Source organism: Pelobates fuscus, chromosome 1 (genome assembly GCF_036172605.1).
Source record: "Pelobates fuscus isolate aPelFus1 chromosome 1, aPelFus1.pri, whole genome shotgun sequence".
Classification (NCBI taxonomy): Eukaryota; Metazoa; Chordata; class Amphibia; order Anura; family Pelobatidae; genus Pelobates; species Pelobates fuscus.
The window spans coordinates 197,508,199-197,580,287 of NC_086317.1; the positions used below are offsets into that span (position 1 = coordinate 197,508,199).

At 43.2% G+C, this 72,089-nt stretch overlaps 1 protein-coding gene across 1 annotated transcript; it reads left to right on the plus strand.

Moving 5' to 3' along the window:
• The first annotated feature begins 3,767 nt into the window (after window positions 1-3,767).
• Window positions 3,768-41,055, plus strand: LOC134607799 (uncharacterized). Its single transcript, XM_063450395.1, has 3 exons — window positions 3,768-3,780; window positions 4,299-5,000; window positions 39,746-41,055. The coding sequence occupies exons 1-3, from the start codon at window positions 3,768-3,770 to the stop codon at window positions 41,053-41,055; spliced, it is 2,025 nt and encodes a 674-aa protein (XP_063306465.1).
• The last annotated feature ends 31,034 nt before the right edge of the window (window positions 41,056-72,089 follow it).

Here is a 72,089-nt window from a genome sequence, read left to right on the forward strand (position 1 = left end):
AACTCAGGAGCATAAAGTAGCAGCGTATGCAGACGATATGATGTTTTTTCTAGACAACCCGCTTGAAACTCTGCCACGACTTATGGAGGAATTTCAAATCTATGGAAAAGTTTCTGGACTGAAGCTAAACATATCTAAATGTGACGCCATGAACATCACGGTGCCGAAGGGGGAATACGCACGATTGAAACAAAGGTTCCCCTTCCAATGGTGTAAGGAGGGGATGAAGTACCTGGGGATTGGGATCACAACTGAAGCAAAGGATATATACACACATAATTATGGCCAACATCTTGGGAGATCTCAAGAAATGGAATCACAACCACATTTCATGGCAGGGACGTATAGCAGCAATTAAGATGAATGTCCTGCCCAGGGTACTGTATTTGTTCCACACCATTCCACGGATACTCCCTCTAGCATTCTTCAAGACACTCCGCTCGGCGGTCCTTCAGTACATATGGAGGGGGGAGAGAGCCAGGATTAGCCACGAAAAATTGAGCCTACCAAGAACATGGGGAGGGCTTGCCCTACCGGATTTCGGCAAATACTATCAAGCGACGGTCCTGCAGTGTCTCAGGGAAATCCACACGAACACACCTCACAAACGATGGGTCTCCCTCAACAGAGACATCGCAGACAACCGCCTACACTCATATATTTGGCTCAAAGAATTGGAGGCCACGAAGGACCTCGGGGAACAGTCCCCCTATACACAGACACTTAAAACTTGGAATAGGATAAGAAAGGCACCATACATCTCTCCGAAACTGAGCCCACTGATCCCCATCACCCACAACCCGGACCTAGGAGATGGCCTTCCCTCATCTGCATGGCCAATGCCGTCTCAAGATGGTTACCTACCCATGCAAACGGCGATGTCGGAATCAGGCATAAAGGCGCTGAGAGATCTGACGGACGGAGAGACACCCACATTAATGCAGCAGTTCCATTACGCCCAATTGAAACACTATTATCATAACCTCCCACACAAGACCAAGCTACACAGGCATTTAACCTGGTACGAAAAGCTTTGCTACCACACACCGGAGACAGAGGGCATGGTCTCAGTTATATATCAATGCCTAATCATCGGAGAAAGAGATATGAAGGACATGTTCAAACGGCAATGGGAAGATCTCACTGAACGGACCTTCACGGATGCCCAATGGGAGAAAGTCCTAGTGCTACAGCACAAAAGCTCCACCAGCATTCAATACCAGGAAGCGGACTATAAACTGATCTCCCACTGGCACCGCACACCGTTCCTTCTCCACCGGATGAACGCGACGATCCCAGACACCTGCTGGAGATGTGAAGATGACCGAGGAACACTTAGACACATCTGGTGGGACTGTCCTAACATCAAACCATACTGGGAAGACATTGAGAATGAAATAGATATCATCCTCGGGGAGCCCACGCACCTGACGGTTGACTTGGCTCTAATCCACCACACTGAAAAACCGCTCTCGGTATACAAAAGATCCATACTGCGACACCTACTTAATGCAGCAAAAGCACTTATACCACTAAAGTGGAAGGCTACTAACCCACCGACAGTGGGACAGTGGAGACACAAAGTTGAAGAAATACAAAAGGCGGAATCCACGATTGCGGAACTACAGGGACGAGGCGAAAAACATACAGAGATATACGTCTCGCAAAATACAAACAACGACTGAACACGGTGAACACGGATGCGAGAGCCGGGGATAGGAGCCCGGGCGCGTCGGGTGACCCGTCGCTCCACCCCCGCTCACCCCTAACCTTTACACATGTTCCCCCACATGTTCCCCCATATATACCCCAGCCGCACCACATAAACCACAGGGAAATACCACACACGAATGGAAGGAACGCACCCGAGACATAGCTGGAGAAATCCCAGATATACAAACAAGAGAACCATAGCACTACCTAAGAGGAAGGTGTTAGCCAGGGAACTTATCACACTCGCCTTGGGAAGGTGGCGGAGCATGAACTCACAGACTCGGAGGGTGAAGCGGGAGAGACGGCCCCTCGTGAAGTAGGCACACAAAACCCTGCATACTTCAATGCACAACCACATACCCAACCCAAGACAGAGGGGAAGACACGCAGTGACGACCCCCCGACAGCTGCGCAGCCCAGAGGGGGGAGGGATACGGAGCGAAAAAGAAAAGAAAATACACCAAAAAAAGCAGGAACGCACTAGGGGAGGAAGGGAGAAGGATACACCACTGAATGACAAAATTAATACACCCCAACTACGCATCCACAACTACAGGTGCACAACCGCCAAACACACACACACATTCAAGAATGCTGAGCAACATTATTTCAGCCCAACTCACACCCGAGAGGGTAGCCCTTATGCATAACTCCAATAATTTCCGGAGGGTTCCTTATAACATAACACGGATAAGCTTCGCCCAACACTGCCCTGCATTACCGCACTCTGGAAGGACTCAGGAGTCTCATTCTTCAGACTACACTTGTACAACCGCGATACAACGCACAGGGAACTCTGAGACTAACAAAACACCACTATATGTAGTCAGAAATACACAGTTACTAATGTCAGCAAACGAACGGCACAACAGTCTAGAAAGCGAATTAACCATGCAAAGAAGGGGACCTGCGTGTCCATCGCTATTGTGGATATGCGGATCCTCATGTGGGCCAGGGAGCTCTTGGGTATTATTAATCGACGATAGGAATCCTCAGTTAACTAAGCAAGTGAATAAGTGATAAACCAGTTTGGGAAATGCTCTATGTTGATGGTAGAAGGGAAATGTGATCCCATTACTATTGAGGGCCTGTGCGCCCACACGATAATTCTGTCACGAAAATGTTTTCTTGCGCATGTTGTGCTTTGATTGACATGTTTGAAAAACTGATAGAGACCTGCGAGTCTCATTGTATTCTGCTTTCATCTTTATAGAACCGAATAAAAAAAATATTTACTGCAATTCATCGTATGCTGGAGAGTATGTGGTGTGGGAGGTTGGGGGGGTGGGGTTGGTGTGGGGGATTGGAGGTGTGGTGTGGTGTGGTGTTCTTAAGTGAATGGGTAGTGACAGTTGGGTGCGGGTCCGTAGTTCGTTAGTCCGTTATTATTTGTTTTTTTAAATACACCTAATCTAGGCAAAAATAATGGGGGTTTAGTTACATTATATGATCATACATTGCATAAGCCTGCCACAACGTCATTGTACCCCATCTTTGGCAGGTCCTACTCTAACAGGCTAATGTCTGCTCTTATGAGATTAACCCACTTACTTATACAGGAAATATATATACACACAGACACATACATACACAGGTCTCGACAAAATCTGTGCGCCACTTAAAACTAAACTTGCCCCTACTCAATAATAAATAATAATAAACCCATATTAACCCCATATTGATTTACCACATATTGATTTATATTAAGTGTTAAATGACAGCCAGCAGCCACTGGCTGCTCGCTGTTTAGGCGACATGCCCCTACTCGCAGAATGCCCCGAGTAGACGCATGTGGGAGGATTTAACCTCCTTTTATTAATATGGGGGTTTAAATGGGGGGTGTAGGAATATATTATTACAAGGAGGGAGGCTGGTAGAGCTAGTAGCGCTTAATGGGGGGGGGGTAGGAATATATTATTACTAGGAGGGAGCTGGTAGCGCTGCCAGCTCCCTCTTTGTTTTCTTTTTTTTTTTTATTGCACCTGCGCAGTGTTATTTTCTATGTGCTGTGGGGGTTAATTCCCCTGCAGCACGGAGTCTATTAAATGAACGAAATGAAACAAAACGGTAATGCATTCAGCATTTGCCCTTTCGTTTTGTTTATATTTCGTTTGTGGTGCTTTTGTTTATGTTTTAGTAAATGAATATGAAAAAGCACGAATTTGATTTTTAATGTTGCTTTTGAGACATATGGTAGCCCAGGAATGAAAGTTACCCTTATGATGACATACCATTTGCAAAAGTAGACAATCCAAGTTATTGCTAGTGGGGAATGTCCAGTCTTTTTTTAGTAGCCACTTAGTCACAGACACTGGCCAAAGCTAGCATTCATATTTGTTTTTTGAATTTTCCACACAAAAAAAATAGGAACGCTAACTTTGGCCAGTGTTTGTGACTAAGTGGCTACTAAAAAAGACTGGAAATCCATATACTCTCACTCTGCAGATTTTATAAGTATCAATATAATTATTATTTGATTTTTGGGTCACTAGTTACTATGCACTATAATTATTAAACATAAAGCCATTTTTATTCACTTTTATTAATTGTGTATTTTCCTACAATTTTTTTTTTCATTTTTACAGATGCCAAAGCATGTTCTGATTGTAATTCAACGAATGCCATTTGTGAAACACTATCAGGTTATGTGAAATGCTCCTGCAAAGATGGGTTTGTAGGAGATGGCCTTAACTGCACAAGACTTGTGTTCTGTGACAGTGCAACTTGCTGCCCACAAGGATATACCTGGGATATTCAAACAAAAACATGTAAAGACATTAATGAATGTGCAAGCACCTCACCTTTAGTGAATAAGTGTGTTCCTACCACCAATTGTGTTAATTTGATTGGCATTTTCTCTTGCACTAATGCAGCAAGTCCTCTATGTTCATGCACCTCATCAACAGACTGTATGAATATTCAAGGCAATGTGCAGTGTGCTGATCCTTGCATACATTATGAAGAGTTAGATGGAAGCAGTAGATTATATACCATCGATTCCAATGGGAGATTCTCTACTGATCGATACTATTTTGGATGGTTCCGTTACAAAAACAATTTGCAAATGAAACAAGGATGTGTTGGTCCCTTAAAATGTGGCTCCCGTCAGCCACTCTCTCTCTGGGCTGATCCTCCTGCTGTTGGAGAAGGAATAAAGAAGATTCCCCTCTTAGTCAACTCTTTATCAGGCTGTACAAAAGGAGCAAATATTAGTGTGAAAGCTTGTCCTGGTGAATATTACGTCTACAAATATACAGGACTGCTTTCATATGATGTCTACTGTACAGGTGAGCTTATAACTAAGAGTGGTGTTAAGGAAAAAGTATAGTGACCATAGTTGTTAAATTTTGCTTTATAGGCAATTGCTTATATTTTATACCATTTTCCAGTGCTGTGAAATTTGTTTGCACTTTATAAATAATAATATAGAAATAATAATTAAACAAGGAGAGGTAAGACACACACAAAGGTTCACCCCTGAAAGAAGATTGCCCTTATTTGGTAATTAAAATAACATTATTTTAATATATATATATATATATATATATATATATATATATATATATATATATATATATATATATATATATATATATATATATATATAGATATATATATAGTGCATTAAATTATTCATTTTGTGGGGAAACCAACAAGTGAAAACCAGAAGACATCAAAATAGCCTAAGGTCTACATGTCAACCCAAATCCATTCCTAACACATTCAATTCGAGTCAAAATACTTATGACAAAGCAGCTGTAAGTTAAATTTGTAGTGACTAAATTAACACGTTTCTCAGAGAGAAGAAACAAAGACAATAGATGTGAAAAAGGCAACACTTGATGTGTTGGACAAAATGTATCTGTGGTATTTGTTTCAACTGAATCTGTAACACATACTCTCACTGACTGCTAGTGATTATACAGATCACTATACAGAGAAACTTGAAAGCTTGTATCCCTCTCATCCACTTTACAAGCAGCCAAACTAAATTTGATGGTAAAATTTGCGGTTGCTCTAGTCTTAGGCACAAGTTATACACAATGCCTCACATGCAAGGATAAATTGTTCAATAGGGTGGTAGGGGTCTTGTATACGAGTGGTTCTATTAGGAACAGATCAAAAAAAATAAAGAAAGATAGAGAACAGAAGGTATGTACATAGGAAACAAATACCTGGGGGTAAGAGTGTCACCAACCCAAAACAGGGTCACTTTATCAGGTTAAATACAATTTCTAACAAGAGTGAAGTAGGGACTAGGCATAAGAGAGAACCCTGGGTAAGGTAAGGTTAACAAACCTATGATATCATGAGTGTGAGTTTCTCGCTATGGTGATAAGGGATAAATGAGGTCTGTGTCACTCAAGGCTCACATAACAGTAGAAACTCACTCCTGTTCTAATGCTATCATCCTGAGTTCACTCTGAAAAGGTTATCTGGGCAAGGTATTTAGGATGTACACACACTAACACTAACACACTCTAACACACACACACACACACACACACACACCAAACAGACTCACTAACACACACACAGTAACACACTCACTGACACACACAAACTAACACACTCACTGACACACACAAACTAACACACTCACTGACACACACAAACTAACACACTCACTGACACACACAAACTAACACACACACTGACACACACAAACTAACACACACACTGACACACACAAACTAACACACACACTGACACACACAAACTAACACACACACTGACACACACAAACTAACACACACACTGACACACACAAACTAACACACACACTGACACAAAAACTGACACACACACTCTAACACTAACACACTCTAACACTAACACACTCTAACACTAACACACTCTAACACTAACACACTCTAACACTAACACACTCTAACACTAACACACTCTAACACTAACACACTCTAACACTAACACACTCTAACACTAACACACTCTAACACTAACACACTCTAACACTAACACACTCTAACACTAACACACTCTAACACTAACACACTCTAACACTAACACTCTAACACTAACACATTCACTCTAACACATTCACTCTAACACATTCACTCTAACACACACACACACACTCTAACACTAACACAGACACACACACTCTAACACTAACACATAGTGCTGAGGGGATTCCCTGGGGTCCAGTGATGCTCCTGGGCGGCCGGTCACCGGGCGGGCAGGCTGGCAGGCGCGCAAGGGAGCACTCTCCCCTGAGTGCTTCCTGTTCAGCTCCCTCGCGCGCCACATACTGATGCCAGAGCCGGAATGACCTCATATTCCAGCTCCGGCATCAGTGTGGCGCGCGAGGGAGCTGGGCAGAGAGCACTCAGGGGAGAGTGCTCCCTTGCGCGCCCGCCTGCCCGCCCAGTGACACCAGTGCCAGCCTCGCTCCTAGGCCCCCCAGGAGAAGAGGCTGGCCGCTCTGGGTACATACCAGGTCGCAGGGCGGCCGGGACCCCTGCGACCCCGGTGTAGCGGAGTAGTAGGGGTTAATCCACAGTATCTCCGCTGGTAGTCAGGATAAGCAGGTAAAACACAGGTAGCGTAGTAATAATCCCTTCCTCCCAAGGACTAGACGACACATAGCTTGGAGGTCAACTGAGGTTTTAATTACAGGTCACAGTATTTATGTGGTTACAAATGTAAGGGGTTTCCAAAGTCACATTCCAGGGATTTTACAACAGTGGACTACATGGGAGACTGATTTTACAGACGGATTTCCCATCATACACTGCTGTACCAGAGAGATAATTGTACCAGAATGCTCTGGGAAGGGGATTATCTCCTGGTACAGAAAATACAGTCTTTTACATTAAAATACATAACTTTGGCAATTCCCCTCATATTTCACCGAATGACCCCTTATTAGATTGCAGGTATCAATCTGTACAATATACCGAAGTACCGCTCTGATCCCTGCGGAAACAACCGAATGCAGCTTACAATATACATGCATATGGACGGGGTCTTAACAGAGAAAACTCACGAATTAGTTTAATTTCCCAAAGGCGAGAGATTACCGAATGCTATGGAAGTTCAGCGGTGTTTGAAAATCAAGTGACCGATTTCGGTTCCAGGCACTCGACGACCAAACACTGCTGAAATCTAACAAAGCAAAGATGCCCGACGCCACGTGTTCAGTATACGAACGGCGGCCACACACAGAACACTGATTAAAGGATGGATAAAGGATGGATACAATGATGGACACAAATACATAGGAACATTAGGTGAAACCTGGATATGCAGATAACAGGGGTTAGGTTTCTCCTGGATGGAGACACAAAGGAAACAACAGTCAGGCATATATATGCATAATAGTCTATAAGTGGTTAGGTTTGCCACACCCTTATCTTATATCTAGGATAGCCTTATGCCTATCCCACACATGCTTAAACCCCTTCACTGTGTTAACCTCTACCACTTCAGCTGGAAGGCTATTCCATGCATCCACTACCCTCTCAGTAAAGTCATTCTTCCTAATATTTTTAAAACTTCGCCCCTCTAATTTAAGACTATGCCCTCTTGTTGTGGTAGTTTCTTTTTTTAAATATAGTCTCCTCCTCTACTGTGTTGATTCCCTTTATGTATTTAAATGTTTCTCTCATATCCCCAGTCTCATCTTACTTCCAAGCTATACATGTTAAGATCCTTTAACCTTTCCTGGTAAGTTTTATCCTGCAATCCATGAACCAGTTTAGAAGCCCCTCTCTGAACTCTCTAAAGTATCAATATCCTTCTGAAGATACGGTCTCCATTACTGCGTACAATACTCCAAGTGAGGTCTCACCAGTGTTCTGTACAATGGCATGAGCACTTCCCTCTTTCTACTGCTAATACCTCTCCCTATACAACCAAGCATTCTGTTAGCATTTCCAGCTGCTCTATTACATTGTCTTTCTACCTTTAAGTCATATGAACTAATTACTCCTAAATCCCTTTCCTCAAATGTTGAGGTTAGTCGGGAATCAAATATCCTTTTCTCTGCCCTTGGGTTTTTATATCCAAGGTGCATTATTTTGCACTTATCCACCTTAAATGTCATTTGCCACAGCTTAACTATTGGGCTTAACCCTCCTGGAACATCAACCCTGTTGCAAATTTTAGTATCATCAGCAAAACGACATACCTTACCATCTAGACCTTCTGCAATATCAATAATAAAAATATTAAAGAGAATGTGTCCAAGTACAGATCCCTGAGGTACCCCAGTGGTAACTAGACCTTGCTTCGAACATACTCCATTAACAACAACCCTCTGTCTTGGCCACTACCATTTAGCCACTACCTAACCCATTCAACAATATTGGAATCGAAACTTAAAGATTGCAGTTTATTGATGAGCCTTCTTTGTGGAACAGTGTCAAAAGCTTTACTGAAATCTAGGTAAGCAATGCCTACTGCACCACCCTGATCTATAATTTTAGTTACCCAATCAAAAAAACCAATAAGATTAGTTTGGCATGATCTCCCTGAAGTAAAACCATGTTGTCTCTGATCTTAAAATCCATGTGATTTTAGATGTTCAACAATCCTATCCTTTAACATGGTTTCCATCACTTTCCCCACTACTGAAGTAAGGCTTACTGGCCTATAGTTGCCTGACTCCTCCCTACTACCTTTCTTGTGAATGGGTACAACATTCGCTAATTTCCAATCTTCTGGGACTACTCCTGGTAACAAATGATTGGTTAAGTAAATCCGTTAAAGGACCACTCTAGTGCCAGGAAAGCATATTCGTTTTCCTGGCACTAGAGTGCCCTGAGGGTGCCCCCACCCTCAGGGACCCCCTCCCGCCCGGCTCTGGAAAGGGGAAAGGGGTAAAAACTTACCTTTTTCCAGCGCTGGGCGGAGAGATCTCCTCCTGCTCTCCTCCTCCGATCCTCCTCTTCTCCTCCCCGTCGGCTGAATGCGCACGCGCGGCAAGAGCTGCGCGCGCATTCAGCCGGTCACATAGGAAAGCATTCACAATGCTTTCCTATGGATGCTGGCGTGCTCTCACTGTGAAAATCACAGTGAGAAGCACGCAAGCGCCTCTAGCGGCTGTCAATGAGACAGCCACTAGAGGACATAGGGGGAAGGCTTAACCCATTCATAAACATAGCAGTTTCTCTGAAACTGCTATGTTTCTGAAAAAATGGGTTAACCCTAGAAGGACCTGGCACCCAGACCACTTCATTAAGCTGAAGTGGTCTGGGTGCCTAGAGTGGTCCTTTAATGGTTTTGCTAATACACCACTAAGTTATTTTAATAACTTTGGGTGTATCGCATTAGGCCCCATCGACTTTCTACTGCCAATACCTCTTACTATGCAACCAAGCATTCTGCTAGCATTTCCTGCTGCTCTATTACATTGTATGCCTATATTTAAGTCATCTGTCCGCCTACCTTTAATAATAAATCCCTTTCCTCAGATGCTGTCCTTGGGTTTTTATGTCCAAGATGCATTATCTTGAACTTATCAACATTAAATGTCAGCTGCCACAACTCTGACCATTTTTCTAGATTACCCAGATCATGTGCCACTTGGCTTATCCATTTGCCATTTGGCTTGGGCACAAATCCTACCTGGTCCAAACAATAAACCAGGGAGCACTCTGCTCACCATAATGGCTAATACTTTGGTGAATAGTTTTAGATCAGAATTAAGAAGGGAGATTGGTATATAGCTTGCACATCATGTTGGATCTTTACCGATCTTTGGGAATACAGTGATAGTTGCCAATAGCAAGTCACAAGGACATAAGCCATCGTCAAGAAGCAAGTTCAATCCATTGAAAATTTTTGGTAGGAGGAGGTCTCTAAGCATTTTAAAATATCTAAGAATAAGGCCATCTGAACCCAGGGCTTTATGTGTTTTTGTAAGCTTTATAAGACGATTGCAATTCCTCAGTTGAGATAGGTGTTTCCAGTTCCTCTGGTGCTTCCGCAGTGAGCTTTCTGGCCAAGTGGCACATCAGGTAGTTTGTAATCACATGATTGTGTCGATGTGCTCCCTCCCTCGGGAGGAAAAGACAGAGAAATCTAAGAATACTACTAAAAAGGATAAAAATACAGATGCAAATGAAGAAAAAACTATCAGCCTTTTTTTCACCACAGGCAGATAAAAGAGACAAACCAAATAAAAATCAAGAAAAACAGATAAATACACATGGTGAAGAAATCCAAGATTATAGACACCATTGAATCTCAAACTACAAATAAAATGGGCATTACCCCGGAGTACTTAAAGTACTGTTTAGATAATTAATATAAAAAAATATAAAAACCAATACAATCTGGAAACAATATCGGAGGGTGTAAAAAGTTATATAGGGAAATTGACAAACATTTTGGAGAAAACTGATGAAAATCTTGAAGCACTATCTTATCAGAATAAACAAATGGAAGACCGGATGAAATGATTGGAGGAAAAGAGAAATTAAAATTGAAACTAACGGAGAATGAAGATAGAGTGAGGAGGAGAATGTATCAATACATGAATTGGGAAAATATCTTGAAGAGTTTTTTATATTTTTCTAGGCCTTAATCCAGATCAAAGTCAAAATGTTATTGAAAGAGTACATAGGCTAAGTAAGCCAGCAAATATAGCAGCTTCTCTCCCAAGAGATATAATAGCATGCTTTCATTCATACAGATTTATAGAACATACATAGAAAATAGCAAGTTAGATTTAGGGAGGTGCAACAGAAATTAAATAATAAACAATTTTATACTTATATTAGGTGAATATTGATTTCAACCTAAAATTAAAGAAAAATGCATAGCATAATACTGTAACACTTAAAAGCAGAATGAAATCGGAGGTAATGGGTCACTCACGATCTGCAGAGCCTTAGGAAGCAGGCTCTAGCTGTAAAGGCATGTGAATAATAAGCTTATTCAAGCTATCTCCACCGGTTTCTGGTAATAAGGCACTTTTTCACACCACAAAGAACCACAGCGGAATAAAATAAAGTAGAAAAGTTTTACTTGTTAAAAAATAATAAGAACAGAGGCACAACGCGTTTCGACCGTAACAGGTCTTCCTCAGGTGCATAATCCATAAGCTACATTTCATTCTAATTTATACATATGAATTAATTAAGCAATCACAAACACATGTTAATTGGAGGACCATATATGGTCTTTCCGACTTGCCTCCGCCATATTGGGAAGGTCAGATTATTAAACGCTCATACAATCTACTAAAATACACTGTTTTACAGCATTATAAACCTAGTTATACATCATGTATCATATAAACATTCATGTCAATAATATAAATGTACTCAAAAGACCCCCAATTCTCCTTGAATTTTTCGGCATATTCTTTCATCCGGGATACCAAGATGGTATCTTCCGGTTTTACTGACGTCATGACGTCAACGTGATTCGTCCTGACGTATCATGTGATCGGGAGATTCTTCATTTCATATTATTGGATGAGAGAAAAGTCCTCTTTACAGAAAAATGCCATTTTGAGGTCTGGCATAGAATTCACTTGATAATCATTTTAAAGGGAGAGACTAACGGATAAAAAACATTTGTCAAAGTATTGGTAACCTACTGATATACATATTTAAAGGAACCCATTATAAAGAGTAAATAAGATAAAAAATGTTTTTATTTTCTTATATTTATAATATATTGGAATGGTATAAATAAAATTAGTGTAATGAAATTAAATGAGAGCTGCCATTTCAAAATCCAAGTTGAGCCCACCTGGAGATAGAGTCTCCAAATTGAAAATCCATCTCATTTCACAACGATTAAGGGTGGACTCAACATGGCCTCCTCTCCAATAGCAGTTCATTTTTTGGATGGCATGAAAAGTGAGCCCAGTAGGGTCTCCTCCATGAACATTAAAGAAATGGGAAGACACGTTGTGTTTAAGAAAACCTCTCTTTATATTATATATGTGCTCACGTATCCTTGTTTTGAGGCTCCTAGATGTCCTCCCTACATACTGCAGTCCACAAGGACACGTGAGCAAGTACACAACATTATTGGTGTGACAAGTAATAAACGACTTAATTTTAAAAATCTTAGACCCCATTTTAGACTTAAATTCTTCTAGCTGTTTAGGTTTATTTTTAAGATTTTTACAGCCCATACATGCTCCACAATAGTGGAATCCCTTCTTTGATGTTTTATAATTACCCAGAAAGTTATCTTTCTGTTTAGGCACATCTAAATAGCTGGATGTTAATTTTTGTTTTAGATTTTTCGCTCCCCTGAAAATTAATTTTGGTCTTTCTTCCAGATAGGGTAGAATCTCTCCATCTTGCTGGAGGATGTGCCAGTTTTTTAGTGCTTTGTGTTCCTGATTATAATTAAATATAAAAGGTATTTTATCTTTATTTTCTCCTGAATTATTTTGTTGGTATTCCAATAAGGAATCCCTATCCATTGACCTAATTTTCTGAGTCTCTCGATCCAAATCTTCGCTACAATAACCTCGATTAGTAAATTTACCCTTAAGAAATTCTGCTTGGGAATCAAAAGTCTCCAATTTGGTGCAGTTGCGTCTCATACGGAGAAACTGCCCTCTAGGTATATTATTAAGCCAGGGATGGAAATGGCAACTCTCTTTATGAATATAACCATTTACATCCACTGGCTTAAAATAAGTCTGGGTAACAATGTTGGAATTTTTAATGGAGATTTCTAAGTCGAGGAAGTGAATGCTCTGTTGGCTAAACTCTTGAGTCAACAGGACATTCCACTGATTAGAATTCAAGAAATTGAAAAAATCTAGAAAGGAATTGGAATCTCCTCTCCAAATAATAAAAATATCGTCGATGTAGCGTTTGTATAGGGCCAGGTCCGCGCTCCAGCCATGCTGGGAATAAACAAATTCTTTTTCCCAATATGCCATAAACAAATTAGCATAGCTGGGCGCGAACCTGCGAACCACGGTCGAAAACGCGTTGTGCCTTTGTTCTTATTATTTTTTAACAAGTAAAACTTTTCTACTTTATTTTATTCCGCTGTGGTTCTTTGTGGTGTGAAAAAGTGCCTTATTACCAGAAACCGGTGGAGATAGCTTGAATAAGCTTATTATTCACATGCCTTTACAGCTAGAGCCTGTTTCCTAAGGCTCTGCAGATCGTGAGTGACCCATTACCTCCGATTTTATTCTGCTTTTAAGTGTTACAGTATTATGCTATGCATTTTTCTTTAATTTTAGGTTGAAATCAAGATTCACCTAATATAAGTATAAACTTGTTTATTATTTAATTTCTGTTGCACCTCCCTAAATCTAACTTGCTATTTTCTATGTATGTTCATTGTGCTTTTTTGGTGATTCTATAGCACTTGGGAGTAGCTGCATCTTTTACCAATAGCGCCAATCCACCCATCTATTCTTCCTGGTTCTCCAGGAATTATATTTTTGTTTTTCTCTAGATTTATATAACAGGTTATTAAAGCTTATAGGGAGAAAGAGAAAAAAGGCACTGACTATGATAATATTTGGTTATTTCCAGACTTGTCGATCAATACGAGATTACAAAGGAGACAATTTGATTCTCTTATAACACTAAGATCTAAAGACATTAGATATATGTGGACTTTCCCTACAGGAATAGCAGCAACACATGAAGGTCACAGGAAAATATTTATAAGAAGTTACTTTTTTAAAGAAAAGAAAGGAAAAGGAAAAAAATCAATTTTTTTATTTGGTTTCCCTTTTTTTTTTTTTCTTCCGTCTTAGGATGACATATAAGTTATAAATAGCAATGTTATGAGACTATAAATTATAGGAAATTAATAAGTGACACTAAGAAGTAAGAAATTAAATATTGTATCTATAGAATGGAAAAGGTAAAGAGGGGTGTTAAGACCTGCAGTGGTTATGGTACTGCGGTCTTCTATTCCTTTCCCAACAGCTGAGCATAAGTGATTATAGCTGCAGCAGGAAGTAGAGGAATAGTGTAGATGAATGCAGATGCCAAGACGATTCTCCCCAGCAAATAGAATATTCCCCAAACATGAGCCTAGACTTCATGAAGGGTGTAACAGGAATGATCTTTATTGAAAACACACTGGCTTTTATGAGAAATCCTCCTGCAAGAGGACCTCCCACAGCAAACAAAGACATTGACCAATCATCATACAGTTTTACAGTAATACATGCCTTCCCTCTGTCTGGGAGATATTGAGATAAGTTAAGGAATAAATCAATTATCTCCAGGCAGAGGGCACACAATTTCCCCAAAAGTTGGAACACCCCTCTCCCCACACGGTATCCCCACAAATTACATATCCCCTGATAGCTCCGATCTGGGGGACAAACATATCCAAATTTCACCCAGATCGATTCAGGGGTTCTTAAAAAGTATGGAAGTCATGTTTTACCAACCACACACACGGCTCCTGCCCAAAACAGTTCCACGAATTCAGCGTGTGCGGTCGGTCAATTAAGAAAAAGGTAAAAAACTAACAAAGTACCGAATGGATCCTCCTGGCTCATAGGAGTGATTGTTCCCCTTGTCTGTATGAACAAAACTACCGAATGGCGCTCTTCTGGCTGTTCGGTAATTAAGAGAAGCCGGTGTTCGGTAGTTTCAGCGGTGGTTCGTGAGGTTGAGTGTCCGATTTTAGTTCCAGACACTCGAGGACCAAGTCCCGCTGACTCCCCTCGTGCGAACAAGATGGCCGCCGTTTTCCTTTCCACGTGGCGTTCGGCTATACGAACAGCGGCCACCCAGGGAGCACTTAATCGTTGGTTCTTTTGAACTTAATGAGCCAGGAGGGTGGTTGGTGTTCGGTAGTTTCAAACTACCGAACTAATATCCAATATCCATGCAGTGAATGGAGGAAACAAACGAATAAAGAAGAAAATGTCAAATAAGTCAATTTTCTTCACAAGGGGTAAACAGTTAAGATTATTAAGATTATAATGGAATAGTAATCACTTACTAAAAAAAAGCACAAGGAGAAGAAAGTTAAACAGTAAGGGAATTAAAGTGTGAAGTGGAGTGGAAATAATATAAGTAACACAATAAGAGACAGAAATAATTTAAAGAAATTAAAGGACAATGAATCATATATATGATGAATAGCAATGTTAGTGTCAGATCGATGCAGTCACACTATCACAGTGCCTGATCGGCACCACAATGTGACCATATCTGATCAGTGCGGTCACACTAAATGAGGGAGAGGTTACTCACTTTACCTCCAGCGCATCTCCCTCCATGCAGCTCCTAATACAGTGGCCAGGTCCAGCTTTAGGAAGTACGCCGGTCGCTACAGTTGTTCAGTGCCCTGTCGTGGTTTCCATCCTGTTGGTTATCCAAGAGTGCACATTCCTGATTCTGTTTATTGGTTTTTGATCTTGGCTTGGCTTCCCATATTTCTGGTATCCCTGACTCATTGGCTTTGTTCTTACAGTATTTTATCCTTTCTGACCTCAGCTCATGACCGCTTATTCTATTACGTTAAACTCAGCAATTCTAACTCCCAGTACTACGTTGTTACCGTTTGTCTTTTGTTACGTGTTTTACTTAATTCTGCGTGTTGGATGCCTCTTTCGTGACTTCTCCTTTCTGTTACCATTTTTGTAACACAACTTTGAGGTCAATTGCAAAGCCCTAACTCAGGAGAAGCAGAAAGCTTTATTGATGCTTACTTTGTGTTCACACACAAAATACCTTTTAAGGGAGATGGTAGACCTCTTAGGAATCCGCTCATTACCCATGAGACCTTAACTGTTTCATTGCAAGTAGGGGCCTTGCATAAGAAACAGATAACCTGAAAATTTATCTCCTCACCCTCTTGTACCATTGTAACTTGTTTTTCCATGGTTAATCAAACACAATCCACATATAGATTGGAGAAAAGGGGAGATACTAAAGTGGAGTGAAGGATGTTATAACAGATGTTTAAAGCCTATAACAAAATCAATGTTCCTACTGCCTCTCCATTGTCCACTATGGTTCCCTTCCAATATGGGGAAGTAAAAGAGGTGGTTAACAAGGTACGTGCCGATACACTTCCACCGCCTAGATCCTATGATTGTCCTATAGATCTATTGCCAGGTACCTATGATTACAGGACACTTAATAAAATCACTATAAGGAACCCTATACCACTTATTTCAGAACTCTTAGAAGGGGCTAAGATATTTACTAAACTGGATTAAAGGAGCACTTACAATCTAGTTGGAATCAAGGAAGGACATGAATGGAAAACCGTGTTTAATACCCGTAATGGGCATTACGAATACCTAAAAAACTCCAAATAAAGGTGCGCTGTGTCTTTAAGACCAAATTTCTAAAGTGCCACAAGTGCAAATTATAATAAAGTGCAAAGTGATATAAAGTGCACTCAATGTGTATAGTGATAATATCTTAAAAAATTAAATTATACATACATATATGTGTCCTCTCCAGTGGCAGTAAACATATGGAAGGGAGAGACACAAAAAGACAATAATAGTGTAAATCTGTTAAAAAACCCAATTCATAGTATAATATAAAAGTTTACACTCACAAAGATAGAGCAGAAAAAGCCTGCTCTAACTGTATCAGCTTCTTCAAATATTCCCTTAAGGAAAAGGACTGCACGGACGAATAGTTTCCATTCACATATTTATTGCCCAACTCTGCACAGGTACTTCACCTTCCTCTGCATACAGTACACGATAAAATATAACAGGCCATTTATACTTTGGGGTGTCGACAAGTCCCTCAGTTTTCAGCCGATACTGTTGCTGCTGTCTCTGGTCCAGACTTCCGGGAGGAGGAGTTACCGGTAGTGCGTAATGCGTGGTTTGTGTGATGACGCGTTTCGCCGTGTTCACGGCTTCATGCGGCGAAACACGTCATCACGCAAACCCCCACCACGCATTCTGAACCAGAGACAGCAGCAACAGTATCGGCTGAAAACTGAGGGACTTGTCGACACCCCAAAGTATAAACGGGCTGTTATATTTTATCGTGTACTGTATGCAGAGGAAGGTGAAGTACCTGTGCAGAGTTGGGCATTAAATATGTGAATGGAAACTATTCGTCCGTGCAGTCCTTTTCCTTAAAGATTAGTGTTCAAACTCAAGGAAATTGGTCTAGATGAAAATGCTTGTTCTTGGGTAGAACATTGGCTTAAAAACAGAGTACAAAGAGTTGTCGTTAATGGTAAATTTTCAAGCTGGACAGAGCAGGCAAGTGGTGTCCCTCAGGGGTCTGTTCTGGGACCCCTTCTATTTAACATGTTTATAAATGATCTTGAAGAACGCATTGAAAGTCATGATTCAGTGTTTGCAGATGACACAAAACTTTGTAAAATAATACAATGTGAGCAAGATATTACTTTGCTGCAGAGGGATTTAGATAGACTGGAGGACTGGGCATTTAAATAACAGATGAAATTTAATGTTGAAAAATGCAAAGTTATGCACTTCGGCGTAAAGAATACACAAGCAACGTATACCCTAAATGGAAGCGAATTAGGGATAACAACACACAAAAAGGACTTGGGAATTGTTATAGACAACAAACTATGCAACAATGCGCAATGTCAATCCGCAGTGGCCAAGGCCAGTAGGGTATTGTCATGCATGAAAAAGGGCATTCATTCTCGGGATGAGAATATCATTTTGCCTCTTTATAAAATCACTGGTAAGACCACATATTGAATATGCTGTGCAATTTTGGGCACCTGTTCTAAAGAAGGATATTATGGCACTAGAAAAAGTACAGAGGCAGGCTACAAAATTAATAAAAGGAATGGAACATATCAGCTATGAAGAAAGATTAACAAATTTAAACCTATTTAGTTTAGAAAAACGTTGCCTGAGAGGGGATATGATAACATTATACAAATATATTCGGGACCAATACAAACCATTGTGTGGAAATCTATTCACAAACCGGACTTTACATAGGACACGAGGCCATGCGTTTAGACTGGAAGAAAGAAGATTTCGTCTAAGGCAAAGGAAAGGTTTTTTTTTACTGTAAGATCAATCAGGATGTGGAATTCTCTGTCTGAAGAAGTGGTTTTATCAGAGTCCATACAGATGTTCAAACAGCTACTAGATGCATACTTGCAAAAACAGAATATTCAAGGATATAATCTTTCAATGTAGGTGTCATGGAGTAACACTTCAGGGTTAAGTTCTCAGCAGTGAGGAGCCTGACTCCACCCCCCTCTGACACAGCTCTGACAGTATTTAGGGAGACTGGGCCAGAGGGAGGGTGCTTGGTGATTGATTGTTTGAGCTAACGTGTGAGTTGCCTCTGTGGAGCTCCATAGGCTCAGCTACTGGGAAACCTGCACCAGACAAACCCTTCCAGCCTTTGAGCAAATGCAAGGATTGCTGCAAGCCATAAAGGATTACTGGAGAAAGGAAACTTTGCTACTTTGCAAGTGGACAATATGTCTGGACTATTGGAGGACTACCCATATAAACCTTAAGTATATCTTTCAGCTAATTGATTACAAAATCATTTATTCTATGAACTGTTTCTTGCATTGCAAATACTTCCATTGCTACAAGTTACTAATCTCATGAAGGACAACTCCCATCATGCTTATTCACTATGAACTGTTCTTGCTTTGCAACTATTCTCAGCTAATTGATTATTGTTCCTATTGAAGATTATTCTCATGAACTAATGCTACTTAATGCATCTCTGAAGAAATACTTAATACTGAACTTTGTGTTGTAGATTACTTGTACTTCTTATTGGATTATTGCCTAAATGCAATTCATTTAAGTTTAACACTTATTAAAACTTTGGTTGAATCAAGTTACCAGTGATTCTCTCTTTTCTTAAAGCTACAGTATTGATCCTTAAGGATTCTCCATTTCTTCACTATTGTAATTAGGGAGTTTACAAGCTGCAGTTGAGTTCCAACCCAAATCACCCCTTGTAGCGTAACAGAATCACCAAGCCTCTAACAGTAGGGTAATAACTGGTTGATCCAAGGATAAATCTGACTGCCATTCTGGGGTCAAGAAGGAATTTTTTTCCTAGCTTGTTGCAAAATTGGAAGTGCTTCAAACTGGTTTATTTTTTTGCCTTCTTTTGGATCAACAGCAAAAAACAAATGTGAGGAAGGCTGAACTTGATGGACGCAAGTCTCTTTTCAGCTATGTAACTATGTAACTATGTTAAGGGAATATTTGAAGAAGCTGATACAGTTAGAGCAGGCTTTTTCTGCTCTATCTTTGTGAGTGTAAACTTTTATATTATACTATTAATTGTTTTTTTAACAGATTTACACTATTATTGTCTTTTTGTGTCTCTCTCTTCCATATGTTTACTGTCACTGGAGAGGACACATATATGTATGTATAAGTTATTTTTTTAAGATATCACTATACACATTGAGTGCACTTTATATCACTTTGCACTTTATTATAATTTGCACTTGTGGCACTTTAGAAATTTGGTCTTAAAGACACAGTGCACCTTTATTTGGAGTTTTTTTGTATTATATGAGTGTTGTGTTGGAGCTTTACACTTATTTAGGTGCAGCTTTTTTTGTTTTATAATATTCCTTGGTATTTATATTTAGATTTTTAGACAATTTTTACTAACGCCTATTTTTTACTTGCTTTTGGTGTATATATTACGAATACCTAGTCATGCCTTTTGGGTTATGCAATGCCCCCGCTGTTTTCCAGGATCTCATCAATGATTTATTGAGAGATTGTATTTATTCCTTCGTGTTAGTATATCTAGGTGATATACGGATATACTCACCTGAGATAGACATTCACCATGCACAAGTTAAACTAGTTCTACAGACCTTACTCAATGTTTACTGTATTGTAAACTAGACAAATGTCTATTTGATCAGAAGGAGGTACAATTTCTTGGCTATATGATATCTGCCTCAGGATTCAAGATGGATCCCAAGAAACTAGAAGCGGTGTTGCAATGGCCTCTACTTCATGGTTTAAAGGCTATCCAAAGGTTCATCGGGTTTTCCAATTATCGTAGATTTATTAAAATTTCTGCGATAATAGACCCAATCACAAATTTGACATGTAAGACAGTAAAAGGTACATTATGGCAAAGAGAAGCCATTAATGCCTTTGAAAACTCAAGGCTTCATTTGCTTCAGCCCCTATACTTGCTCATCCAGATCCCACCAGACCTTTCATATTAGAAGTTGATGCCTCTGAAGCCCTGCACCCATGTGGCTTCTTTTCTAAAAAGCTATCCCCAGCGGAGAGAAATTATGACATAGGTAACAGAGAGCTATTGGCTATCATATTGGCATACAGAGTGGAGACATCTAGTGGAAGGATCCAAAGACCCCCTGATCATCATAAGCGATCGTTAAAACCTGGATTATATCGGAGAGGTTAAAAGAATGTCATCCAGACAGGATAGATGGTCTCTGTTTCTTTCTCGTTTCAATTATATCATAACTTATAGGCCTAGTACTAGGAACATGATATATTATCTAGACAGTTTGAGACGGAGGAAAAACCGGAGCAAGAGAACACTCCTATTATTCCTCCTGAATGTATTTTGGCTTCCACTGTCCCTTGCCTCTTCTTGGTGTGATAATCGAGGCGCAACCTCAGGCACTTAGTAATAAACCTGCAGGTCTCCTGTTTGTTCCTGAGACTGAATGAAGGGCGATTCTTTCCATGTTTCATAACAACGTTACAGCTGGGCATCCAGGTATACGCAAAACCATTTCAGCGGTAACCAGAAAGTTCTGGTGGCCCTCTCTTAAGGTTGATGTCATCAATTATGTCAATACTTGCCAGAAGTTCAGCACAAATTGTCTATCTGCAAAGTGCGCCATGGCCGTGTAGGAACGCCTAAAATGGCCACACACCTTCCTGGCCTGCTTCAGGACGTCCTGTAAGCCTGTGTACTTATGCACAAAGCGCTGTACGATCAGATTACACACATGTGCCATGCATGGCACATGTGTCAACTTGCCCAACTTCAATGCCGCCAACAAATTTTTTCCGTTGTCACAAACCACTTTGCCGATATCCAGTTGCTGCGGAGTCAGCCACTTTTCCACCTGTGCGTTCAGGGCGGACAGGAGTGCTTGTCCGGTGTGACTCTCTGCTTTCAAGCAAGTCAAACCCAAGACGGCGTGACACTGCCGTATCCGGGATGTGGAATAGTACCTGGGGAGCTGGGGGGGTGCCGTTGATGTGGAGCAAGACGCAGCAGCAGAAGAGGACTCAGCCGAGGAGGTTATGGAAGAGGATGGAGTAGGAGGAGTAGAGGAGGTGGCAGCAGGCCTGCCTGCAAGTCGTGGCGGTGTCACCAAGTCCTCTGCAGAGCCACGCATTCCATGCTTGGCAGCCATCAGCAGGTTTACCCAATGCGCAGTGTAGGTGTTTTGCAGACCAGGTATCAGTGGTCAGATGGACCCTTGCCCCAACACTGTGTGCTAGACATGCCATTACTTCCTTTTGCACAATCGAGTACAGGTTGGGGATTGCCTTTTGTGAAAATAAATTTTGTCCGGGTACCTTCCACTGCGGTCTCCCAATAGCTACACATTTTTTGAACGCCTCATACTCCACCATCTTGTATGGTAAAAGCTGGCGGGCTAATAGTTCAGACAAGCCAGCTGTCAGACGCTGGGCAAGGGGGTGACTTGGCTTTGGCTTCTTACGCTCAAACGTGTCCTTGACAGACACCTGACTGTGGGTAGATGAGCGGGAACTGCTCAAGGCGAGAGACGGAGTGGCGGATGGTTGAGAGGGGGCAAGGAGGACAGCAGTGGTTGACGTGGCTGAAGATGCTGGACCAGGAGGAGGATGGTGGCTTTGAGTTTGTGTGCTGCTTGTACTCATGTGTTGATCCCATAGGCGTTTGTGATGTGCGATCATGTGCCTACGCAAAGCAGTTGTACCTAGGTGGGTGTTGGACTTCCCATGACTCAGTTTCTTTTGGCACAGGTTGCAAATGGCATCGCTGTTGTCAGAGGCAGACACACAAAAAAAATGCCACACTGCTGAGCTCTGCAATGACGACATTCTGGTGGTGGACACAGCATGCGTTGATTGGCATGCTGTCGGGCTGACCCCGGGTGCCGATGCATGCTGTCTGACTGTGCCACTAGCTCCTTGCGATGACCTCCCCCTGCTTCCAACTCGTCTCCTCCTCCTCTCTGTCTCCCCATCTGAACTGTCACCCTGTTCTTCTTCTTGCCGAGCGGGAACCCACGTGACATCCATGGACGCATCGTCATCATCAACTGCTTCACTTGTATCTGACAACTCAGCAAAGGAAGCAGCAGCGGGTACAACATAATCATCAACACACTGTACGTCCATGTGTGTAATGCTGCCTGCCTGAGACATATCCCTGTTATCTACATCCTCTGGCAATAATGGTTGCGCATCACTCATTTCTTCAAACAGATGTGTAAATAACTCCTCTGACAGATAAAGTGAAGCGGCTGTGGTGCTAGTGTTGGTGGTGGCGGCAGGCGGGTGAGTGGTATCTTGAGAGGTGCCCGAAGCTGAGCTGGAGTAGGATGGTGCGTCAAGGTTCCGAGCGGAAGCTGTAGAAGATTGGGTGTCCTGTGTTAGCCAGTCAACTATGTCCTCAGAACTTTTCAAGTTCAGGGTACGTGGCCTCTGAAAATTGGCCATTATTCTAGGGCAAAAGGGAATCACAGCACCACGACCACGACGGCCCCTGCGGGGTGACCTGCCTCTGCCTGTCATTTTTTTTTGGATTAGTGGTACTATGCGTGCAAGCTACTGTGAGACCAGATATGAGTGGCACTGTGCAGTGGCAGAGGTTGGCAGAGTACACGCTGTAGGCCTGATACACAGACGCTTGAAGACAACTAACTGCTATTCAATCTATAACAGTGAAAAAAAAAGGTTTTGGGTTTTTAAATGCACGCTATTGTGACACCAGATATGAGTGGCACTGTGCACTGGCAGAGGTTGGCAGAGTACACGCTGTAGGCCTGATACACAGACGCTTGAAGACAACTAACTGCTATTCAATCTATTACAGTGAAAAAAAAAAATTGTTTTTAAATGCACGCTATTGTGACACCAGATATGAGTGGCAATGTGCACTTGCAGAGGTTGGAAGAGTACATGCTGTAGGCCTGACACACCCGCTTGAAGACAACTAACTGCTATTCAATCTATAACAGTGAAAAAAGTTTTTTGGTTTTAAATGCACTCTTTTGTGACACCAGATTTGAGTGGCAATGTGCACTGGCAGAGGTTGGTAGAGTACACGCTGTTGGCCTGACACACAGACGCTTGCAGACAACTAACTGCTATTCAATCTATTACAGTGAAAAAAAAGGTTTTGGGTTTTTAAATGCACGCTATTGTGACACCAGATATGAGTCGCACTGTGCACTGGCAGCGGTTTGCAGAGTACACGCTGTAGGCCTGATACACAGACGCTTGAAGACAACTAACTGCTATTCAATCTATTACAGGGGGAAAAAAAAATTTGTTTTTAAATGCAAGGTATTGTGACACCAGATATGAGTGGTGGCACTGGGCAAGTGGGCACAGTATCCACTGTGAGCCTGACACAGAAGCTGGCAGGCAGGCAACTGCAATTAGATTATACAGGGAAAAAAGCAGACTGATGTTCTAGCCCTAAAAAGGGCTTTTTGAGGTGCTGTCCTTACAGCAGAGATCAGATGAGTCCTTCAGGACTGTAGTGGACACTGAATACTCTAGCCTAGCTATACATTTCCCTATCAAATGAGCAGCAGCTACACTTTCCCTCCTCTATCTAAGAATGCAGCTTCAGAATTAATCTAAAATGGATGCTGTACAGGAGGTGGGAGGGTCTGGAAGGGAGGGTCTGCTGCTGATTGGCTGGAATGTGTCTGCTGACTGTGAGGCACAGGGTCAAAGTTTACTCAATGATGACGAATAGGGGGCGGATTGAACCGCGCATGTGTTCGCCCGCCGTGGCGAACGCGAACACGCTATGTTCGCCCAGAACTATTCGCCAGCGAACAGTTCGGTACATCACTACAAAAGAAGTATAAAAACACTCAAATTACACAACAACTGGCTGTTTTGAATATACCTTTTAGAGAAGAAGTGCTAATTAAAGCCATTGGGAATCTTAAAGTGAGGAAATACCCTGGTCCGGATAGGTTTTCAAATAAATTCTATAACATTTTAAGAGATCATTTTAAACTTCAACTTTTGAAACTCTTTAACAACTTTAAAATGGGAAATCCAATTCCAACTGAAATGTTACAATCAAATATAATACCAATTTTGAGACCTGATAAAGGTAGTTTGGAGGTTACTAACTATCGCCCAATCGTGACCAGGGCCGGCCTTAGGGGTGTGCGAGCTGTGCGGCCGCACAGGGCGCCATGGACCAGGGGGCGCCCTGTGGCTGACACAGCTCGCACTTTCTCCTAGTGACAGCCTGTGACGGAGAGCTCAGAGCTCTCCCCTAATACAGGCTGCGCTGTGTAGCGTGGCCGCGCTCCGCCCCCCTGCCTCTTAATGCTGCCCTCACTGATAGTCCCCAGACTCCCCACTCGGATCTCAGTGAGAGAAAGGGGGCGGGGTTAAACGCTGATCGGAGGCGGAGCTACATGGGAAGCGGGGCGGAGCTACAGGCAGGCGAACCCTCTGGTAAGTTAGGGGAAGCAGGAAGGAGTTCCTGTTCCCCCATCTACCACCACACTGCCCCCTGCTCCCCCATCCACCCTAACCGTGCCCCCTGCTCCCCCTACCCTAACTGTGCCCCCTGCTCCCCACCTACTCTAACTGTGCCCCCTGCTCCCCCCTACCCTAACTGTGCCCCCTGCTCCCCACCTACTCTAACTGTGCCCCCTGCTCCCCACCTACTCTAACTGTGCCCCCTGCTCCCCCTACCCTAACTGTGCCCCCTGCTCCCCACCTACTCTAACTGTGCCCCCTGCTCCCCCTACCCTAACTGTGCCCCCTGCTCCCCCCCTACTCTAACTGTGCCCCCTGCTCCCCCCTACTCTAACTTTGCCCCTGCTCCCCACCTACTCTAACTGTGCCCCCTGCTCCCCACCTACTCTAACTGTGCCCCCTGCTCCCCCTACCCTAACTGTGCCCCCTGCTCCCCACCTACTCTAACTGTGCCCCCTGCTCCCCACCTACCCTAACTGTGCCCCCTGCTTCCCCACCTACCCTAACTGTGCCCATTGCTCCCCCACCTATCCACTGTGCCCTAGCTACCATAACTGTGCCCCTTGCTCTCCCACCTACCCACTGTGCCCCTTGCTTCCCCACCTACCCGCTGTGCACCTTGCTTCCCAGCTACCACCATTGTGCCCTCTCTCCCCCAGCTACCACCACTGTGCCCCCTCTACCCCAGCTACCACCGCTGTGCCCCCTCGCCCCCAGCAAGCTTATCTGTGCACTGCGCCCCAGCTACCCACTGTGCCCCCCTGCTTCCCCACCTAGCCTAACTGTGCTCCTGCTCCCCCAGCTACCCACTGTGCCCCTGCTGCCCACCTAGCCTAACTGTGCTCCCATGCTCCCCACCTACCCACTATGCCCCACCTACCCACTGTGCCCCTTACTCGCCCACCTACTCACTGTGCCCCTTGCTCCCCCACCTACCCGCTGTGCCCCTTGCTCCTCAGCTACCACCACTGTGCTCCACTGTGCCCCCACTCTCCCAGCTGCCACCGCTGTGCCTTCTCACCCCCAGCTAGCTTAACTGTGCCCCTGCTCCCCCAGCTACTCACTGTGCCCCTGCTTCCCCACCTAGCCTAACTGTGCCCCTGCTCCCCAGCTCCCCACAGTGCCCCTGCTCCCCACCTAGCCTAACTGTGCCCCCTGCCCCCCCACCTAGCCTAACTGTGCCCCCTGCCCCCCACCTAGCCCAACTGTGCCCCCTGCCCCCCACCTAGCCTATCTGTGCCCCTGCTCCCTACCTACCCACTGTGCCCCCTGCTCCGCCAGCTACCCACTGTGCCCCCTGCTTCCCCACCTAGCCTAACTGTGCCCCTGCTCCCCCCGCTGCACACAGTGCCCCTCCTCCCCACCTAGCCTAACTGTGCCCCCTGCCCCCCCTAGCCTATCAGTGCCCCTGCTCCCCCAGCTACCTACAGTTCCCCTTGCTCCCCTAGCTACCACCACTGTGCCCCCTCTCCCCCAGCTACTACCACTGTGCCCTTTCTCCCCCAGCTACTACCACTGTGCCCCCTCTCCCCCAGCTACCCTCTGTGCCCCTGCTCCTCCACCTTCCCACTGTGCCTCTGCTCCCCCAGTTACCCACTGTGACCCTGCTCTCCAACCTACAACTACACTACCCCTGCTCCCCCAGTTACCCACTGTGCCCCTGCTCTCCTACCTATCACTACACTACCCCTTCTCCCCCACTGTGCCCCATGTTCCCCCACCCACCACTACTTTACCTCTGCTCCCCCACCTACCAATACACTACCCTTGCTCCCACAGCTACCACCACTGTGCCACCTGGTCCCCCACCTACCACCATTGTGCCCCCTGATCCCCTACCTACCACTACACTGCCCCTGCTCCCCCAGCTACCACTACACTACACACCTATTGACACACACAGTACATGGATAAAGGGGTATGATGGGGGGGGCGCTGTGAAGATTTTTTGCACAGGGCGCCTTAGGGCCTAAGGCCGGCCCTGATCGTGACCCAAAATGTCGCTATTAAACTGTATGCTTCAATGATAGCAGCGCTATTTAACATAATTATTAGGGAAATAGTTAATCCTCATCAGGTGTGAAGGTCATCGATATTTATCATTTGTAAATTAACATATATTGGACCTAGCACAAAAAAAAAAAAAAAAAAAAGATTCCCCTCCTAACCCTGTCATTGGACGCAGAGAAGGCCTTTGACAGGGTTGGGTGGGAATATTTACAATATTCATTAACCCCTTAAGGACTCATGACATGTGTGACATGTCATGATTCCCTTTTATTCCAGAAGTTTGGTCCTTAAGGGGTTAAAGGTATTTGGAATAGAAGGATTCATTTTGAAGGCAATTATGTTAATCCATCAGCAAAAGTTGTGGGCAACCGGTTCATCTCTGGATGGTTCAGATTGGGGAATGGAACCAGACCGTTCTGCCCGCGGTCACCCTTATTATATATAATGTCTTTGGAACCCCTGGCAGTGGCCATAAGGGGTAGGCAGCAATTAGAAGATTTCAAACTGTTTAGATTAAATCCAAGCTTAACCTTATAAGCTGAATTGGGAAACATCAAATGTAATATTACAGATGGAGAAAAAAAAATATTAAGTAGTAAATATGGATTTAACTGGGAGTCAAACGCATTGAATTATCTTGGAATTCAAATAAGTGCCTATATTATAAAAATTGTTGAAAAAACCTTTTTACTATTGTTAAAACAAACCAATAAAAAAATTAATGGATTGGAGAAAATTGCCAATCTCATGGTGGGGTAGAGTAAACATTTTAAAATCTTAATTTTAAAATCCCTAAATGGATATATCTTTATAGATTAATCTTACTTAGCTTTCCAGCGGTTTGGATAACAATGATACAGACAGGATTTAGGAAATTTGTTTGGCAGGGGAAATCTCCAAGAATGAGCTCTAGGCTTTTGAGTTTAAGACCGGTGCAATGGGGTATGGGTATGCCCAATATTGTTCAAATATATACTTGGCGAAATTAACCTCGCCACTTGTGCAGGGAGAGGAGAATATTTTTGCAGATTGGATTTTAAAAGACTTGCCCCTTTAAATTGTATTGGAGCAGTTCTGCAGCTTTAAATTGGCACTTCGGATGCAGCCGAACTGCCGAAGTAGTCGAAGTGGCCGCCATTCAACAAACCAAAACGTGGCGGCGGCCATCTTTGTTCATTCGAACAAGGTCAGCGGTATGTGTAGCCAAATCCATGGAACTGAAATCGGCTACACATTTCAACGAACACCGCTGCAGAGACTAAGTCCCGTTTGGCATTTTGAACTCACTGCTATACTAAGCTATATGCACGAACGACCCGATTCGTGATTTCGAATGGGACTTAGTCATTTCTCTGTGTAAAATAGACTGACCGCACAGCCCAAATCTATGAAACTGTTTTGGGCAGGAAAATGTGCTTGCGGTCAGTCATAAAGGACTCCTAGTTAACTTTTTATCTATTGGGGGGATTTGTATGATTTTTGGTTAGGTTTATATTTAAAGTATGCTGATTCTGAATATGTACGTTTTATGTGAATATGATGCATATTTTTAGAGTATATGTATAAAAAAGTGTATTCTTCCTGCCTGTGATAAATTACATTAACCCATTGTGTTCAGTAATTATATCACAGGCAGAGGGGAGGGATTGTATGTTTGTGCTGGGTGTGTTTTACGGTTTGCCTGTAAAGGATTGGTTGTACTGTGTCCCACCCTGTGGGATGTCCCCTTGCATGGGGACTTGCATAAAAGTCAGTGTGTGGTCATTAAAACCAGATCATCTTGAACCTTTCTTGATTTCTATATATAAAATAAAGTTGAGATTTGCACTTGATTGTAATTTTTCACTGCTAGTTACAGAAGAATTGAGAGTAAATAGTTTTAGTTACACAGTCACACAGCCGAAAAGAGACGTGTCCATCAAGTCCAGCCTTTCTCACATCTGTTTTAGCTGTTGATCCAAAAGAAGGTGAAAAATCCAGTTTGAAGCACTTCTAATTAGTGATGTCCCGAACGGTTCGCTGGTGAATAGTTCCTGGCGAACGCGTGTTCGCGTTCGCCACGGATGGCGAACATATGTGATGTTCGGTCTGCCCCCTTTTTTTTGTGGTCTTTTAGCCAAATTTACTACAACTAAGTAAAAATTACTTAGTATTAGTAAATTGTGCCCCTACTCACAATACCGCGAGTAGGGGCATGTATATTAAACAGTGAGCAGCCTGTGGCTGCTCACTGTTAAAAAAAAAAAAAAAAAAAGGGTCCCCCCCTCCTTGAGCGGGTGGGGGCCCTAAAGGCACCCTGGCCCCCACCCCCGAGCAGTGGGTGGGGGCCCTAAATACCAATAGGGGGGTACCTATTGTCCTCCCCCCGGCCCCCACCCCTGAGCGGCGGGTGGGGGCCCTAAATACCAATAGGGGGGACCTATTGTCCTCCCCCTCCAGCCCCCCACCCCTGAGCGGTGGGTGGGGGCCCTAAATACCAATAGGGGGGGACCTATTGTCCTCCCCCCCCGGCCCCCCCCAAAGCGGCTGGTGGGGGCCCTAAATACCAATAGGGGGGACCTATTGTCCTCCCCCCCCGGCTCCCCCAAAGCGGCTGGTGGGGGCCCTAAATACCAATAGGGGGGGACCTATTGTCCTCCCCCCGGCCCCCACCCCTGAGCGGCGGGTGGGGGCCCTAAATACCAATAGGGGGGACCTATTGTCCTCCCCCTCCAGCCCCCCACCCCTGAGCGGTGGGTGGGGGCCCTAAATACCAATAGGGGGGGACCTATTGTCCTCCCCCCCGGCCCCCCCCCCAAAGCGGCGGGTGGGGGCCCTAAATACCAATAGGGGGGACCTATTGTCCTCCCCCCCGGCCCCCTCAAAGCGGCTGGTGGGGGCCCTAAATACCAATAGGGGGGGACCTATTGTCCTCCCCCCGGCCCCCACCCCTGAGCGGCGGGTGGGGGCCCTAAATACCAATAGGGGGGACCTATTGTCCTCCCCCTCCAGCCCCCCACCCCTGAGCGGTGGGTGGGGGCCCTAAATACCAATAGGGGGGGACCTATTGTCCTCCCCCCCGGCCCCCCCAAAGCGGCTGGTGGGGGCCCTAAATACCAATAGGGGGGGACCTATTGTCCTCCCCCCGGCCCCCACCCCTAAGCGGCGGGTGGGGGCCCTAAATACCAATATGATTTCAAGCCACCCAATCAGAGTGCTCTGTGTCATTTTACACAGCGTGTGAAAGTTCTTTGTAATTTTCCCACGCTGTGTAAAATTACACAGAGCACTCTGATTGGCTTAAACCAACCAATCAGAGTGTTCTAAGCCTAATTGCATGGCATGGCAAGGCTTTATAAGCCTTGACCCGCCCTGTGGAGCTCAGTACGCGGGGATTGCCCTCGAAGGGTGAAGAAGGATACATTTTTTTTGTGCTAGTTTTTTTTTGTATGTTTTTTCAAAGTGTGACGGTTATATTGGCTTTTTATTTGGCCGTTTTGGGGGCTGAAGAATGAAGATTTTAGAAAAAAGAAGACATCTAATTGTAAGTTTATTTTTATTTATTTACAGGTTTTTAGCTTTATTGACTTCCCCCTCATTATTTTTAGGGTGAAGGGGGCAGGTAGGTGGACCATTTTGTTTTGGGGGGGAGGAGGTGACTAGGGGTTTGGGGACCCCTAGTCACCTGGGGGGGACAACATTTTTTTAGGGCCCCCACCCGCCGCTCAGGGGTGGGGGCCCGGGAGGAGGACATTAGGTCCCCCCCATTGGTATTTAGGGCCCCCACCCACCGCTCAGGGGTGGGGGCCAAGGGGGAGGACATTAGGTCCCCCTATTGGTATTTAGGGCCCCAACCCGCCACTCAGGGGTGGGGACCGGGGGGGAGGACAATAGGTCCCCCCCCTATTGGTATTTAGGGCCCCAACCTGTCGCTCAGGGGTGGGGGCCGGGGGTGAGGACAATAGGTTCCCCCCCTATTGGGATTTAAGGCCCCCACCCGCCGCTCATGGGTGGGGGACGGGGGGGAGGACATTAGGTCCCCCCCCATTGGTATTTAGGGCCCCCACCCACCGCTCAGGGGTGGGGGCCAGGGGGGAGGACAATAGGTCCCCCCCCATTGGTATTTAGGGCCCCCACCCGCCGCTCAGGGGTGGGAGGACATTAGGTCCCCCCATTGGTATTTAGGGCCCCCACCCGCCGCTTAGGGGTGTTGGCCGGGAGGAGGACAATAGGTCCCCCCTATTGGTATTTAGGGCCCCAACCCGCCGCTCAGGGTTGGGGGCCGGGGGTGAGGACAATAGGTTCCCCCCCTATTGGGATTTAAGGCCCCCACCCGCCGCTCATAGGTGGGGGCCGGGGGGAGGACATTAGGGTCCCCACCTGCCGCTCATGGGTGGGGGCCGGCGTGAGGACATTAGGTCCCCCCCATTGGTATTTAGAACCCCCACGCACCGCTCAGGGGTGGGGGCCGAGGGGGAGGACATTAGGTCGCCCTATTGGTATTTAGGGCCCCAACCCGCCGCTCAGGGGTGGGGGCCGGGGGTGAGGACAATAGGTTCCCCCCATTGGGATTTAAGGCCCCCACCCGCCGCTCATAGGTGGGGGCCAGGGGGAGGGCATTAGGTCCCGCCATTGGTATTTAGGGCCCCCAACCGCCACTCAGGTTTGGGGGCCGGGGGAGGACAATAGGTCACCCCTATTGGTATTTAGGGCCCCCACCCGCCGCTCATGTGTGGGGGCCGGGGGGAGGACAATAGGTCCCCCCTATTGATATTTAGGACCCCCACCCACCGCTCAGGGGTGGGGGCCGGGGGGAGGACAATAGGTCCCCCCTTATTGGTATTTAGGGCCCCCACCTGCCGCTCAGGGGTGGGGGCCGGGGGGGAGGACAATAGGTCCCCCTATTGGTATTTAGGGCCCCCACCCGCCGTTTATGGGTGGGGGCCGGGGGGAGGACATTGGGTTCCCCCCATTGTTATTTAGGACCCCCACGCACCACTCAGGGGTGTGGGCCGAGGGGGAGGACATTAGGTCCCCCCTATTGGTATTTAGGGCCCCCACCCGCCACTCAGGGGTGGGGGCCAGGGGGGAGGACATTAGGTCCCCCTTATTCTTGTGTAGGGCCCCCACCCACCGCTCAGGTGGGTGGGGGCCCATCACTATTGTGGCCAGAAAGAGTCCCTGTGGGTTTTAAAATTCGCCTGCCTATTGAAGTCTATGGCGGTTCGCCAGGTTTGCCCGTTTGCGAACATTTGTGGAAGTTCGCGTTCGCTGTTCACGAACGGCAAATTTCATGTTCGCGACATCACTACTTCTAATTTTGGAACAAACTAGAAATAAAATCCTTGTTGACCCCAGAATGGAAGTTAGATATTTCCTTGGATCAAGGAGCTATTGCCCCACTAATTACAAATCATATTCCTAAATATTATTTTTTGTTAAGTATTTATTCAATTGCTATTTAACCATCTGTTTAGACTCTGATAAAACTCAAGAGATCTAAATGTGTTAACCTTTCTTCTTAACTAAAATTCTCTATTTTTTTTATTCATTTTGTAGCCCGCATATTCAAGGTGTGGTCTTAACAGTGATTTACAAAGAGCAAAACTACATATTCATCTTGAGAATTAATGACCATATTTATGCATAACAATACCTTACTGGTCTTAGCAACTACTGATTGACATTACACATTGTTGTCTAATTTGCTGTCTATAACAATTCCCAAATCCTTCTTGTGTGTTATTATCCATAATTCACTACCATTTAGGGTGTAAGCTGCTTGTGTATTCTTTACCATGAAGTGCATTTTTCTACATAAAATTGAATCTGCTGTTTAAATGCCCAGTCTCTCAAAATATCTAAATCCCTCTGCAGTAAATCAATATCTTGCTCACATTGTATTACTTTACAAAGTATTGTATCATCTGCAAACACTGAAACATGACTTTCAATGCCTATTTCAATATTATTTATAAATGTATTAAATAGAAGCGGTCCCAGAACAGAACCTGAAGGGACACCAGTTACCACTTGTGTCCTGCTTGAAAATATACCATTAATGACAACACTCTGTGCTCTTTAAGCCAATGTTCATCTAGACCAATTTCTTTTAGTTTGAACACTAACCTATTGTGAGGAACCGTATCAAATGCCTTGGCAAAATCCAAGTAGATCACATCCACTGCAACATCCTGTTCTATACTTCTACTTACTTCTTTGTAGAATTAAATTAAATTAGTTTAACATGACCTATGTTTCATAAAACCATGTTGATTATTGCTAATAACAATGTTCTTCCCAATGTATTCCTGAATATTATCCCTTAATAGCCCTTCAAATACTCTTCCAGCCATAGACATTAAGATAACAGGTCTATAATTTCCAGGCAAAGATTTGTAATTAGTGTTGTCGCGAACCCGAAATTTTCGGTTCGCGAACGGCGAACGCGAACTTCCGCAAATGTTCGCGAACCATGCGAACCGCCATAGACTTCAATGGACAGGCGAATTTTAAAACACACAGGGACTCTTTCTGGCCACAATAGTGATGGAAAAGTTGTTTCAAGGGGACTAACACCTGGACTGTGGCATGCCGGAGGGGGATCCATGGCAAAACTCCCATGGAAAATTACATAGTTGATGCAGAGTCTGGTTTTAATCCATAAAGGGCATAAATCACCTAACATTCCTAAATTGTTTGGAATAACGTGCTTTAAAACATCAGGTATGATGTTGTATCGATCAGGTAGTGTAAGGGTTACGCCCGCTTCACAGTGACAGACCAAACTCCCCGTTTAACGCACCGCAAACAGTCCTCTATATACAGAGTAAACATGGCTCCCTCTATATACAGAGTAACATGGCTCCCTCTATATACTGTGTAAACATGGCTCCCTCTATATACAGAGTAACATGGCTCCCCTCTATATACAGTGTAACATGGCTCCCCTCTATATACAGTGTAACATGGCTCCCCTCTATATACAGTGTAAACATGGCTCCCTCTATATACAGTGTAACATGGCTCCCTCTATATACAGTGTAACATGGCTCCCCTCTATATACAGAGAAACATGGCTCCTCTCTATATACAGAGTAACATGGCTCCCCTCTATATACAGAGTAACATGGCTCCCCTCTATATACAGAGTAACATGGCTTCCCTCTATATACAGAGTAACATGGCTCCCCTCTATATACAGAGTAACATGGCTCCCCTCTATATACAGAGTAACATGGCTCCCCTCTATATACAGAGTAAAATGGCTCCCCTCTATATACAGTGTAAACATGGCTCCTCTCTATATACAGAGTAACATGGCTTCCCTCTATATACCGTGTAAACATGGCTCCCCTCTATATACAGAGTAACATGGCTCCCCTCTATATACAGTGTAAACATGGCTCCTCTCTATATACAGAGTAACATGGCTTCCCTCTATATACCGTGTAAACATGGCTCCCTCTATATACAGAATAACATGGCTTCCCTCTATATACCGTGTAAACATGGCTCCCCTCTGTATATAGAGGGAGCCATGTTACTCTGTATATAGATGGAAACATGGCTCCCCTCTATACAGGGGCGTACCTGGAGCATTTGGCACCCGGGGCGGATCCTTTATTTGGCACCCCCCTCCCCAACTTTGAAATGTAAAAAACAGCTGCAATTTTTTTTAAATGTATGTTTATGCAGTGTGTGTATAGTGTGTATAGTGAGTGTGTATAGTGTGTATAGTGAGTGTGTATAGTGTGTGTATAGAGTGTGTATAGTGTGTGTTTGCAGTGTGTGTAGTGTGTGTTCATAGTGTATGCAGTGTGTGCATAGTGTGTACAGTGTGTGCATAGTGTGTACAGTGTGTACAGTGTGTGCATAGTGTGTACAGTGTGTGCATAGTGTGTACAGTGTGTGTGTATATTGTGTGTGTAGTGTGTGCAGTGTGTATGTAGTGTGTGTGTATAGTGTGTGTACAGTGTGTAGTGTGTGTATAGTGTGTATGCAGTGTGTGTATAGTGTGTATGCAGTGTGTGTATAGTGTGTATGCAGTGTGTGTATAGTGTGTATGCAGTGTGTGTATAGTGTGTGCAGTGTGTGTATAGTGTGTGCAGTGTGTGTATAGTGTGTGCAGTGTGTGCAGTGTGTGCAGTGTGTATAGAGTGTGTATAGTGTATGCAGTGAGTGTATGCAGTGTGTGTATGCAGTGTGTGTATAGAGTGTGCAGTGTGTATGCAGTGTGTGTAGTGTGTGTAGTGTGTGTGTGTGCATAGTGTGTACAGTGTGTGTGTATATTGTGTGTAGTGTGTGTATAGTGTGTATGCAGTGTGTGTCCCCAAGCCCCTAGTCACACAACCAAATAAAAAAGCCCCTACCTACCCCCCTCACCCTAAAAAATAGTGAAGGGGGAATAAAATTACTACCCTGTAAAGTAAAATTCAACTTACTATTCAACGTCTTCTTCTAAAATCTTCATTTTTTTAGCCACAAAAAAGGCCAAATAAAAAGCCATCATACCCGTCGAACTTAAAAATAAAATAAAAAGCCAGAGCACAAAAAAAAATTAATCCATCTTCACCCATGGAGGGCTCCGTGTCAGTGTTTATCAGGGATCCTTAGGATAGGTGTCAATCCATATCTGCCAAGTGACCCTATGTAGGGGGAACAGTCCCTATTCTGCTCTGTGTCAGTGTCTGGAGGGAGTATCTGCAGTAACACAGGGTGTCTGGAGGGAGTATCTGCAGTAACACAGAGTGTCTGGGGGTAGTATCTACTTGTAACATTTATATGCACTAAAAAAAAAAAAAAAAATTGAAAAAAAAATAAAAAATGGTTGCAGCTTCCGAATTAATCTAAAATGGATGCTGTCCAGTAGGTGGGAGGGTCTGCTAGGGAGGGTGTGCTGCTGATTGGCTGTAATGTGTCTGCTGACTGTGAGGTACAGGGTCAAAGTTTACTCAATGATGACGAATAGGGGGCGGACCGAACACCGCATGTGTTCGCCCGCGGTGGCGGACGCGAATACGCTAAGTTCGCCGGGAACTGTTCGCCGGCGGACAGTTCGGTACATCACTATTTGTAATCCTTTGTGAATATAGGAATCACACCAGACTTCCTTTAATCCTTCAGTACAATTTCTGACAGAAAAGAATCTTGAAAGATTTAAAACAGAAGTTCATGTATTTCCACACTTCGCTCCTTAACCCCTTAAGACCGGCGGACGTATATTTACGTCCTTTTAAAAGCGGCTCTAAACGCCGCAGGACGTAAATATACGCCCGCCGTTTTTTTTTAACTTACCCGGTCGCCGGTGGTCCCACGCCGGCGATCGCGGTTGGGGGGACTCCCAGGGAGCCCCTCCGCGGCAGATCTTCCTCCTCCGGTGTCCCCCGGTCATGTGAGAGTGAGGTCCTTGCAAGGACCTCACAATCACATGGCCGGTATAGCTGGCTCAGGCATTGCCAGCAGGGGGACCAACTGTAATGACAGTTGGTCCCCCTGCTGGCTGAAAATCAAATTAAAATTAATTAAATAAGTGTAAAAAAAAAATATATACTTAGATCATATATATATATATTATATATATATATATATATATATATATATATATATATATATATATATGATCTAAGTATATATATATATACACATATACACACACACACATACACCGTCTAGGTGTATTTTAATATTAATATATATAATTTTATATATATATATATATATATATATATTAATATCAAATTACACGTAGACTTATACTGATTAAATATATATATAATTATTGTTATATATATATATATTTATAAATAATATAAAAAAAAATATGTAAATACGTAAAAAAATTACATTAAAAAAATAATTAAAAATAAAATATTAAAAAATATATAGATGTGTTTTATTTCGTTCTAACTGTATTGTGATATTAATATATATATTTATATCAAAATACACGTAGAACGAAATATATATATCTATATACATAAATATATACGTATATATCACTATATATATATACCTATATATAACTAAAAATTTAAAAAAAATATATATATATATATATATATATATATATATATATATACATATATTAATTCTACACATATATTTATGTAATAATTTTACATAATTAGGTATCCTAATTAATTACAATTAGCGGGACCTGCCTGACAACCCATGCCGAAAGTATAAGGAATTTAATTTGCTAGCACTATATTTAACCCTATAACTTTCCAAGACACCATAAAACCTGTACATGGGAGGTACTGTTTTACTCGGGAGACTTTGCTGAACACAAATATTAGTGTTTCAAAACAGTAAAATGTATTACAACGATGATATCGCCAGTAAAAGTGACGTTTTTTGCATTTTTCACGCACAAACAGCACTTACACGGATGATATTACTGCTGCAATACTTTTTACTGTTTTGAAACACAAATATTTGTGTTCAGCGAAGTCTCCCGAGTACAACAGTACCCCTCATGTACAGGTTTTATGGTGTTTTAAAAAATTACAGCGTCAAATATAAGGCTTGTGTTTCATTTTTTCACATTAAAATTCGCCAAATTGCTTACGTTGCCTTTATGACCCTATGGTAGCCCAAGAATGAAAATTACCCCTATGATGGCATACTATTTGCAATAGTAGACAACCCAAGGTATTGCAAATGGGGTATGTCCAGTCTTTTTTAGTAGCCACTTAGTCACAAACACTGGCCAAAATTGGCGTTTTTTGCATTTTTCACACACAAACAAATACTAACGCTAACTTTGGCCAGTGTTTGTGACCAAATGGCTACTAAAAAAGACTGGACATACCCCATTTACAATACCTTGGGTCGTCTACTATTGCAAATGGTATGCCATTATGGGTGTAAATTTATTTCCTGGGCTACTATACAGTCTCAAAGGCAACGTAACCAATCTGACAAATTTCAATTTCAAATGTAACACGCTATATTTGACCCTGTAACTTCCCAAAACACCATAAAACCTGTACATAGGGGGTACTGTTTTACACGTGAGACTTTGCTGAATACAAATATGTGTATTTTATTGCAGTAAAAGCAAACAGTATTATGACATTGACAGTTAAAATGTCATGTAGAGCTAAAAAAATAAAAAAAATCTTATTTTCTCCCATGTTTTTCATATTAAATTATGTTTCATAGCTAAATATTTGATATTAAATGAAAGCCCTGTTTCCCCTGAATAAAATGATATATAATAAGGGGGGGTGCATTTAATATGAAAGAGGTGAATTGTTTGACAGACATATAGCGCAAATGCCAGGTTTTGTTTACATTTTGTTTCGTTCACAACTTGTACATTTGGCTGCGGTGTTAAGGGGTTAACCATGTGTACTTAAATACTATCAGGCCCAAGAACTTTGTTTACATTAATTTTCTGAAGTTTTTGCAGTACTTTGTCTTGAGTCATCCAATCACAATTTTTCTGCACATTATTTTCAACAATCATGTACATCTCTTGCCTTAGGATCCTCCTCACTATATACTGAGGAAAGATTGTTAGTTAACATCTCTGTTTTCAGTGTATCTACACTTCATTTATTTTTTTTAGAATGTATGTACCTGAAATAAAAAATTTAGTTGGTTTTGCTCTCTGTCTATAACTTTCTCATTTTCAAAAAAAACTGTTTTCCCTTGCTGAATTACTGAGTTAATTAAAATCTCCAATAATTAACATGCTACTCTGATGTGCAGCTTTTCCCATTTGCTTTAACATCTGTTCAATATTAACATTAGGTGGCTCTTTTGAATTCTTAATGATGGAAATACTACATAAGGGTATTCAATTATGGAGCTTTCTACTAAACAGCTGAATTTGCTCTTTCAGTTGCTTGGTAGATAAGTCCCCCGTTCGGTACCCTTAATTATGGCAATCCCACTTAAGGATACCAAATTAGGGAGTTATCTACTAAACAGGTGAAATATCAAAATTAAGAGGGGGAAAAAAAAAGCATTTCTTAATTTTGCTGTTTCAGTTACTTAATATATAAATCCTACATTTGCTATCCTTATGAAAATGAATACATTTGAAAATCTGTGAATCTATTTGTTCCAAATACGTTAGTTTTCAACCATTTCAAATTCTGTCGAATTTGGAATGAAAAAGTTTCTGTTTTTTTAAATTTAGAAGATATTCAATTCGGCCGAATACAAATGCACATGTCTATTGTCCACAGTCAATATATCTACGCAAGATATATGTGGAGGACAATGATTTTTCCGTCCCTTTTAGCCTAGATTGAGTAAGTTTGAATTTCAGGTCACCAGTGTTTAGTGAAAAATAAATCCTATATCTCGCAAGAAGATGCATGAACAGAATAACTCTACAACTGCTTATTTTTTTCTGGATGATGATGTTGCACTTAATGAAATGTGTTTTTTGTTTTTGTTTTGCAGAGAATCCTCCCACTACTACAACAACCACCACCACAACTACACCAGCTACAACTACCACCACCACAACTATATCCCCTACCACAGCCACTGAACTTATTACACCAAATACAACAACCACCACAGATATACGCCCTATCAACACTACAGCAGCCACCACTGATATACCCCCTATAAACACTACAGCAGCCACCACAGATGTTCCCCGCACAAGCACTAAATCAGCCACCAGTGATATACCCCTTATAAACACTACAGCAGCCACCACAGATATACCTCCTACAAACACTACAGCAGCCACCACTGATATACCCCCTATAAACACTACAGCAGCCACTACTGATATACCCCCTACAAACACTACAGCAGCTACCACTGACATACCCCCTATAAACACTACAGCAGCCACCACAGATATACCCCCTACAAACACTACAGCAGCCACCACTGACACTACTGATATACCTCCTATAAACACTACAGCAGCTACCACTGACATACCCCCTATAAACACTACATCAGCCACCACAGATATACCCCCTACAAACACTACAGCAGCCACCACTGATATACCCCCTCTAAACACTACAGCAGCAACCACTGATATACCCCCTATAAACACTACAGCAGCCACCACAGATATTCCCAACACAAGCACTACAGCAGCCACCACTGATATGCCCACTATAAACATTACAGCATCCACAACAGATATATCTCATGGCAACAGCTCAGCAACCAATACATCAACGACAACCGATCATCCTGCTACAACAAATTCTCTATGCTCTAATACTTCTGTGACCCCTGTTGTAATTCCAACATCAACAGTGGAATCAGTTGATAACATTACTGTCACTCATGTCCAGAGCAGAACTAAACAAACTGTACGACTCCTGGCACAAACTGTAAATGGTAAAAAAGTACATACCTTTGAAGTCAACACAACAATTGCTGTCAGTATTGAGATGAAGACCATTACGCCTTCTAAAATCTTCATCAAAACCAGTGAATCAGTTACTCCTCAATACCTACTAGTCTATGTTACAGGTGAGAACTCTGACTCAGGTACTGAGCAACCAGGCAGTGTAGTGAACACAAGTGAAACCACAATGCCTAACACAGAACCTTTTCAGCCAGATTCGTATTGCAGCCAACCAGCTCAGGCAAATACCATCACAGAGTCATCATCAGTTGCTGGAAATACCTGTTCTGAAGTTACCTCTGCCACTGCTGTCACCACCATAACCACTACAGAGGAAGTGATTGTTGCGGGTCCAAATGGATTTTCCTCTAAATGCACTAAATATTAACTGTTCTATATTCCACGCTGTTCTTCTCATAACTTCATTAGCATTCGGTGTGCCATGTTAAGGAAAAGTAGCTAATCTATAGTGAGCTACTAGATTTTAAGCAATCGGCAGGAACAAGGATGTTTTTACAGTGATTACTCTAAAATAAACACTTTACACCATATTAAATTCTTTATTTTTGTCATGACATTGCGGTACAGTGGTGTGATAAAGCATACGTTACATGGTATAGGCATGAGTCGACATCGGATTGTAAACAGGTTATATTCCAGTTTGCATCTGATTATACCACATCTTCAGTTTGCATGTAATTACTCAGTTTGCATGTATTTGCTATTTGGTGTAATTTTTTATACATTTTGTAAAGATTTTGTAAAAACATTGTAAAAACAAAATAGGATAACTATAGCCAATATCAAACTCAGAATTCAGAATTATGAAACCTTGATCGTTGCGTTGGGGAGTAGAAAACTTGTAACCTGCCGAATGCACCATTTCTCTTTTTCTGTGTGAAAAATAAATGTGTCTAAATTATGTTTTTTTACAATATCTTTTGTTAGATTCCCTTGTGTTTTTTTTTTCCGTTCTTGTGTTATGTTCATGGTTTGTGTTTGTTAGAATGGGTTACATTGAAGGGTGATTTTAAAAGCACCAGATAACCTAATTCAATACTGTAAAGGCCATGCTATTCTGCTAAATTATTAGCATTATCAGAGGTGGACAGTCACTAGAGGTGGAGTTAACCCTGCAAGGTAATTATTGCAGTTTATAAAAACTGCAATAATTACACTTGCAGGGTTAGGAGTAGTGGGAGTTGGCACCCAGACCACTCCAATGGGCAGAAGGGGTCTGGGTGCCTGGAGTGTCCCTTTAAGGATATTCACAACAGACGCCTTTTTGTTTAAAGTCATTGTTTAAAGTTCTATCCTATCACTTCAAAATGTTTTCATGTTTATTCATTGTTATTAATCTTAATGGATATCATTAAAGGTGATTTCTTGCATCAAAATACGATTCCTTTTATCTTTAGAATGCACGCTTACATTAATAATGATAACTATTTTATTTGAATTTTACCATGGATTCTTAATGTTATAAAAGGGTTCGCTATACACACCTACTCTGTTCTAGTGTTGATATCAGATATCATATATCATGGATTTGCATAGATAAAGGCAAAGATCAAAATATTTTCATATTTCAGTTGCTTTATTTTTTTTAAATAATTTTGATTATCGGCTAAATTGGTTAGGTTAAAATTTTGTTGCAATACTACATGACATTTATTTATGAGATATATTTAGATCACTATTATAAGAAACAACATTTCAGAGGGAAAAATGTTGTACGTTTTATGTAAGATTTGGGGATGGGGCACAAATTTTGTTTTTATAATTATGATGAATATTAATCACAATAAATTGAACAACCTCACTACTTGGCTGCCGAGAAAGATACAGTGTGGCCTGTTTTTCAATATAATTATGATTTGTAATTTAATTTACCCAGTTTAAAGGGAGATTTTAGGCACAATAACCACTGCAGCTTAATCTAGTAATTCTGGGACAACTAGTCTTTCCTGTAGGTGGAGCAGTTTAAGAAAATCAGTGCATAAAGGCAGCATTCCTGTTTAACTAACACCATCTTTAGTGGCTATTAGGAGAGGGAGTTCCTGGTTGCAGTACTGCAATGATTGCAGGACTGTCATTCATCATTGCCACGCTCCCAATACAGATTAATTTAGTCAATGCATCTCAATGATGAGATGCTTATTGATTGCCACACATGAACCATCATTGATTGTAACAAACAAAGAATATGAGAACTCTGAGAACGGACAAAAGCTTAGAGAAACTCAGTAGCTTGCCCTTTCGGTAAATCCCCACTCAGGTCTCAAAATATTGTTTGTTTACTTGGGCCATTACAGAGAGAATATATCTGAAGCATATCAGACTAATCCCACCAATACGGGCAGTACTGATATGATAGCAAGCTCCCTCTACACAAGACATACAGCTACCCCAGACGATCATTTCAGCCTTCTTTGGGCCTCGTCAGTGAGGTGTAGCTGATATCCCTGTAGGCACAGTGAGCACGGGGTCCATGTCTGGATTACCCTTTTAACTTGGGGAGAAAATATTAGATTGGCTGAGATCATCAAGACTGATAATCTCAGCCGGTGAGGCATACCAGCAGGATGGAGGGCTAAGAGAGGTGCATAAACAAGTAGGTTGGAACAACCAAGCCTTTGTGGATGTTTTCTTGAATGGTTTATCAGAGGCTATATTGGATGCGATAGCCTTACTGGAACTTATGCAATTAGGGATGACAAGGTTAAGCGAGGCCGTATGTCAATACTGGAGAAGAGAAGGACTGTGTCTATATTGTGGGCAAAGAGGGCATCTCCGTTTGTCTTGTCCTAGCAGGCCGGAAAACTCTCACACCTAAGTCATTATGGGGGACAGGCCTCGGGTGTTTCTTCTTTGTCCTCCATAAAGCATAACGATCACAGGCTTCTTATTTACATCACCTTGACTTGGGATAAAAACATAGTGAAGACTTTGGCATTAATAGATTCTGATGGAGCAGAGAACTTTATTGATCAGAGTATTGCTTTTGAAAATTCTCTTCCTTCCCAGTTAAGAGATACACCCTTGGCCGTTGAGGCCATAGATGGTAGACCCCTCCAGGTACCTGTGATTACACACAAAAACATACCAGCTCATATGTTGGTAGGCGTGTTACACAAGGAGATTTGTGCACTCCAAGTGATCTCTTCCCCGGCTTTCCCAATAGTGTTAGGGTTCCCTTGGCTGAGAAAGCATAATCCAACGATCGGTTGGGAGAGAGGTGATATAGTAGCTTGTAGTAACAATTGTTGTCAGGGATGTATTACTAAATTAAAGCCAATTCACCTTATTAATATTCCTACCATGTCTCCTTTGTCTACAGAGGTTCTGAAACAATACATTAAGGTGAAAGAAGTATTTGATAAGGGTAAAGCTGACATATTACCAACTCATAGATCTTAGGATTGTACCATTGAATTAATACCCGGAACCATGTCTCCTGGAGGCACTGTATATCCTCTTTCAGCTAAAGAGAATACTATGTGACAGAACTGTCTGTCTTTGGGTTATGTTTCTCCTCCCTCCATTTGTCTGTTTGTTCAGTTATTTATTTGCCCGTACAGCCCCCTTGTTTCCCCGCATTGTTTCCCGATTGACTACCGATTACGCGACCAGCTGGCGTGTGCAGTCAATTGACCACCCAGTATCTGTGGTTAACCGCAGCTTAATTGACGGTTACTGAGTGGTCGCGGTTACACATAACCGCCACACGATGGCGGTGTTATGGAGCTTCCCTGGGCAGCCAGCGGTACTCTGCCCAGCTTCAGTACACCAAAAGCGGACACTTTTCCTTCCAAGCACCGCTGAGCTACCAGCCTATGGGTCTTCAGCTCCGTTCGTGAACCAAACGGCGGAGCATTCAAGACTTTGAGTTTTATATTGCAATCTATGTGAAGGGACCCATATAGCTATGCCATAGAGCCTGTTCGTGGAATTAAAGACTTTGGCTCCATGGCGATTAAACTGTATTCGTGTGGTCTGAGCACCATTCAGTAATAATGTGCGCTCAGACCTGAGCTACCTGTGGGTATGTTATATGTCTATATTTCTTGTAACGGTTTTAACACTTTACATTATAACAGGAATTTCTATCCTGTTGTCCCCACGTGCATAATGGCGATTTGCCTTTGTCCTGGGAGATAATTGAATTACTTCTCAATTATCGCCAGGGCAGAGGGGAGGAAGCCAGGATGCATTGTGGGGATGTATTGTGACTGTATGTCCTAAACTGATACCTGTCTGTCCTTTGTTACCGTCTCCCATTTGGTCTCCTAGGGGAGTGTCCACCAAGTGGGAGACCTGCGTAAATACGGGCAGGTAGCCCTTATTAAAGCCAGATCTTGTTTTACCCTCAATAGCTTGGTTTCGTGATTGGGGAACTTACTATACACGGATAGAGACTGATTGCTGGGAACGGAGCAAAAAATATATATATAACAAACGTGCTCCCCGATAGGTAAAAAGTATATAAAATAAGTTTACCAATAGTATGATTGTAAGAAGAACCTTCTGATCTTCTTAATATAAATATAAACAATACAATCTACAAAAGGAAAAAATAGAGCAGCATAGTGTAATAAATTCAAACACCGCTACTTTAAATGCACTTACAGGATTAAAGTGCAAAACAGGCGTATAGTAATCTCTGAAGACTTGACGGATTCTATAGTATTCTTTAGACCTTATGCAGAGGGAAAGACACACAAACCATAGTGTACCAGTCAAATGTCCAAAAATACAATTTATTAGATTGCACTCACAAAAATATGGTTGAAATCCAGCATATCTAACACTTCAGGATTCACAGTGTCGACATCCTTCCTCCCAGAGTGTATAGTGAAATCAGCCAGGTAAAACCATATAAAACAATTAAATTAAACAAAGTAAATAAATCAAAAATGAAATAAAATTCATTAAAAGTTCGAAAGGTACTGTTGTGGTCCTTCCGCCCAACGCGTTTCGTCCGAAAACGGACTTCTTCAGGGGAAAATAAAAGTCCCCTGAAAGGGGAAGCTCTACTAAACGGCGGTTTCACTCATTTATGCCGGAAACCTGAAAAAAGTATTTATTAGAAAATCCTCATCACCTGCAGGGGCAGGATTTTTCTTTGTGTCCAAAAAAGAGGGTGACCTCAGGCCTTGTATCGATTACAGAGGATTGAATAAGATTACGGTACCTCTTATAACCAAGTTGTTGTTTGCTAAAATATTCACCAAACTTGATTTAAGAGGAGCTCATAATCTTGTCAGAATACATAAAGGAGACGAGTTGAAGACAGGCTTTGAAAAGAACCCTGATGTGGTAGCTAGGTATTCATCTGTTTTTACCCAAACTGCTAAGAGCATGAGTGATTATAGCTCGCAGTTCAGGTTTCCATTCGTCTCTTTCTCCAGAGTAGGTACAGCTTTCCCAGCAGAATCTCTCAAAGTAGTGAACAGGTACCCAAACATCAGCCAAAACTTGATGAAGGGTGTAACAGAAATGAATCTTTATTGTGCCACACTGGCTTTTATGCAATTCTCCAGGCCAGAGGAACACCCCCTGGACCTGATGGAAAACAGGGACATAACTTATTACAGCCAATTACAGTACAGGGACAAACAGTGATACTCACAGTACAAACAGTTAATTCCCTCATCTCTGCCTTGAGATAATTGGGTCAGATGAAGTAATTATCTCCAGGCAGAGGGAACATAATTTTCACAAAACTTAGAAAACACCACAAAACTTACAGGACCCCCATAAATGTCACATCCCCTGATAGCCCTGATCTGGGTGACCAACATATCCAAAAATCACCCAGATCAGTTCAGGGGTTTTCTAATTTCATGAAAGTCCCATTTGACCGACCGCACGCAAAGCTCCTGTCCAGAAACAGTTCAATGTGTTTAGGCTGTGCGGTCGGTGTATTTAGTCAAGTCGCAAAACCGAACAAATGCATGAACGGAACCCTCTGGCTCATAGTAGCGATTGTCCCCCTGGTTCGTGGGAACCAAGCTACCAAACAGCGCTCTCCTAGCTGGGAAAAGGAAGCAGGTGTTCGTTAGTTTGACCGGTTGTTTGGGAAGTCGAGTGTCCAATTTTAGTTCCAGACACTCGACGACAGAGTCCCACTGCCTTCTTTCGTGCAGACAAGATGGCCGCCATTTTCTCTTACACAAACGGCCGCCACACAGAGAGAGCGCTTAATTGATGATTTCCTTTAGTAATAATGAGCCAGAGGGGTGGTCAGTGGTTAGGTAGTTTGAAAACTACCAAACAAATAAACAAAAATGGAGAAATAACCAAAATATTGTCTGAACAAAGTTTAGAAAATGTTGGTTTTCTCACTGCCTTTAACATAAGATACGGGCATTACAAGTATACGGTAATGCCTTTTGGGTTGTGCAACGCCCCAGCTGTCTTCCAAGATCTCATAAATTACATATTAAGAGATTTCCAACAAGAGTGTGTTATCGTCTACCTGAATGATATCTTAATATACTCCAAAGACAAAATGACACATCACAAACAAGTGATGAAAGTTTTGACCAAACTGTTACAAAACGGGTTATATTGCAAACTAGAAAAATGCCTTTTTGATCAGTCCCAAATTAATTTCCTAGGCTATGGAGAGGGATTTGAAATGGATTCTAAGAAATTGGATTCTATAATCAAATGGCCTATACCTATTGGACTAAAAGCTATACAACGATTTACAGGTTTCTCGAATTACTATAGATGCTTTATTAAAGATTTTTCGTCTATCGTTACTCCTATAATGAACATCACAGACAGGAGTGAATCCTACAAAATGGTCAAAAGATGACTTGAAAGCTTTCGAAGTCTTGAAAATGTCCTTTGCGTCTGCTCCTATACTAGTCCATCCTGATTCCAACCTACCTTTCTTACTTGATGTAATGGACGCCTTCCGTTGACGGATGCTCCTAGCACTTCCTGAGGACTCCAAGCACTGCAGCAGACACCACAACCACCGCAGACTCCACAACCGCCGTAGCTTAACTGGAGACTCGCCGTCTTCCTTCCACCCTGTATGAACCTCCAGCATCCAGGACCGTGTGGGAAAGACCTCTCCTCCAAGGAGAGCGTAACAGGAGCAAGCTCTCAAAACAGCTAAGTGAATAAAGCTCAAGGGAGTATGCAGCGCAGTGTGAATATAGCTGTCCCCTCCAATCACGAGACAAAACTACGTGTTGAGGGTCAAGAAGAACTCTAGTTTAATGGCACACACTCTGCTTTTATGCAATTCTCCCCTGCAAGGGAGACGCCCACATACAATAATGCATTACCCAATCACACAATGGTTACATCCCACAGATTCCCTCCCCTTAGCCTGAGAGGTAACCCAATTATACGTACAGTTTAAACATACTTTTTACCCAACTGTCATAACTCTAAAACCATACATCCAATATTAATAACAGTTACATATTATTAATCAGCACATTCCAAATACAAACATACCCAAAAATCTTTTGAATCCGTTCAGCCGTTCGGGAGATAGGTATAAGTCCTTTATGACCGACCGCAAGCACATTTTCATGCCCAAAACAGTTCCATGGATTTGGGCAAAGCGGTCGGTCTATTTTGCACCGAGAAAATGACTAAGTCCCATTCGAACGAGCGTTCGAATCTTCGAACGGGACTTGGTCTCCAGCCGCGGTGTCGAAGAAGGTACGGGTCAGCGGTGTTCGTGCAATTGGGTAGCCGCAAACAGTTCCATAGATTTGGCTGCACACACCGCTGACCGCGTTTGAATACGTTAAAGGACCGCTCTATGCACCCAGACCACTTCAGCTTAATGAAGTGGTCTGGGTGCCAGGTCCAGCTAGGGTTAACCCATTTTTTTTTTTTATAAACATAGCAGTTTCAGAGAAACTGCTATGTTTATTAATGGGTTAAGCCTTCCCCCTAATCCTCTAGTGGCTGTCTCATTGACAGCCGCTAGAGGCGCTTGCGTGATTCTCACTGTGAAAATCACAGTGAGAGCACGCAAGTGTCCATAGGAAAGCATTGTAAATGCTTTCCTATGCGACCGGCTGAATGCGCGCGCAGCTCTTGCCGCACGTGCGCATTCAGCCAACGGGGCGGAACGGAGGCGGAGAGGAGGAGGAGAGCTCCCCGCCCAGCGCTGGGAAAATGTAAGTTTTAACCCTCTTCCCCTTTCCAGAGCTGGGCGGGAGGGGGTCCCTGAGGGTGGGGGCACCCTCAGGGCACTCTAGTGCCAGGAAAACGAGTATGTTTTCCTGGCACTAGAGTGGTCCTTTAAAATGGCCGCCGCCACGTGATAATTTTTCGAATAACAGCCACTTCGATGACTTCGGCATTTCGACGACTTCGGCACTTCGCCTGCATTTGAAGTGCCAGTTTAAAAGTTGTAACCCTGCTCCAAAGCATTTAAAGGGCCAGGAACAGCATTAAAAAATCCATTATGCCCAAATGTAATTCTTAAAGGGCAATACATCCCAGGGCCATAGTCGCAGGGCAGGAGGCTAGCGATCAGTCCTCTCCAACGCCCAGTGGCAAATGGCAGTTTGTCACACTTGAAGTTGATGCATCAGAAACTGGTGTGGGAACAATTCTGTCTCAACCTCTTCATCCCTGTGGCTTTTATTCTAAAAAACTGTCTGACACAAAAAGCAAATATGATATTGGAGATAGGGAAGTTCTTGCAATCATTCTGGCCTAGTGATGTCCCGAATGGTTCGCTGGCGAATAGTTCCCAGCAAACATAGCGTGCTCTGCTAAAGTGCTGTGTGTGATGGGGTGTGCTGTGTGTGATGGGGTGTGAGAGTGATGTGTGTGATGGGGTGTGAAAGTGCTGTGTGTGAGAGTGCTATGTGTGATGGGTGTGAGAGTGCTGTGTGTGAGAGTGCTGTGTGTGATGGGGTGTGAGAGTGCTGTGTGTGATGGGGTGTGAGAGTGCTGTGTGTGATGGGGTGTGAAAGTGCTGTGTGTGATGGGGTGTGTGTGATGGGTGTGAGAGTGATGTGTGTGAGAGTGCTGTGTGTGAGAGTGTTGTGTGTGATGGGATGTGAGAGTGCTGTGTGTGATGAGATGTGAGAGTGCTGTGTGTGATGGGGTGTGAGAGTGCTATGTGTGAGAATGCTGTGTGTGGTGGGGTGTGGGAGTGCTGTGTGTGATGGGTGTGAGAGTGCTTTGTGTGCGAGTACTGTGTGTGATGGGGTGTGAGAGTGCTGTGTGTGAGAGTGTGTTTGTAATGGGGTGTGAGAGTGCTGTGTGTGAGAGTGTGTTTGTAATGGGGTGTGAGAGTGCTGTGTGTGAGAGTGTGTTTGTAATGGGGTGTGAGAGTGCTGTGTGTGATGGGTGTGAAAGTGCGGTGTGTGATGGGGTGTGCTGTGTGTGATGGGGTGTGCTGTGTGTGATGGGGTGTGCTGTGTGTGATGGGGTGTGAGAGTGCTGTGTGTGATGGGTGTGAGAGTGCTGTGTGTGATGGGGTGTGAGAGTGCTATGTGTGAGAGTGCTGTGTGTGATGGGGTGTGAGAGTGCTGTGTGTGATGGGGTGTGAGAGTGCTGTGTGTGATGGGGTGTGAGAGTGCTGTGTGTGATGGGGTGTGAGACTGCTGTGTGTGATGGGGTGTGAGACTGCTGTGTGTGATGGGGTGTGAGACTGCTGTGTGTGATGGGTGTGAGACTGCTGTGTGTGATGGGTGTGAGAGTGCTATGTGTGATGGGGTGGGAGAGTGCTGTGTGTGAAAGTGCTGTGTGTGAGAGTGCTGTGTGTGATGGGTGTGAGAGTGCTGTGTGTGAGAGTGCTGTGTGTGAGAGTGCTGTGTGTGATGGGGTGTGAGAGTGCTGTGTGTGATGGGTGTGAGAGTGCTGTGTGTGATGGGTGTGAGAGTGCTGTGTGTGATGGGTGTGAGAGTGCTGTGTGTGATGGGGTGTGCTGTGTGTGATGGGGTGTGAGAGTGCTGTGTGTGATGGGGTGTGAGAATGCTGTGTGTGATGGGGTGTGCTGTGTGTGATGGGTGTAAGAGTGCTGTGTGTGATGGGGTGTAAGAGTGCTGTGTGGTGGGTGTGAGAGTGCTGTGTGTGATGGGTGTGAGTGCTGTGTGTGATGAGGTGTGAGAGTGCTGTGTGTGATGGGGTGTGAGAGTGTTGTGTGTGATGGGCAGGGCCGGATTAACATAGGGGCTGATGGAGCTGCAGCTCTAGGCCCAGGCCCATGGAATAGGCCCATTTAAAAAAAAAACCACTTTTTTTTTTAACATATTTTTTTCCACACACTACGCTTAGGTTTGCCACCTGACTGGAATTTTACTGGCACAGCTGGTATTTGAGGCTGCCTGTCCAGTGCCAGTATTGCAGTAATACCGGCAATACAAATGCAGGTATTTTTCTTAGTATAAACGGAAATTACTCTGCAATACCAGCACCGGCCAGTAGGGGTCACTGTGTGTGGAGAGAGGCAGGGATAGGAAGTTACAGCATATCCCTCCCTCCCTTTCTCTACTACTCACTGATCCATGGGGAAGCAGACAGCAGCTCTACAGCTCAAGTAAGTGAGGGATGGGGGAAAGGCAACATGGGGACACTGAGACACTAAGGGACACTGAGAAACTAGGGGACACATGGGGACACAGACACTAGGGGATACTGGGAGACCTGGGGACACTGAGACACTTGGGGACACTGTAAAACACGGGGACACTGGGAGAAATGGGGACACTGAGACACATGGGGACACTGAGACATAGGGACATTGGGAGACACTAAGACATTGGGACACGGAGACACACAGTCTCCCAGTGTCTGTGTCCCCTAGTCTCCCAGTGTCTGTGTCCCCTAGTCTCCCAGTGTCTGTGTCCCCTAGTCTCCCAGTGTCTGTGTCCCCTAGTCTCCCAGTGTCTGTGTCCCCTAGTCTCCCAGTGTCTGTGTCCCCTAGTCTCCCAGTGTCTGTGTCCCCTAGTCTCCCAGTGTCTGTGTCCCCTAGTCTCCCAGTGTCTGTGTCCCCTAGTCTCCCAGTGTCTGTGTCCCCTAGTCTCCCAGTGTCTGTGTCCCCTAGTCTCCCAGTGTCTGTGTCCCCTAGTCTCCCAGTGTCTGTGTCCCCTAGTCTCCCAGTGTCTGTGTCCCCTAGTCTCCCAGTGTCTGTGTCCCCTAGTCTCCCAGTGTCTGTGTCCCCTAGTCTCCCAGTGTCTGTGTCCCCTAGTCTCCCAGTGTCTGTGTCCCCTAGTCTCCCAGTGTCTGTGTCCCCTAGTCTCCCAGTGTCTGTGTCCCCTAGTCTCCCAGTGTCTGTGTCCCCTAGTCTCCCAGTGTCTGTGTCCCCTAGTCTCCCAGTGTCTGTGTCCCCTAGTCTCCCAGTGTCTGTGTCCCCTAGTCTCCCAGTGTCTGTGTCCCTAGTCTCCCAGTGTCTGTGTCCCCTAGTCTCCCAGTGTCTGTGTCCCCTAGTCTCCCAGTGTCTGTGTCCCCTAGTCTCCCAGTGTCTGTGTCCCCTAGTCTCCCAGTGTCTGTGTCCCCATGGCTTCCAGTTTCCCCATGTCTCCCAGTGTCCCTAGTGACTCAGTGTCTCCATGTGTCCCCAAGTGTCTCAGTGTCCCATGTCTCAGTGTCCCATGTCTCAGTGTCCCATGTCTCAGTGTCCCATGTCTCAGTGTCCCATGTCTCAGTGTCCCATGTCTCAGTGTCCCATGTCTCAGTGTCCCATGTCTCCCAGTGTCCCATGTCTCCCAGTGTCCCATGTCTCCCAGTGTCCCATGTCTCCCAGTGTCCCATGTCTCCCAGTGTCCCATGTCTCCCGGTGTCCCCAAGTGTCTCAGTGTCCCCGGGTCTCTCAGTGACATGGGGACACAGTGAGACATGGGGACACTGGGAGAAATGGAAACACTGGGAGACTAGGGGACTGGGCGACAGGGAGACACTGGGAGCAGTCCATCTATACAGCAGAATCAAATTGTGAGTAGTTTGTTGGTGATTTTACAGAATTTTCTCTTATGTCACTCCTTGTGATTTACATCATGTGATGTCACACATAACTAATTAATTATATAAATGTATAAGGCTGGTATTTTTTTCCAAGAAAGGTGGCAACCCTTACTACTCTTCACATACTCTTGCTTAAAGGAACACTATAGGGTCAGGAACACAATCATGTATTTCTAACCTTATTATGTTAAAACCACCATTTAGCCCCACTGGCCCCCTCTTGCCTCCCTAAATATAGTAAACTCTTACTTGTATTCAAGTCTGCAGCTGCTGGCTCTGTCCCCGTCTGCCTCTGAACTGACTGTCTGCTGACATCATCAGAAGTGGTGGTCTGAGTTAATTACAATGCTTCCCCATAGGATTGGCTGAGACTGTCAACTAGGCAGATCAGGGGCAGAGCCAGCACAAGTCAAACATAGCCCTGGCCAATCAGCATCTCCTCATGAAGATAAATTGATTCAATGCATCTCTATGAGGAAAATTCTGCATGCAGAGGGTGGAGACACTGAATGGCAGTGCTGCACACTAGGCAGTACTGCCCCGGGAGGCACCTCTAGGAGTCGATAGTGTTTACTGCAAAAAACCTGGAGGGAATGATTCTACTTACCAGAACAAATACAATAAGCTGTAGTTGTTCTGGTGACTATAGTGTCCCTTTAAGTTTGGAAGCTTAAGAGGGATGTATGGGAACAAAACATGTGTGGACTGGCTGACAATAAAAATAGTTTAGATAATGCAGACTTTGGTCTCTAACACTGTGGCATGTCTCCTTTCTTCTACACTCACTACATACACATTTTCTCTGTCCCAGACTATATACCAGGAACTTCTGCCTGCTAGTAAGATGATAAGGAGACAAGTGGACATGTGAGTGCTAGGGGACAGTCCTTAGAAAGCGTAGAGTAGGCATATCATTTGATGCATTTATGTAAAGTTCAGGGTGCTGCCTGCATAGTATGCCCTTAGTTGGACAGCCTGCAGGATTGGCGGGCAGCCTGACATGCATTCATGCCAGGCTGGCCTTCCAGTTCTTTGGACAAACATGCCTCCTTTTTGGGCATGTTCACCCCTTTTGGCAGGTGTGGTCGTGTGATTCGCGCCAGTGGCACACTCTTTTACCCTGCACATTGACTTCCTGCTTCACCGGACACTGCTGTTAGGGGATATGGATTTACTTGAAAGATGAAAGCATAAATTAGAGAGAGATTAGCATAGAGTATGTGTTTTCGTATAGCTGCATCCTTTGAGTTCCCCTCCAACACCATCTCCATCAGATACATGATGCTTGGGAGGTATGATTGTTTGTGTTTTTGGTCGATAAGATTCTGTAAATAGGCCCATCATAATTGTCAGCACCAGGTCCACTGGGCTCTTAATCTGGCCCTGGTGATGGGTGTGAGAGGGCTGTGTGTGATAGTGCTGTGGGTGAATATTAGAAGGGATTTTGTGTGTGTGTGTGTGTGTGTGTGTGTGTGTGTTTGGGGGGTAAAAAAATAAAAATAAAATTGAGCAGTTATAATGTTCCCCCCTCCCTTCTTACCCAAGCCTGGGAGAGGGGGACCGGCATTGTGGTATCTGGGAGTGGGGTTCAGGCACTCTTTCATCCCTGGTGGTCCAGTGGGTGAGTGAACTCTATACAAAACTACAATGTGTGCTGGCACTCAATCACGTCCTAGGTGCAGGTATTCGAGGTTAACCCCGTTAAAGCCTCATAATTAGTGATGTACCGAACTGTCCGCTGGCGAACAGTTCCCGGCGAAATTAGCTTGTTCGCGTTCGCCACGGCGGGCGGACACATGCGCAGTTCGATCCGCCCCCTATTCATCATCATTGGGCAAACTTTGACCCTGTGCCTCTCGGTCAGCAGACACATTCCAGCCAATCAGCAGCACTCCCTCCCTTCCACACCCTCCAACCTCCCTCCCAGCATCCATTTTCGATTCATTCTGAAGCTGCATGCTTAGTGAGAGGAGGGAAAGTTTAGCTGCTGCTGATTAGATAGGGAAATTGATAGCTAGGCTAGGGTATTCAGTGTCCACTACAATCATGAAGGACTCATCTGATCTCTGCTGTAAGGACAGCACCCCAAAAAGCCCTTTTTAGGGCTATAACATCAGGCTGCTTTTTTTTTTTTTTTTCCTGTGTAATGTAATTGCAGGTGCCTGCCTGCCAGCTTCTGTGTGAGGTTCACATTGGATACTGTGCCTATTTGCCCAGTGCCACCACTCATATCTGTTTTAACAATAGGTTAAGCTTTACATTTAAAATAAATATTTTTTTTTCACTGTAATAGAAGAGCAGTTGCCTGCCTGCCAGCTTCTGTGTGAGGTTGGATGCCTTGCCCATTTGCACAGTCAGTGCCACCACTCATATCTGTTTTAACAATAGGTTAAGCTTTAGATTTTAAATAAATATTTTTTTTTCACTGTAATAGAAGAGCAGTTAGTTGTCTGCAAGCGTCTGGGTGTCAGGCCTACTTCAGCGTGTGCTCTGCAGACCTGTGCCAGCGTGCTTTGACAGTTGCCAATCATATCTGGTGTCTCTTTAGCGTGCTTTTACAAAGAAAAAAGGTTTCCAGTGTAAGCTAATAGCAGCCAGTCAGTGTCCTTCAAGCGGCTCTGTCAGGCCTTCCTTCAGCGTGTGCCCTGCACAACCCTGCCAGCGTGCTTTGACAGTTGCCACTCATATCTTGTGTCTCTATAGCGTGCTTTTACAAACAAAATTTTGTTTCCACTGTAATAGAAGAGCAGTTGCCTGCCTGCCAGCTTCTGTGTCAGGTTGGATGCCTTGCCCATTTGCACAGTCAGTGCCACCACTCATATCTGTTTTAACAATTGGTTAAGCTTTAGATTTTAAAGAAATCATTTTTTTTCACTTTAATAGAAGATCAGTTAGTTGTCTGCAAGCGTCTGGGTGTCAGGCCTACTTCAGCGTGTGCTCTGTAGACAGGGCCGGATTAAGAGCACACTGGGCCTGGTGCTGACAATTATGATGGGCCTAATTACGGAATCTTATTGACCAAAAACACTAAAACAGTCATACCTCCCAAAAAGGGGGCATGTTGGTCCAAAGAATTTGAAGGACAGCCAGGCATGAATGCATGTCAGGCTGCCTGCCAATCCTGCAGGCTGTCCAACTAAGGGCATACTATGCAGGCAGCACCCTGAGCTTGACATAAATGCGTCTAATGATGCACTCACTCCATGCTTTCTAAGGACTGTCCCCTTGCACTCACATTTCCGCTTGTCTCCTTACCTTCTTACTAGCATGCAGAAGTTCCTGGTATATAGTCTGAGACATGGAAAAGGTGTATGTAGTGAGTGTAGAAGAAAGGGGACATGCCACAGTGTTAGAGAGACCAGTGTCTGCATTACGTAAACTAATTTTATTGTCAGTCCACACAAGTTTTGTTCCCATACAACCCTCTTAAGCTTCCAAACTTAAAGGGACACTATAGTCACCATAACAACTATAGCTTATTGTATTTGTTCTGGTAAGTATAATCATTCCATTCAGGCCTTTTGCAGTAAACACTGTCTTTTCAGAGAAAATAACTCCACTGGCCACTCCTTAGATGGCTTCTAGAGGTGCTTCCTGGGGCAGTACTGTCTAATGTGCAGCACTGCCATTCAGTGTCTCCACCCTCTGCATGCAGACACTGAACTTTCCTCATACAGATGCATTGATTCAATTTATCTTTATGAGGAGATGCTGATTGGCCAGGGCTATGTTGGACTTGTGCTGGCTCTGCCCCTGATCTGCCTAGTTGACAGTCTCAGCCAATCCTATGGGGAAGTATTGTAATGTGCTTAGACCACCACTTCTGATGATGTCAGCAGACAGTCAGTTCAGAGGCAGAGCCAGCAGCTGCAGACTTGAATACAAGTTATATTTTACTATACTTAGGGAGGCAAGAAGGGGCCAGGGTGGTGTTTTTAACATAATAGGGTCAGAAATACATGATTGTGTTCCTGACCCTATAGTGCTCCTTTAAGCAAGAGTATGTGAAGAGTAGTTAGGGTGGCCACAAGGAGTGACATCAGAGAAAATTCTGTAAAATCACCAACAAACTACTCACAGTTTGATTCTGCTGTATAGATGGATTGCTCCCAGTGTCTCAGTCTCGCAAGTCACCCAGTGTCTCAGTGTCCCTATGTATCACAGTGTCAGTGTCCCCATGTCACCCAGTCCCCTAGTCTCCAAGTGTCTCAGTGTCCCCATTTCTCCCAGTGTCCCAATGTCTCAGTGTGTCCCCATGTCACTAGGATACTGGGGACACAGAGACATGGGGACACAGAGACATAGGGACACAGAGACATGGGGACACTGGGAGACATGGGGACACTAAGACATTTAGGGAAACTGGGAGAAATGGGGACACTGAGACACTAGGGACACAGACACTGGGAGACATGGGGACACTGAAACATTTGTGGACACTAAGACACTAGGGACACAGAGACATGGGAACACAGACACTGGGAGACTAGGGGACACTGGGAGACTAGGGGACACTGGCTGGGAGACAGACACTTGGGGACACTGGGAGACATGGGGACAGTTGTGGACATAGACATGGGGACACTGGGACATATAGGGACACTGGGACACATGGGGACACTAGGCACACTGAGAGACATGGGACACAGACACTGGGAGACTTGGGGACACTGAGACACTAGCGACACTGGATGGGGGACATGGGGACACTGGGAGAAATGGGGACATAGTGTCTCCGTGTCCCAGTGTCTCACAGCATCCCCATGTGTCTCAGCATCCCCATGTGTGCCAGTGTCCCCTAGTGTCTCATTGACCCCATGTTTTCCAGTGTCCACAAGTGTCTGTGTTTCCAGGTCTCCCAGTGTCTGTGTTCCCATGTGTCCTAGTGTCTCAGTGTCCCCTAGTGTCTCAGTGTCCCCATATGTCCCCTAGTGTCTCAGTGTCCCCTAGTGTCTCAGTGTCCTCATGTGTCCTTGCTGCCTTTCCCCCCATCCCTCTCTTACCTGAGCTGTAGAGCTGCTGTCTGGACTCTGTGCTGTGTTGCTGCTCCCCCACAGATCAGTAAGTAGTAGAGAGAGGCAGGGATATGCTGTAACTTCCTATCCCTGCCTCTCTCCACACACAGTGACCCCTACTGGCCGGTGCTGGTATTACTACAATACTGGCACGGCCAGGCAGCCTCAAATACCAGTCAGGTGGCAAACCTAAGAGTAGTGTGTAAAAAAAAAAAAAAAAAAAAAAAAATTTTTTTTTTTTTCAATGGACCTATTCCATGGGCCTGGGCCTGGAGCTGCAGCTCCATCAGCCCCTATGTTAATCCGGCCCTGTCTGTAGACCTGTTCCAGCGTGCTTTGACAGTTGCCAATCATATTTGGTGTCTCTATAGCGTGCTTTTAAAACCAAAATTTATCAAAATTTATCAAAATTTATTTTCACTGTTATAGATTGAATAGCAGTTACTTGTCTTCAAGCGGGTGTCTCAGGCCTACAGTGTGTGCTCTGCAGAACTGTTCCAGTGCACATTGCCAATCATATCTGGTCTCACAGTAGCTTGCACGCATAGTACCACTAATCCCAAAAAAAATGACAGGCAGAGGCAGGCCACCCCGCAGGGGCCGTCGTGGTCGTGGTGCTGTGATTCCCTTTTGCCCTAGAATAATGCCCAGTTTTCAGAAGCCACGTACCCTGAACTTGAAAAGTTCTGAGGACTTAGTTGACTGGCTAACACAGGACACCCAATCTTGTACAGCCTCCGCTCGGAACCTTGACACACCATCCTCCTCCAGCTTAGCTTCAGGCACCTCTCAAGATAGCACTCACCCGCCTGCCGCCACCACCAAAACTAGCACCACAGCCGCTTTACTTGGTATGTCAGAGGAGTTATTCACACACCCGTTTGAAGAAATGAGTGATGCTCAACCATTATTGCTAGAGGATGTAGATAACAGGGATATGTCTCAGGCAGGCAGCATTAAACACATGGAGGTACGGTGTGATGATGATGATGTTGTACCCGCTGCTGCTTCCTTTTCTGAGTTGTCAGATACAAGCGAAGCGGTTGATGATGATGATGCGTCCATGGATGTCACGTGGGTGCCCGCTCGGCAAGAAGAAGAACAGGGCAAAAGTTCAGATGGGGAGACAGAGAGGAGGAGGAGGAGACGAGTTGGAAGCAGGGGGGGTCGTCGCAAGGAGCTAGTGGCACAGTCAGACAGCATGCATCGGCACCCGGGGTCAGCCCGACAGCACGCCAATCAACGCATGCTGTGTCCACCACCAGAATGCCGTCATTGCAGAGCTCAGCAGTGTGGCATTTTTTTTGTGTGTCTGACAACAGCGATGCCATTTGCAACCTGTGCCAAAGGAAACTGAGTCGTGGGAGGTCCAACACCCACCTAGGTACAACTGCTTTGCGTAGGCACATGATCTCACATCACAAACGCCTATGGGATCAACACATGAGTACAAGCAGCACGCCTACTCTAAGCCGCCATCCTCCTCCTGGTCCAGCATCTTCAGCCACGTCAACCACTGCTGTCCTTCTTGCCCCCTCTCAACCATACGCCATTCCGTCTCCCGCCTTGAGCAGTTCCCGCTCATCTGCCCACAGTCATGTGTTTCTGTCAAGGACATGTTTGAGCGTAAGAAGCCAATGTCACCAAGTCACCCCCTTGCCCAGCGTCTGACAGCTGGCTTGTCCGAACTATTAGCCCGCCAGCTTTTACCATACAATCTGGTTGAGTCTGAGGCGTTCAAAAAATTTGTAGCTATTGGGACACCGCAGTGGAAGGTACCCGGCCGGAATTTCTTTTCACAAAAGGCAATCCCCAACTTGTACTCGATTGTGCAAAAGGAAGTCATGGCATGTCTGGCACACAGTGTTGGGGCAAGGGTCCATCTGACCACTGATACCTGGTCTGCAAAGCATGGTCAGGGAAGGTATATCACCTACACTGCGCATTGGGTAAACCTGCTGACGGCTGACAAGCAAGGAATGCGTGGCATTGCAGAGGAGTTGGTGACACCGCCACGAATTGCAGGCAGTCCTGCTGCCACCTCCTCTACTCCTCCTACTCCATCCTCTTCCATAACCTCCTCGGCTGAGTCCTCTTGTGCCGCTGCTTCTTGCTCCACATCAACGGCACCCCCCCAGCTCCCCAGGTACTATTCCACATCCCGGATACGGCAGTGTCACGCCGTCTTGGGTTTGACTTGCTTGAAAGCAGAGAGTCACACCGGACAAGCACTCCTGTCCGCCCTGAACGCACAGGTGGAAAAGTGGCTGACTCCGCAGCAACTGGATATCGGCAAAGTGGTGTGTGACAACGGAAAAAATTTGATAGCGGCATTGAAGTTGGGCAAGTTGACACATGTGCCGTGCATGGCACATGTGTGTAATCTGATCGTACAACGCTTTGTGCATAAGTACACAGGCTTACAGGACGTCCTGAAGCAGGCCAGGAAGGTGTGTGGCCATTTCAGGCGTTCCTACACGGCCATGGCTCACTTTGCCGATATCCAGCGGTGAAACAACATGCCAGTGAGGCGCTTGATTTGCAACAGCCCTACACGTTGGAATTCAACACTCCTAATGTTCGACCGCCTGCTCCAACAAGAAAAAGCTGTTAATGAATATTTGTATGACCGGGGTGCTAGGACAGCCTCTGGGGAGCTGGGAATTTTTTTGCCACGTTACTGGACGCTCATGCGCAATGCCTGTAGGCTCATGCGTCCTTTTGAGGAGGTGACAAACCTAGTCAGTCGCAGTTGTGTGTGTGCGTGTGTATGGCTGTCTGCCTGTGTGTGTGTGTGTGACAGGGTGAAGATTTCTTGCACATGGGTGTGACAGGGTGAAGATTTCTTGCACAGGGCGCCCAAAGGCCTAAGGCTGGCCCTGCGCATGGGTCAGTGGCTCTGCACCAGACTTCCCTCCAATTGATCAAAGTTAAAGGATTTCAAGTGGACTGATTACAATTACAGGGCCTCTAAAGAGTCCTGTATTGTTATTTGTCGTCACTACCTTCCCGCGTTGGGAGTGGGTCATTTGCGCCCCTGCTGCCTTCCTTGCATGTGGTAGCTGTTTGTCAGGGATTTGTCAATCCATATCTGCCAAGTGACCCTATGACAGGGTGAAGATTTCTTGCACATGGGTGTGACAGGGTGAAGATTTCTTGCACAGGGCGCCCAAAGGCCTAAGGCTGGCCCTGCGCATGGGTCAGTGGCTCTGCACCAGACTTCCCTCCAATTGATCAAAGTTAAAGGATTTCAAGTGGACTGATTACAATTACAGGGCCTCTAAAGAGTCCTGTATTGTTATTTGTCGTCACTACCTTCCCGCGTTGGGAGTGGGTCATTTGCGCCCCTGCTGCCTTCCTTGCATGTGGTAGCTGTTTGTCAGGGATTTGTCAATCCATATCTGCCAAGTGACCCTATGTAGGGGTAACAGTCCCTATTCTGCTCTGTGTCAGTGTGTATCATGGTCTCTGTGGACAGGGAACAGTCTCTATTCTGCTCTGTGTCAGTGTGTATCAGGGGTTTTGAGGACAGGTGTCAATCCATATCTGCCAAGTGACCCTATGTATATCTGCTGTCAGTACACAGGAAAAGTTTAAATATTTCTTGTTCTACGTTCTCTGCAACTCCACGCACCGACTCATCCAATACGTGAAGATCTGGGGTTTCTCTGACTCTCCTCAGTAGTGTATCAAACAGAGTCTGCACTGTGGTAACACGGACATCTTCAGGACATAACTCAACTATTTGCAGATAGGCAGTCTGCAGCTTCTCTTTTTCACCTGTTCTCTTCTTTCTCTTATGCGTATTCTTGTCTATATGCAGGTGGTCTCTTGCCTTTCTTTTAACCAATTCGTTCCTTCCATATGGTTTCAAAAGATCTCTGGCATCATTACTTTCGACGCAAATAACGTCATCATAGTTAGTCTCCTCATTATTCACCGGGAAGAGAGTGTTTGCACTGACTACCCACAGCATGCTCTTGCCATTGCCTACTCCACCTTCAACGACAGGGTGCAAGTCCCAAGGAGAAGGATCATTCACTTTATTATCTGTCTTTATTTCACAAGTAGTGCCTGGAACATCCTCATGGGTCACAAGATGTAAATCTGGACTAATGTCAACCCCAGGGTCTGGAAAATCATCAATTTGAAATTTTTCGAATAATCCCAGTGGGCTGCAACATTCTTCCTCCTCTGATGGTATTAAAGTTTGCAGAGATTCACTATGGGGTGGTGTCAAGCATTTTGGAGAACAATTAAGCATCTCCATCCCAATACGTTTCAGATGTCCTATCAGCTCTTCCACCCTATGCGATACTATGGGCAGGCTACCCGTGACGTCATTACTCACGGCCCTATTTCACGCGGACACTCTGTGTCAGTGTGTATCATGGTGTCTGTGGACAGGGAACAGTCTCTATTCTGCTCTGTGTCAGTGTGTATCAGGGATCATTAGGATAGGTGTCAATCCATATCTGCCAAGTGACCCTATGTAGGGGGAACAGTCCCTATTCTGCTCTGTGTCAGTGTGTATCAGGGGTTTTGTGGACAGGTGTCAATCCATATCTGCCAAGTGACCCTATGTAGGGGGAACAGTCCCTATTCTGCTCTGTGTCAGTGTGTATCAGGGGTTTTGAGGACAGGTGTCAATCCATATCTGCCAAGTGACCCTATGTAGGGGGAACAGTCTCTATTCTGCTCTGTGTCAGTGTGTATCAGGGCTGGGCTTTGAGGACAGGTGTCAATGTTAGGTGATTTCTGCCCTTTATGGATTAAAAGCAGACTCTGCATCAACTGTGCAATTTTCCATGGGAGTTTTGCCATGGATCCCCCTCTGGCATGCCACAGTCCAGGTGTTAGTCCCCTTGAAACAACTTTTCCATCACTATTGTGGCCAGAAAGAGTCCCTGTTGAAATTCGCCTGCCCATTGAAGTCAATGGCGGTTCGCGCGGTTCGCCGGTTCGCGAACATTTGCGGAAGTTCGCGTTCGCCGTTCGCGAACCGAAAATTTCGGGTTCGCGACAACACTACTCATAATCTTAATAGAAAAATAAACATGAATACCGCACTCAAACAAGTATAAAGGAAACATATGTAATGATGCAATCGATTTATTGTTCCCTTAACCAATTGGTGAAAAATATATTAATAATTACAATTGTTTTAATTTCATCGTATGTACAGTTGTATTTAATTTCATCATATGTACAGCTTCTATATACAGAAAATATTATATCCAAAAACCCTCCAAAAACACTGTTCTCTTATAAATAGTATGAAATTGATCATTGGAGTATATATACAAAAAGTTGGTGATGATCCTACTGGTGAAAAAAATTAAAAATTTAAAAACATGAAACAAAAATAGAACTGGTAAAAAATGAAAAAAGAAAAAGGAAGCAGAAAAATAAAAATAAAAGTAAAGAATAAAAAAATTAAAAAATTAGAAAGTGAGAAACATATAGTCCTAGTATGTAACAGTCCAGAAAAAATAGTGCACTGTAATGTCAATATATGGGTGGATCTCACCAGTTGAATGTCTTCTTTGCATAAAGAGCTGAAGGGTTTTCCAGTGAATTGAAGGGGGTGAAGGAGGTGAATTCGTTCCAGCAGGCTATCAAGCTGAACCTTCCTCTTTGGTAGAATAATCCTGCTGTAACACCGTCCAATAGAAGGATCACCTCACCGGCACCAGATGCATATATATATATATAAGGTCAGAAAAGCAGGTAGTACTCGGGCTGCGCGCTCGGAACATCCATGTCCCTTCGAAGGCCCCTGTGATCTGCTAAATAAAATACGGAGTATCTTTATATATCCGTCCATGGCGGCTAAATTAAACCGAGTCCACCCCTGTGGTTACTTCCGCATTGCGACGTCAACGTGCATCAATGTGTCATGCGTAATCTGTAAAACTTTATTGTTCATATTTCTGACAGTGAACAAACTAGGAAAAAAGGTTATACAGGGAGTGCAGAATTATTAGGCAAATGAGTATTTTGACCACATCATCCTCTTTATGCATGTTGTCTTACTCCAAGCTGTATAGGCTCGAAAGCCTACTACCAATTAAGCATATTAGGTGATGTGCATCTCTGTAATGAGAAGGGGTGTGGTCTAATGACATCAACACCCTATATCAGGTGTGCATAATTATTAATGAAACAACGGGGGGAAAGGGCTGCGCTAAAAAGTAGTAAAATACAGTGTAAACCAGACCGGATGGTCACAATCTGATAATAATGGAAAACGTAAGTCTCTTACACCAGGTAAAGAAATTATCTTATGGAAAAATATATATATCTTTGAGGAGAGTCTTTGCAGATAAAAAAAAAAAGAGTATACAATAAAAAAGTAGTAGTAAAAATGGTAAAAATGAATAAAAATTTGATGAATAAAAAAATAGTCTCACTGATATAGCTTGGTGGGATATCTGTACAGTCCTCAGGAGTTGATCCGTCCGGGGAGTAGGATGATCCGTATATGTGGAGACAAAATAGGAGACACGACAAACTGCCAATAGTGAAGAATTGCGGCTCCAAGGGTAAAATGAGAAAATAATATGATAATACACTCACATTTATATGAGCTTTGGACCAGCTCTGGACTTATAGGCGTTGCAGCGGTATGATCCCCGCTACCAGGATATACTGGAGAAGACGTCTGGCGATCCAACCTTGGTACTCCGGAATGTATAGAAAACAACAATAGTGCTCTCAGTAGGTAGGGTATGTGAAGTAACAGTAAATGAAATATACTTACAAATATAGAGCAGGAAATACTGCTCTATTAATAGGGCGCTGGTGGAATAATCCCCACCTGGGATTTCTTTGGATCAGGATCCGAGTATGAGAGGTAAAAATAGTAGTGATTGTAGAATAGAATAATATAATAATATTAAATAATAATATATATATAAAAAATATGTATATATAAAAAGTATATATATATATATATATATAAAAAGAAAAAAAAAATATAATAAAAATAAAAATAAAATATAAAACTGCCAGGAATAATAAAATAGTATATCAAATAAAGTAGGAGTTGGTCCTATAAAGAAGGTAACCAAAATCACTTTAATAATAAAATACACAATTTAAAACCATTAACGCGTTTCACCTAAACAGGCTTTTTCAAAATGGTAATATAGCATTAAACCTGGCAAGATACAGTATATATAAGACAATGTAAATTGTTAAAATTTGCGCCAAAAAATGATTGGCCAATCAGAAAAACACTTAGACTAAAACACTGTTAGACCTTAAATAAGTTAAAAACGAATGTGCATACAAATGGTCATAGGTAATATATACATAAAGAAACACAGAAATATAAAAAACGAAGCTTATAATATAAAATTAAGATTATTGGACTTGTGTCACATGACCGGACTTGGGGTGTATGGGAAATGTAGTATCTGAGCGCTATGCGCGTGCGGTATGCGCCCCTCCCCGTGAAACTTTTACCCGCCGGCACTACTATGGAGCTAAGCCTCATGGGGCTTGTAGTAGTGCCGGTCAGATGTGCGCACGCACGGGGGGGCGGAGACCGGGAGGCGGAGACCGGGAGGCAGCTCGCTGAGTAGATTAGCAACGAGCTGCTTCCTCAAGGGCACAGTACGGGTGCCTATATGGATCAAAATACTAGACGGCGAAAATAGCCGTCAAAGAGGAGGGGAGAGAGAGTGGGAAATGTTGGCATAAATAAAATAAAAATGAAAATGAATACCATAGTTAAAAACTATGGGTAAAATTAGTAACAATGAAAGAATGGAAGAATGATAAAAGTATAACCAGCTAGAGTCTAAAAAATAAAAATGAAATATAAAGTAAAACAGTATAGTAATAAAAAATTGTATAATCATAAAAAATTGTGCAGATCAAAGTCTGCATTTAAACCTTGAGGTGAGAGGGTCTGTAACTTATAGACCCACTCCATTTCTGTTCTTCCTAAGACATTTTTAATATCTCCCCCTCTCCAGGGTAAAGTGCATTTTTTTATCCCCATACATTTTAACAATTTAGGGTCTTTATTATGGTTAATAAAATGTTTGGATACTGTATGATTTAAGTATCCATTTTTGATGTTTCTACAATGTTCGCTCAACCTGATTTTCAGGCACCTTGTGGTCATTCCAACGTACTGGAAGCCACAAGGGCATTCGAGCAAATAAATTACATTTTTGGTATTACAGGTAATAAACTCTTTGATATTATACACAGTGTTAGTCTTATTTGAAACAAACTGAGTCACCCTAGATGCAAATGTGGGATCTGTGGTTTTGCATACAATGCATGTTTTGCATTTGTAGAACCCTTTAGTTTGCGGAAAGAAGGATACAGGGTTTTTCTGTACAATAGTTTTGGTAAAATTCGTGGTTAAAATCGATCTAAAATTGGGAGCTCCTCTAAAAACTATATTTGGTTTTTCGGGAATAATTTTGTTAAGTTTATCGTCTTGTTTTAAAATATGCCAGTGTTTTTTAATAATTTTTTTAATTACACTGCTTTTGTTATTGTAGTTAAAAGTTATAGGGAGGGATATGGGTTCGTTTGTATTTTTGGTTTTATATGTTAGGAGTTCACTCCTATTTTTGTGTTTGATCAAATTAATATTTTCTAATAAGTCGGTCTCTGAGTAATTTTTTTCGATAAATTTATCTTTTAAAATATTTGCTTGCTCATTAAAATCATCTAATTCGGTACAGTTTCTGCGTAGCCTTAAAAATTGGCTTCTAGGAGCACTGTCGAGCCAGGGTTTGTAATGGCAGCTGTTTCTGTCAATTGCTGTGTTTACGCAGACTTTTTTAAAGAAAGTTTTCGTGTGGATCTGCCCGTTTTTGACAAATATATTTAAATCTAAAAAGTTAATTTGTACTTTGCTAAATTCATGGGTTAAAATTATGCCTCTATCATTTTTGTTAAGATCATGAATAAAAGAAATAAGACTATCTTCGGATCCATTCCAGATAAAAAACAGGTCATCAATATATCTAAAATATGAGACCAGGTTTGCCCTTAGCTTGTCTCCATCGTATATAGCTGAGGACTCCCAGTCTGCCATAAATAAATTGGCATCCCTATAACTTTTAACTACAATAACAAAAGCAGTGTAATTAAAAAAAATATTAAAAAACACTGGCATATTTTAAAACAAGACGATAAACTTAACAAAATTATTCCCGAAAAACCAAATATAGTTTTTAGAGGAGCTCCCAATTTTAGATCGATTTTAACCACGAATTTTACCAAAACTATTGTACAGAAAAACCCTGTATCCTTCTTTCCGCAAACTAAAGGGTTCTACAAATGCAAAACATGCATTGTATGCAAAACCACAGATCCCACATTTGCATCTAGGGTGACTCAGTTTGTTTCAAATAAGACTAACACTGTGTATAATATCAAAGAGTTTATTACCTGTAATACCAAAAATGTAATTTATTTGCTCGAATGCCCTTGTGGCTTCCAGTACGTTGGAATGACCACAAGGTGCCTGAAAATCAGGTTGAGCGAACATTGTAGAAACATCAAAAATGGATACTTAAATCATACAGTATCCAAACATTTTATTAACCATAATAAAGACCCTAAATTGTTAAAATGTATGGGGATAAAAAAATGCACTTTACCCTGGAGAGGGGGAGATATTAAAAATGTCTTAGGAAGAACAGAAATGGAGTGGGTCTATAAGTTACAGACCCTCTCACCTCAAGGTTTAAATGCAGACTTTGATCTGCACAATTTTTTATGATTATACAATTTTTTATTACTATACTGTTTTACTTTATATTTCATTTTTATTTTTTAGACTCTAGCTGGTTATACTTTTATCATTCTTCCATTCTTTCATTGTTACTAATTTTACCCATAGTTTTTAACTATGGTATTCATTTTCATTTTTATTTTATTTATGCCAACATTTCCCACTCTCTCTCCCCTCCTCTTTGACGGCTATTTTCGCCGTCTAGTATTTTGATCCATATAGGCACCCGTACTGTGCCCTTGAGGAAGCAGCTCGTTGCTAATCTACTCAGCGAGCTGCCTCCCGGTCTCCGCCCCCCCGTGCGTGCGCACATCTGACCGGCACTACTACAAGCCCCATGAGGCTTAGCTCCATAGTAGTGCCGGCGGGTAAAAGTTTCACGGGGAGGGGCGCATACCGCACGCGCATAGCGCTCAGATACTACATTTCCCATACACCCCAAGTCCGGTCATGTGACACAAGTCCAATAATCTTAATTTTATATTATAAGCTTCGTTTTTTATATTTCTGTGTTTCTTTATGTATATATTACCTATGACCATTTGTATGCACATTCGTTTTTAACTTATTTAAGGTCTAACAGTGTTTTAGTCTAAGTGTTTTTCTGATTGGCCAATCATTTTTTGGCGCAAATTTTAACAATTTACATTGTCTTATATATACTGTATCTTGCCAGGTTTAATGCTATATTACCATTTTGAAAAAGCCTGTTTAGGTGAAACGCGTTAATGGTTTTAAATTGTGTATTTTATTATTAAAGTGATTTTGGTTACCTTCTTTATAGGACCAACTCCTACTTTATTTGATATACTATTTTATTATTCCTGGCAGTTTTATATTTTATTTTTATTTTTATTATATTTTTTTTTTCTTTATATATATATATATACTTTTTATATATACATATTTTTTATATATATATTATTATTTAATATTATTATATTATTCTATTCTACAATCACTACTATTTTTACCTCTCATACTCGGATCCTGATCCAAAGAAATCCCAGGTGGGGATTATTCCACCAGCGCCCTATTAATAGAGCAGTATTTCCTGCTCTATATTTGTAAGTATATTTCATTTACTGTTACTTCACATACCCTACCTACTGAGAGCACTATTGTTGTTTTCTATACATTCCGGAGTACCAAGGTTGGATCGCCAGACGTCTTCTCCAGTATATCCTGGTAGCGGGGATCATACCGCTGCAACGCCTATAAGTCCAGAGCTGGTCCAAAGCTCATATAAATGTGAGTGTATTATCATATTATTTTCTCATTTTACCCTTGGAGCCGCAATTCTTCACTATTGGCAGTTTGTCGTGTCTCCTATTTTGTCTCCACATATACGGATCATCCTACTCCCCGGACGGATCAACTCCTGAGGACTGTACAGATATCCCACCAAGCTATATCAGTGAGACTATTTTTTTATTCATCAAATTTTTATTCATTTTTACCATTTTTACTACTACTTTTTTATTGTATACTCTTTTTTTTTTATCTGCAAAGACTCTCCTCAAAGATATATATATTTTTCCATAAGATAATTTCTTTACCTGGTGTAAGAGACTTACGTTTTCCATTATTATCAGATTGTGACCATCCGGTCTGGTTTACACTGTATTTTACTACTTTTTAGCGCAGCCCTTTCCCCCCGTTGTTTCATTTCCAGTTTGTTTTTAGGGTTTTGTGGGATTCCCTAATTAGGGTTGCAGCTTTTACTGTTATTGAGCGCAGACTCTTCTCTTTGTTTTTCTATGTGCATAATTATTAGGCAACTTCCTTTCCTTTGGCAAAATGGGTCAAAAGAAGGACTTGACAGGCTCAGAAAAGTCAAAAATAGTGAGATATCTTGCAGATGGATGCAGCACTTTTAAAATTGCAAAGCTTCTGAAGCGTGATCATCGAACAATCAAGCATTTCATTCAAAATAGTCAACAGGGTCGCAAGAAGCGTGTGGAAAAACCAAGGCGCAAAATAACTGCCCATGAACTGAGAAAAGTCAAGCGTGCAGCTGCCAAGATGCCACTTGCCACCAGTTTGGCCATATTTCAGAGCTGCAACATCACCGGAGTGCCCAAAAGCACAAGTTGTGCAATACTCAGAGACATGGCCTAGGTAAGAAAGGCTGAAAGACGACCACCACTGAACAATACACACAAGCTGAAACGTCAAGACTGGGCCAAGAAATATCTCAAGACTGATTTTTCTAAGGTTTTATGGACTGATGAAATGAGAGTAAGTCTTGATGGGCCAGATGGATGGGCCCGTGGCTGGATTGGTAAAGGGCAGAGAGCTCCAGTCCGACTCAGACGCCAGCAAGGTGGAGGTGGAGTACTGATTTGGGCTGGTATCATCAAAGATGAGCTTGTGGGGCCTTTTCGGGTTGAGGATGGAGTCAAGCTCAACTGCCAGTCCTACTGCCAGTTTCTGGAAGACACCTTCTTCAAGCAGTGGTACAGGAAGAAGTCTGCATCCTTCAAGAAAAACATGATTTTCATGCAGGACAATGCTCCATCACATGCGTCCAAGTACTCCACAGCGTGGCTGGCAAGAAAGGGTATAAAAGTAGAAAATCTAATGACATGGCCTCCTTGTTCACCTGATCTGAACCCCATTGAGAACCTGTGGTCCATCATCAAATGTGAGATTTACAAGGAGGGAAAACAGTATTCTTCTCTATATGCTCTGAACAGTGTCTCTGAACAGTGTCTGGGAGGCTGTGGTTGCTTCTGCACGCAATGTTGATGGTGAACAGATCAAAACACTGACAGAATCCATGGATGGCAGGCTTTTGAGTGTCCTTGCAAAGAAAGGTGGCTATATTGGTCACTGATTTGTTTTTGTTTTGTTTTTGAATGTCAGAAATGTATATTTGTGAATGTTGAGATGTTATATTGGTTTCACTGGTAAAAATAAATAATTGAAATGGGTATATATTTGTTTTTTGTTAAGTTGCCTAATAATTATGCACAGTAATAGTCACCTGCACACACAGATATCCCCCTAAAATAGCTAAAACTAAAAACAAACTAAAAACTACTTCCAAAAATATTCAGCTTTGATATTAATGAGTTTTTTGGGTTCATTGAGAACATGGTTGTTGTTCAATAATAAAATTAATCCTCAAAAATACAACTTGCCTAATAATTCTGCACTCTCTGTATATCGGTAAAGGTAATATGTCAAAAGATAATTATTTCAATGCAGACCGAAAATTATATAAATCAACAAATAACCACACAGATGCAAATGATAGTAACCATACAATAGGAGTGGACTGTCTTAATTTGTCTATCAAACTGAATAGACCAGTCACACCAAAGCTAGTGTGGGTAACAACTTGAACAAACCCTATAGCACCATTGAGACATATGTTAACAAAATTAATATTTAAAGTTATTTATATACCAAACTCCTAATTGAAAAATAGGAAAATAAAGTATACTAACAAAAAATCTTAAGCTGAGAGATAAAGAATGAAAAAAATATAAATTAAAATACTACACTCCATAATCTTTTGACATATTACCTTTACCGACATATAACCTTTTTTCCTAATTTGTTCACTGTCAGAAATATGAACAATAAAGTTTTACAGATTACGCATGACGCATTTTCACGTCGCATTGCGGAAGTAACCACAGGGGTGGACGCGGTTTAATTTAGCCGCCATGGACGGATATATAAAGATACTCCGTATTTTATTTAGCAGATCACAGGGGCCTTCAAAGGGACATGGATGTTCCGAGCGCGCAGCCCGAGTACTACCTGCGTTTCTGACCATATATATATGCATCTGGTGCCGGCGAGGTGATCCTTCTATTGGACGGTGTTACAGCAGGATTATTCTACCAAAGAGGAAGGTTCAGCTTGAAAGCCTGCTGGAACGAATTCACCTCCTTCACCCCCTTCAATTCAATGGAAAACCCTTCAGCTCTTTATGCAAAGAAGACATTCAACTGGTGAGATCCACCCATATATTGACATTACAGTGCACTATTTTTTCTGGACTGTTACATACTAGGACTATATGTTTTTCACTTTCTAATTTTTTTATTTTTTTATTCTTTACTTTTATTTTTATTTTTCTGTTTCCTTTTTCTTTTTTCATTTTTTACCGGTTCTATTTTTTTTCATGTTTTTCAATTTTTCATTTTTTTCACCAGTAGGATCATCACCAACTTTTTTGTATATTTACTCCAATAATCAATTTCATACTATTTATAAGAGAACAGTGTTTTTGGAGGGTTTTTGGATATAATATTTTCTGTATATAGAAGCTGTACATATGATGAAATGAAATACAACTGTACATACGATTAAATTAAAACAATTGTAATTATTAATATATTTTTCACCAATTGGTTAAGGGAACAATAAATCGATTGCATCATTACATATGTTTCCTTTATACTTGTTTGAGGGCGGAATTCATGTTTATATTTCTGGTGAGTGAACTGTAGCCTGCATGGCTAGAGTTCACTCTCGCGAGATCCGGTCGTTGCCATGGCAACGCGTCAGATCTCACGAGAGGAACCCGGCGGAGCTGCAAGATAGAGCTCCGCTGGGTCCTCTGCCTCCCTCCCCAGCCGCAGATCTATTCAAGTGGGCCGGTGAGGGAGATCTTTGATCTCCCCACCGGCCCTCCATGGAATACAGCTGGGCCCGCGC

Excerpts from the sequence above, each read along its gene's own strand:
- LOC134607799 (XM_063450395.1), top strand. Across the intron at positions 5,001-39,745 it reads ATATGATGTCTACTGTACAG|AGAATCCTCCCACTACTACA; the intron begins GTGAGCTTATAA and ends TTTGTTTTGCAG.